The sequence below is a fragment of the Trichoplax adhaerens genome, genomic scaffold, assembly GCF_000150275.1.
Source record: "Trichoplax adhaerens TRIADscaffold_4 genomic scaffold, whole genome shotgun sequence".
Taxonomy (NCBI): Eukaryota; Metazoa; Placozoa; class Uniplacotomia; order Trichoplacea; family Trichoplacidae; genus Trichoplax; species Trichoplax adhaerens.
The window spans coordinates 5,037,329-5,109,417 of NW_002060946.1; the positions used below are offsets into that span (position 1 = coordinate 5,037,329).

The 72,089-nt window shown below is 32.3% G+C and overlaps 5 protein-coding genes across 5 annotated transcripts; 3 read left to right on the forward strand and 2 right to left on the reverse strand.

The window, feature by feature from the left end:
- Nucleotides 1–4,623: 4,623 nt before the first annotated feature.
- On the forward strand, nucleotides 4,624–13,126 carry TRIADDRAFT_63880 (uncharacterized protein; the record flags this gene model as incomplete). The annotated part of the gene is made up of 34 exons (XM_002111553.1): nucleotides 4,624–4,694; nucleotides 4,832–5,040; nucleotides 5,161–5,186; nucleotides 5,293–5,458; nucleotides 5,919–5,992; nucleotides 6,098–6,140; nucleotides 6,225–6,309; nucleotides 6,446–6,584; nucleotides 6,701–6,934; nucleotides 7,035–7,205; nucleotides 7,323–7,508; nucleotides 7,609–7,797; nucleotides 7,903–8,052; nucleotides 8,148–8,267; nucleotides 8,367–8,463; nucleotides 8,621–8,729; nucleotides 8,841–8,958; nucleotides 9,077–9,190; nucleotides 9,280–9,492; nucleotides 9,616–9,670; nucleotides 9,746–9,820; nucleotides 9,909–10,085; nucleotides 10,189–10,270; nucleotides 10,393–10,555; nucleotides 10,675–10,752; nucleotides 10,841–11,006; nucleotides 11,106–11,317; nucleotides 11,427–11,585; nucleotides 11,680–11,742; nucleotides 11,873–11,994; nucleotides 12,088–12,175; nucleotides 12,347–12,418; nucleotides 12,537–12,639; nucleotides 12,758–13,126. 34 exons carry the CDS (start codon nucleotides 4,624–4,626, stop codon nucleotides 12,808–12,810), a joined length of 4,182 nt encoding a protein of 1,393 aa, XP_002111589.1. The 3' UTR covers nucleotides 12,811–13,126.
- Nucleotides 13,127–15,264: 2,138 nt separating this feature from the next.
- TRIADDRAFT_55770 (uncharacterized protein) lies at nucleotides 15,265–19,700 on the reverse strand (the record flags this gene model as incomplete). Its single annotated transcript, XM_002112050.1, has 14 exons — nucleotides 15,265–15,334; nucleotides 15,387–15,571; nucleotides 15,643–15,874; nucleotides 15,978–16,029; nucleotides 16,119–16,218; nucleotides 16,304–16,402; nucleotides 16,484–16,555; nucleotides 16,655–16,700; nucleotides 16,787–16,924; nucleotides 17,015–17,115; nucleotides 17,322–17,422; nucleotides 17,930–18,032; nucleotides 18,426–18,488; nucleotides 19,692–19,700. 14 exons carry the CDS (start codon nucleotides 19,698–19,700, stop codon nucleotides 15,265–15,267), a joined length of 1,371 nt encoding a protein of 456 aa, XP_002112086.1.
- A 1,398-nt stretch (nucleotides 19,701–21,098) lies between these two features.
- Nucleotides 21,099–22,254, forward strand: TRIADDRAFT_55771 (uncharacterized protein; the record flags this gene model as incomplete). Its single annotated transcript, XM_002111554.1, has 4 exons — nucleotides 21,099–21,188; nucleotides 21,541–21,655; nucleotides 21,756–21,855; nucleotides 22,005–22,254. 4 exons carry the CDS (start codon nucleotides 21,099–21,101, stop codon nucleotides 22,252–22,254), a joined length of 555 nt encoding a protein of 184 aa, XP_002111590.1.
- A 1,421-nt stretch (nucleotides 22,255–23,675) lies between these two features.
- On the reverse strand, nucleotides 23,676–28,929 carry TRIADDRAFT_55772 (uncharacterized protein; the record flags this gene model as incomplete). Its single annotated transcript, XM_002112051.1, has 12 exons — nucleotides 23,676–23,722; nucleotides 24,162–24,363; nucleotides 24,472–24,590; nucleotides 24,866–24,976; nucleotides 25,113–25,155; nucleotides 25,246–25,500; nucleotides 25,651–25,943; nucleotides 26,039–26,170; nucleotides 26,375–27,293; nucleotides 27,696–27,851; nucleotides 28,300–28,450; nucleotides 28,676–28,929. 12 exons carry the CDS (start codon nucleotides 28,927–28,929, stop codon nucleotides 23,676–23,678), a joined length of 2,682 nt encoding a protein of 893 aa, XP_002112087.1.
- A 25,804-nt stretch (nucleotides 28,930–54,733) lies between these two features.
- Nucleotides 54,734–56,730, forward strand: TRIADDRAFT_55773 (uncharacterized protein; the record flags this gene model as incomplete). The annotated part of the gene is made up of 5 exons (XM_002111555.1): nucleotides 54,734–54,761; nucleotides 55,617–55,660; nucleotides 55,746–55,778; nucleotides 55,909–56,001; nucleotides 56,614–56,730. 5 exons carry the CDS (start codon nucleotides 54,734–54,736, stop codon nucleotides 56,728–56,730), a joined length of 315 nt encoding a protein of 104 aa, XP_002111591.1.
- Between the last annotated feature and the right edge of the window lie 15,359 nt (nucleotides 56,731–72,089).

The following is a 72,089-nucleotide window of genomic DNA, read 5'->3' on the forward strand; positions in this document are numbered from 1 at the left end:
ATACGATAGCGAATAAAAAACCCGATATTTCTTAGCGCCATGGGGAAATCGTCACTACGCTTCTCATGTTTCTACATGATCTATTTATAGGAGTTAAAATAAATAATTTTATAATCAGTATGATTAGAACACTTCGTGGGGATGTTTATAATGTGTATTATACTCGTATAAAAATCTGCATATCAATATTTTCCCATCCGTTGATATTAATGATATCAACATGTCTGTTTATATTGATAGATTACTTACGCCTCTGGCAAAGTCCTTCTCTTTTTTAAATATTTATATTCTGAGAGTTCACTTTAGAAAAATCAGATTGATGAAGCTATTCTACATAGTTCAGTAGATTATCAGCAATCGCTGCTCATTACAATTCATATTAGTATAATATAACAAAGTATGTGCTGCTTTGGTTTCCTCTATAACATCATAAATGCCAGCAAATTTTCAGCCCCGTCATTAATGATGATATGCATAAGCATTGCAGACTTCGATTAGTTGAATATGAATGAAAATGCAAAATTTTAAAACAACGCTTTTGTAGATCATTAATTCTATCGATAAATTAAAGATTAATTTACCAAAAAAGTTGCTTTTCAGTGTAGATAGATTAAGCATTAGTAATTGACGAAATGAGTGGATCTGGAAACATCTTTTGATTTTAAACAAATAAATAATCTTGAAATTCTTTAGAACAAAGGGGTCGCATATTAAAATCGCATTACTTTCTATGCATTTCTGTGTAATGTGAATTTTACGATGAACACTGAAATTGAGCTACTTTACCGGTTTAGCATAGAGGGGATAGAATAGATGAGTGAAAACTTAGAGATATTAGCATTGATCCTCTGCGAATACGTAGAAAACTTTCATATATATACATTATTATAATTATTTAATGATAAAGATATATCTCGATATATATACATTACATGCCGGAAATTTAGCTACAGTAGTACAAATGGCATGGGTACCGTATTTAATTAATATCTATCGTATCCTACTATCCACTTTGGATACGGATAAAAAACCTACTCTACAAGATCTTAATGGTTGGTTTTAACTATAGTCATTTTTTGTTTAATTAATTATTCGTTACGCACTAGTTTGTGATAACAAATAGAGTGAATAGATCTTACATAACTTTGAACTGGCTACCCGTTGCAAACTTTCAATTTTTTATTTAAAGTAAGATTAAATCAAGCAAGATTTATGATGATTCTCTAAAACACTTAAACTTGCCAGAAGTTCAAGATACATTTACAAAACGTAAAAGATGTTCGAAATATTTAAGACAATATCAGTCTCCGCAGTAAATTATTTTATCATTTAAATAAATTCTTTCTTACTGTTTTTCCTCATAATAACAATAATAATAATAATAATATAATTCTTTTACGAAGTATATCGACACATTCAAATCCTAAAATGTCAATAAAAAAATTTTTTCACAATATGAAATAAGCTGATATAAAATTGTTGATATATGTAATAGCCAGAGATTGAGTCCATATATTTGTACACATTTGCTATTGTATACTTGCAAAAACTGGAAAGAGGTAAACAAATCATTTTATAATGTCACGTCCTAATAAAAACTTTTTCTTATCCAATTTTATCAAAATAGGGATTATGCTGTATGATTAAGTATCTTGATAGGTCATCTGTAATAATTTTGCAGTAAAGGGTTGTAGATCTAAGAAATCAGACCAGGTTCGAGGCGGATTGATTTGTCTGATTTCCTTAACCATCCTTAGTATTCTTCTGTATTCCTTAAATGATACGTAGAAGGGTAAATCCACTTTAAACTTCCCCTATACAGGTTTACCGCAGCATTTAATTCAATGGGGAATAGGGATGATATTAAAAAATCGGCTTACGGCAGCCGTAAGTTGGAAAACAAACTTCCAGCCCCTTAAAATTTGCTAATATCATTATGGAAGGTTTTAATAAGTTTTATGAGCTAGCTACGATCTTAATGAGCATGGTAGATAATTTGCCTTAAGGTTTATTAGTCTACAATAATGATTTATCGAATATTGGTTTACCTATAACAGTGCTGGAAAATGATATTTTAAATTTGGTTAAAAGTTAGTGATGTAAAATCCTAGAATATCATTATTTTATTGGTTGCTGTTCTGTCTCTAAATTAGTTTAAATTTATCCATGATCTCGCTATTAGAATTAAATTATAATACAGTTCCGTACAGTAAATTATCTCAATAAATTCATGATGCAATAGTTGATCCTTTCTAGGTATAATTATGTATTGGATGGGAATTGAAAGGGTATAAAATTTAATTTTAATAGATAGTAGGCCAGATTTATTTATACTTTCATATACTAAAACTATTAGGTAATTATATTAAAAGTGTTACTATTAGCAAAATAACACCATGAAATGATGATAATGTATTAGGAACACATTTCTCATCATAATATCGTACTTAATCTGTTTAAGCCTTATAAACATGCATCAGCGATTAACTGTATTCAGCACATCCGTGTGTCTTTTTAATAGTTTTTATATAGAAATACTGGTAATCTTTGTTTGGAGGTTTACTATTAATGGTCCATTAAAGGTGATGAACGAATGAATTAAAACAATACTGTAAAATAAGTACTGGCCTACGCTGTTTTACGAAAATTTTTCGAATTCTCTAATTATTTGAAAATGATACTTTCCGTTTTTGTGCATAGAAGAATATCGATAATAGATAACTTTATATATTTTTAATCTATTAATCCCCTTATAATATCTTAGTAATCCATATTAGGCTCACGTTTTTCTGGAGACTGTCAATAAACCAGGTTCGCATAGTTTTCAGTTTATAAAATACAACTGCTATATCTTTAATGGGCCATTATCATATCACCGTCATGTAGTTAGAATTTGAATTAATTTAACAACGTAGAACAGAAGGAAAACTTTGTACTCCGATCACCAGGCTGTCCAACTCGACGGGTGATTGTTAAATAAAATAAGCCAGTTATGTAAGATGAACGATACATGATATCTTTCTGAACGGAAATTCAGATAAAATCAATGCTGCATATATGGCTTAGACCTGGATAAAATAAAATATTGATTTCAATACAATGGTTTTAAACACTTAGGGGGTCATTTTTGACAATAGTGCCTTATTGCCTATTATGATAAGCGAAAATAAATAATAAATTGAAGAAAAATGGATTGTATCTCGTGAAAGATACAGTAATAGGATAAATTTTGGGCATTGATCTGAATCACAGGATAATTATAGCGCTACAAGAATATTCAGAAAATCAATTAGTCCCTGATCAATAAAAAATTCTGTACGAGATCTCCGTAAGGTAATCAGACGCTTGTAACCGCTGTTTAAATTGAAGAAAATTAGTTTACTGTAAACAATTCATGAATGTGTTTTGCTGTAACGTCATGATGTTGTAGACATTATTACGAGGTAAATACATAAATGGAATTCATAGCGAGAAAATAGAACTGATAAAGGCAGCTAAAACATCATATGATCAAGAGATAGTCCAAAAACATACTTATAGACTACTTTTATGTCATGTTCGTTGGATTTTCGACTAGCATAGATGATGTGATAAAATAAATTGAGTTATATTGAGAATTTTAAATTGAACTGGGGTCATAGATTGATTTAAAGTGGCTTTATAATTCTGCGTATCCTAGACGATTTGTAATACTCGATGCTTCTATGCGACAATAAAGAGTAAATACCATACTTTAATTTTGTTTTTCAATGATTTTGATATGTTATTGAAGATAGTAAATGGAATGATATACGTACAAGGATTAATTACGTCAAGAACTAATCATGTAAAACTTTAAATAACTAAATTATTCAATTTTTTCCCGACTTTTATGCCGCATTATTTGGCGACTACAAAATTTTGAATAATACTCGATGGCATGATGACTTCCTGCCGATAGATATAATAAATAGTGCTCAGTAAGCAAGCTTCTTGAATAACGGCTACATAGATAATGGTGCTGTTGATATTTTCAGTTTTATTCCTCGTCTTTTACTCTATCCTTAAGGCCTTGAAGTGCAACCATCTTTATGTTTAACACACTACCCAATCTCATCTGATTGCTTACATTTACTACCTTGAACGATAATGTTTACACATACATTTTCGTCATAAATTGAAGAAAAAATATACCACTTGATCATAACAAGCAGACTAATAACAAACACAAACAGCTGGTGATCTGAGTTAGGCAAACTATATAATGTGGACGGTGAAGCAAGACCATTTTAGAGTTGTCTTTATTCCAGTAAACTATTTTATATCTTCCTCCTTCCATTTTATTGACTGTTATATCTTTTAGTTTTTAAAAATTCTTTACTATATCAAGTTAGTATTACTCAAAAGTGTATTGATAAAGCATTTAGTATATAAAACTAACGCTGAAGAATTCTCCCACAACGAGTAAGTTTTATCCAATACTAAAAAATTTTTCAATTTGTACCGGTATCTGTTAGCAATAGCTGAATTATACTATAGCCGTAATAATGCATTAAATTATTATTAAACTGTAAATATTTACTAAATATCAAATTATTGCTTTGCTAGAATTTATTCCATCGCGCAATACGTCGTAAAGCAACGATGCATCGTGGCACTCTCATCCTATGCTTAGCCTTTTTAATAGGGGCGGAATCTTTCTTTATTCCACCAAGGTAAGCTTGGATACTATCTGAAGCAAATCGCTATTAAATGTAGAAATGTTTGTAATTGTTTTCTATATAAGCATTTTATATAGAGTCTTGGAGTCATACAAATCTCTAAATTATTTTGTACGATATTTTATATTTAGAACCCAGGGTGTTCCAGTTAATAATCCTTTAGCGCAGATTCAACGCCCTGAAATCCCGTCCCGGTTTGACTTGGGCAGTTATTTCATCGCTGCTCCCAAGACTTTCCGTTTCGGCAGCAATTTAACCATCTCGGTTAACATCTATCGTGCACAATCTCCAGTGACTGTTGGTTTGACATTATTCAGTAATCGTCGTCCCAATATCGCAAGTGAGCTGCAAGACTTTCCTTCCTGGTAAGAGAAATGTTATTGGCACTCTACTTTACAAAATATTTTGAATTATTACTTACTCAAGTATTTTAATCAATTTCCTTTCAAATAAATAACAGGAAATCCTGGCAATGTCACTCTTGAGGTAAATTAGATCCGTTTTCTACTTTTTAATTCAGATTTAATGAATTTACCAATTTTTATGTTCAACTATTAAAATTAAAATTTACGCAATTTAATTGGTATTATAGATCCCAGTACTCAATAATACTGATACTACTCCTGATGACTATTACTTGCAAGCTTTTGGATTTGGAGGAGTTCTTTTCAATACCACCAAATCTATTTTTGCTACTCAAAATAAGACCTTTGTCTTTTTGCAAACTGACAAGAAATTGTATCAGCCAGGCCAAACTGGTAAGAAATGACTAATGTAATATAGCGCTATCATATTTCAATAGTAAGTAGAATTACCTAAGTTGGAAATGGGAAAAATAATTATTTCGCCTTTTATGTTTAAAGTTCGCTACAGGGTTGTTTGTATCGATGATGAATTTATGCCGACTCCAACTCAGAAAATCCAAACTACCATCAAGGTATTTTCAGACTATTCTAAAACTCAATAGATAGACTATACAGTAATTTAATTTGAAGTGTCTGCTAATATCTAAGATACAATATTATAAGAACGAGCTCTTTGAGTCTATTACATTTCTAATGGTAATTCATTTTGGGGGGGGGACTAGGATCCACAAAATAACAACATCTTCAGCACCAGAACACGAAACTGCACCAATGGTAAGGAAAAATAGAGATTGATTAATGATGTCGCGGCGATAATATACTAATACCGGGTTCCATCAATTCTCATAATTAGGTTTTATCTCTGAGGAATTCCCTCTTACTGAACGATCAAGCAATGGAACTTACAGAATTGAAGTTCGAAATGAAGTGAGTAGAAATGATTAACAGATTTATAATCGCCGTTGTGATAGAATTGCCATTTTAGGCTAAATTAACTTTCAACTGAAATATTGACCATTCATTCAATTTTAGACTGACCTTGTAACCGTCAAATTTTTCCAAATCAACACCGAAGGTAATTTCCAATCTATAGAGAGTTTTTGTTACGCTCTGTAGAATTAAATGCAGATCATTAATATTCTACTATTTGAAATTATAGTTTTACCTGAATTTGATGTTAATGTCCACACACCCGATTTCATCTTCAATGACACTACCGAAGTTCCAGTTACAATTTTTGCCAGGTAAATTAAATTGCATGGGTATATTATCAACTGACTCATGCAATCTATGCGTTGTTATTCAATTATAATTATGAAGCACTAAAATATTTTTTGCATCATCATTTATATACGCTGTATATCTTGATTTTTATATTAGATATCCTTTGAATCAAGCTGTCGATGGAGAATATACCGTTGTCTGCTATCTTGCTCCAAAACGCAGCAACACGTTCAATAGACAGTCTCCCATGCACACTTACATCTCCAAGCAGACTAACATCACATTAACTGGCAGAGTAAGGGGAATCTTTTCTCATCTACTAATGCTATCCAAACCTTGATGACTTTAATTTGAAATATTGAAATCTTTATATGATCTAATCTAATTATTAATTTCTTGTTTCCTATCTAGTTGAACAGTAACACTACCTTGAAAATCAACACTGCTCAACTTTCTCTACTCAAGACTTTACCCAGTTACTTTTTGCCAAGTTTGGTTTTATATATAAACGTTACTGTCACTGAAAGTGAAACTGGTTTAGTCTATAATGTCACCAAGAGAATTCCTCTTCATACCCAAAAGATTCAAGCTACTGTCGTTAGCGAACCAGAATCGTACAAACCAGGAATGAACTATCAAATCAAGGTACTAGAATTGCATTGATATTTAAAATCAATCTAGGTTGATATCGGTATACTATCAACGGTGGCAGACATCAAGAACTCATATGAATTATATCTGCTAGGTTTTGTTAACTACTCCAGATGGCAAACCAATCCCTAATACGCAAACGATCCGATTAAACGCTATCGGTGTCTTTAGTTTCAAGAGAACACGCACTGAATATATTTCAGAAAATAGCCTTTACACCGTTACCTTTACGGTGCCAAAATACAGCAAATTCTTCAGCTATGAAGTAAGCTTTGTCGATAAACTTATTCTGGCTTTCTAGAACAATCTTTCGAGAAGTCTTGCGCTAATCTATTTTATTTTTCGTTTCCTCCTCGCAATGATTTTCCTATTGGAAATTTAGATCACCACTACTTACAATAATGAAACTATCTTGCTTGCTGCAAAGACACCTATGAAATTCGTCAGTCCAAGCAATAACTATTTGCAATTGAGCATCTTAAACCCTGTCCCTGTCCCCTGCAATAACCAGACTTTGATCAGAGTTGATACTACTCAATATTTATTTAAGAAACAAGTCACCTTGTTGGTAAGGAAAATATTATGTATAATTGTAGTTCTTGGAAAAGAAAACCATCTCCACTCATCCAAAGTAATAACTCATATCCATCTTTTTCCCAATTTTGTAGCTCTTCTCTCGTGGCCAATTAATCCACACTAATAACACCAATATTACTGGTTTTAGTACTTTGTTTTTCATTAATATTACCCCAGAAATGAGCCCCATCACCACTGCTGTTGCTTTCTACGTCCGTACTAATGGTGAAGTTGTTAATGACATCTTGACCTTTAATGTCCAGCCAACATTCAAGAACAACGTAAGATATTTTACATTTTAATCGACGGGAATGCCTTCAATTCGTAAATTAGTAAACTCTAGTCATTAGAATGCTTCTATTAACTCTGTACTTCACTTATTTTAGGTTACAACTACTCTTAACAGCAATATCACCACACCAGGCAGCACCATCGAAGTTAGAGTCAAGACCACTCCAAATGCTAAAGTTGGCATTTTGGGAATTGATATCAGAGCTCTCCGTGCTACTGCTACAAACGATATTACTCCAGAAAATGTAAGTCGTATCATCGTTTGCCTTCCTTATTTGTTGTGTAGGTTTATAGTATACATTTGATTAGCTTAGACAGAGTTTTGGATTATTCTTAATAGGTCTTTGATAGAGTACGACCAGAATTACCAACCCACTACAACTTGAATGCTGAAACTGAACAAATGCTCACTCAGCCATTGCCACTTTATCGCAATTTTGACGCCAATGCTGTCTTTGATGTTAGTCCTACTTGCAGACCATATTTAACAAAATATTTCTTGATATCTACATTGATTTGTGTAGCCAAGGCTAAATATTTCTTAATTTTGAATTAACAGAAAGCTCAAACTTTAGTCTTTACCGATGGAAAACTTTTCAGAAGCAAGAGCAGTTTAATGACTACTCAACCCTTGTTTACCACCCAAACTGAAAACAGTGAGTGCAATATTTAGTAGATATATTTAGTATGTGTAGTAGATTCGATGTTTAACAACTTTAGGATTATTATAAGATGGCTATAGCAGCGAATAAGAATCTGAATGAATTTAAACCAAGGCAATTGAATAATGTATACCCTACAATACTGTTATAGCAAATGAAATCAATGAAGAACAGAGACAACTTGAATTACAAGAAGACGAACAAGATGCGATCAAGAAGGTCCTTCCAGAAACTTGGTTGTGGACAGATACTACTGCCGAGTAAGTTTATCGCCATTCTCAAGCTTTTTAAGACATTCTGTGCTACTTCAGCTTGCAAAAGATTGCATGGAAAAATTACTTTAACCAGATTCATTGATGTACATAAAACAGCTCCAACGGAGAAGCCGTTCTCTTCCCTGAAGTTCCCAACACCGTCAACGAATGGGCTATAACTACCATGTCCATGTCTAACACTACTGGATTTGGAATCGCTCCCAGACCAGCTGAAGTTAGTCTTAGACTACAAATCTTTTTGCATCCTTGGTCTAAATTACTCCGTCAACTTTTCCTAATTCCATTACTAACCTACTAATCGATACCTTGATCTTTCTCTCTATTTTGTATAGTTGCTTGCTTTCAAGCATTTCTTTATCACCACTGAATTGCCAGCATCCATTATTCGCGGTGAGAAATTGACCATCAGAGCTACCCTCTTCAACTTCTTCCCTAACGATATCACAGTAAGAGGCCATTAGAAAAGACACCTTAACTAATCAACCATTCATCTTTATTTGGTTGTAATTTTACTTCCATTTCCAACTTACCACAGGTTACCACCACTATCCATACTTCTCAACACTATACTTTAGCCGAAGAGACATTCTTGAAGCAAAGAGTCCAAGTAACTGTCCCAGCTGAACAACATATTGAAGTAGAATATCAAATTATTCCAACCACGACCGGTTACATCCCCATCACTTTGAGCGCAACATCCAACGATAGATACATCGCTGATACTGTTGAGAAGCATCTTTTGGTTAAGGTAAATTATACAGTATATGCTAACGGTTAGAATAAGATATATGTTACCGTTGTAGCTTAAGAATTATAGTAACTTTAACCGATTTACCAATCTATAATAATTTTGCTATTCCTGACTATTTAGCCCCAAGGAAAAGAACGACGTCAAGTTCAAAATTTGGTTGTCGATCTTGCTAAAGGTAACAGGAATCGAATGAAACCGAATAAAGACGAATCGATAATTTCTAATAATTTATCGATTATTTCCATTACAGGATCTTTCGAAAAGACTCTTAACATCCAAACACCACCTAATGATGAACCTACACAGACCACCATTACCTTCACTGGTTCGCCAAATTTGACTTATTTTTATACTATATCCATTTTTAGCCATCACTTTTACTTAATAGGAACATTAAATGAATGTTATTTTAGGTGATATGATGCGCTTAAGCGTTGAGAATATGGACAACTTACTCGAAACACCTGGACGTTGCGCTGAACAAAACTTAATCCACATGAATGCTCCAGTCCAACTTACCCATTACCTTAGAGTTACTCGCCAATCCAACCCTGAAACTGAAACGAAGGCTAGGCGCCTCTTCTTATTGGGTAAGAGCGATTAATCCTAAATCTATCAATAAGTCAGGGACTTTTAGAACAAGGATCGATTTTATTATGAATTATAATTCTAACGCTATAAATTAATTTATAGCATACCAACATCAAATGAAATTCCTTCGTCCTGATGGTTCATTCAGTCCTTATGGCATGAAAGATAAATCTGGATGCTTATGGTAAATTGTCTTGATTTGCTATCATACTAATCCTAACATCTATCATCCTATTGGCTGCAAGTTGCTCATCTAAGCCATTATAATATCACTAATTATAAACTATATTTGCCTTGATTTTCTAGGCTAACTGCAGTGACAAGCCAGATCTTTGCTGAAGCCTATCGTACCCGATTATTCCCCATCGATACTAGTGTTGTTGTCCGCAATACATTCTGGTTAGTCAAGCAACAACAACCAAATGGAGCTTTTGAAGAAAGCATATTTACTCCATCATTGCCAATCAAGGTATAGATTATAGGATACTTGCTAATATTACAATTATTATCCTAGATCTTGATTATTTCGCGTTCTTAATCATGGAAATACTGATTGAATCTATTTGAAAATGTCTTTCATAACTCTAGAACTTCACACAAAATCATAATATCACCTTGACGGCTTTAGTTACTATTTCATTGGTCCACAACTTACATTATGCACCTGTAAGTTGAGTAAATTATCGCTCAAGATATTTTTTATTTGCCCAATTACTATTTTAATAATAAGCCCTATCATTTATTTCTGTATTAGTTTGCCTATCTTCCATTGGTTAAAGCCCGTACCTACTTGGAAGCTCATTTGAAGGAAATCAGTGATCCATACACTGCTTCTATCGTCAGCTATGCTCTTACCATATCCAACAGCCATCTTTCTTCGGAAGCATCTAGGAATTTGAATAAATTTGCTACCACTGAAAGTAAGTATCCTTTTGGACCAGTTTTATTCTTCATTTCTCGAATTCAAGCCATGTAAATAAATACGCATATTTATAAATCATTTTAAATTTTATAAATAGATAACACTCCTATCTGGAAGATCCAACTTACTAATAATACCAATAGACTCTTTACCGAATTGGATTCCATTGAGAAATCGTTAACCATCCAAGCTACATCTTATGCATTGTTGACCAAGATGTTGATCACTCGTCGTACACAAGAATTCATCCCAACTGCTTCGTGGTTGATCTCGCAGAGAAATCGCTTGGGTGGATTTGTCGCTGCTCATGTAAGGAAATAGATCATGACTTTAGATGATTTTAGTTAACGTATTAACATTTAGAAAACATGGATATTAGCTAATTGAATAATAACATTTTAATCACTTTTTATTATAGGATACTTGCCTTGCTCTTAAAGCTTTATCCAAATATGCTATGCAAACCTACAGATTATCACTTGATGCTCACATTATCGTCTTTGATAATACCAATTACAAAGCTCATCAATCATTCAGTATCAATAAATACAACAGGAACCAGACATTTAGCATTACGGTAAGGAATGGATTAGACTATGCTTACTTTGTTTAAGTAGCTATAGATATTTAAATTTAAATTTTATTAATATGCCAATCTATTCATTCTATAGCTACCTCCTCGTACCAAATCAGTTACTCTTTCTTGCTTCGGAGCTGGCTTTGTTTATACTCAGGTAAGAAAGATATTTTAAGTTAGAAAAATTTATATCTTAGCTTTCTTGATGATAAATCGATATACAAATTTCGTTTTGAGAAAGGCTTGAAAATTAATAGCTAAATGAATTAACGCTATTTCAATTATAGATGTTAACAACTAATAATGTAACCAACAACACTACTCCTGAACCAACACCTAACGAACCTTTCGCTATTGAAGTTAAACATCAACGAGCTAGAAGGACTTTAAATACTCGAGTTTGCGTCAGGTACGATAGACTAATTGAACAGGCTTAAGGCATATCCTATAATGAAAGAAATTCCTGTAGGATTAATTAACTAAATTGTATTTCAAAATTTAGGTTACAGAATGTACAAAAACCTAACCCTACCGTTATGGAATTGGATATGCCATCCGGCTTAGAACTGAACCGCACCGCTCTTGCACAGGTAGCCATTTCATCTAACGATTAGATTACTGTAGAAGTAACTGCGAATAACTATAACGTTATCCAACTACACGGGTGCAGTTTCCCCATTTTAACCATCGATTTTATGATATTTTTTCTGGTTTACCAGAACTTGTCATTAATAACTTCTAATCATATTACTTCCATATAGATGGTCAGTAAGCTTGAACAATTGCAATTTTTCGAAGTAGAAAGGAAGACATTGCATTTGTACTTTGATAAGGTCAGTCTAGTGCTCATAATAAAACCCATAATAGAAATAAAATTATGCCAAGAAAATAACTTATTAATATTGAAATTGATAATGCTAAACATTGCACTATTTCTACCATACTAAACAGCTCACAACCCAGCCTACTTGCGTCGATTTGTCCTTCTTGCCTCATTTCGAAATTACAAACCGTCAACCATCCCATATCAAATTATATGAATTTTCTCGCCCAGGTACTAAAGCTATACCGTATCACTTAGTTAAAATACTGCAATGGATATAAGAATGAAGTACTAGACACGATTATAGTCACATACGGTCCTAATATGAATAAATATTTATATTATTTAGAAATCCAGACGACAACATTTTATGTTAACCCGAGCTTGACAACAGCCCTGTAAAATATCTCGGTCAAACTGACTACCTCCCAATATCGCTATCTCGGAAATTTTTATACCGCTAAAAATATTTTGGATGCTTATATTTGTTAGGCATTAGAATAAAATGTTGCTTTTGGTATATAATTGTAAGTTAATATTGTTAACGATTTAGAAAAACATTGAAGCAAATATGCTATCAGGCTTTTTATTATCCTAGGTAGCATATTGCTTTAACAATCTTGCAACCATCGTTTGCTAATATGCTATATATTCCTAATTTCAAGTCTTCTGTTTGTCTATGTTTTTACTAAATATGTCGATTTGTGCTATCAGATCGATGTATGTACTGTACTAGCTCATGCTTTTAAATGGAATATCCAAGTGTTATAGTCACCTCTATATAAATTGTTAACTTTGCTATAAGATCATCAATCAATAAAATAAAATTTGAAGCATTTTTGTTGTTACATGAAATTTTGTAATATTCATGCTTGTGATAATGAACCGATAATGCAGCAAGGTACATCGAAAAATAAATGTATTCAAGTCGCAATTAAGCAAGTTAATAGTGCAGTACTGGAAGTTGACTTTGCTGCAGTAGTTATTGTCAACTGAGTTGGATAATTTTAGTTCCTTTCAAAAGACTAGCTATCGGTCTTGCTGGCTAAGACGATACTTAGATAATAAATGAGAATATTTTGGTTCATTTTTAAGTTAATGTTTTTGTAATTATTTTGATAGCTACTCTTTAATACGTGAAATGTTGCCACAAATGCTAGATTAGGAACATTTAATCATGATTGCGTAATAAAATAGCTCTTATAGTCATAATAGAATAGTTTAAATGGGATTCTACTTGACTGTAGCCCATTCTTATACTTGCTCTATATCTTTGGAAAGATAGATACTGGAAAGCATAAATTCAAGATAGATTTTGTTTTTAATTATCACCGGTTGATCAATTGGATAATTATGCAAGTTAAGTGACTCTAGAGCTCGACTGGTATTTTAATTGACAAAGCATTTAGTTCCAATATCCTTAAAAAATCAACTCTATTTTTTTGTAGTGGATATACGTACATTAAATTAATCATGAATTATATCAAACAGTATAATATCGAGTCATTACGTGCGCATTGTCATTAACAAGTAAAATCATTGAAGAATCTAATAAGCTAATCAGCAAGTTTTTAGCAATCACTGGAGATTTGTCTGATTAACAATTTGAATATGTCTAAAAGGCTTAACAAACGAATAAGTTAAATCCTTGATCAGTTGACTATATATCTATTTAAAATTAATCGATACTCATACTGCCAATAGCAGGTCGGTGCTCTAGAGGCACAATGAAAGTAAACATCACATATACAATTACAACTGTTACATCAAATCAAGTGTCGAGTTGTGACTCAGATTAAAATATTATTAACTAAAACGCCCAAATAAACCATCCGTGGCTAAGATTCATTCGTACTGGTTGTAATGTTAATTACAATCGGTGATATTTTTTATCCTGGCGTCAAAATGTCCACGAAAGTGATTTGTACAGTGTGAAAACTGCTGGCAACTACGAAGAAATATCAACTTCATTCGATACGGTTCTTTCATTACTGTGAATGAAATATAATATTACTTAAGTCATATCCAGTATAAATACACTTCACACAGGGTAAGCATTTCTATTTCATCATCATTTTTTCAACAACTCAAAAAATTAGTCCTGCAACAAGATAAACTAAGTATTAATTCGTTGTAAATTGTCAAGTCAGTCGTTCAGTTTGTCTAGTTACGCTATATCCAATTCCTGTAAAAGTTCTCGTACTTTCGAAAAATATCGAGTCTTAATATATTCGTGAGAGCTATTGCACAAAACGAATCTTAATGCTAATTCCAGTGGTGTGCATTGCGTCGTTCGGGTAAATAGTGTCTCGTATGTAAGTCAAGGACGGTTTACATATAAATTGCTTCAATTCGTTTTATTTGAATATTGTACTACAAGAGGCGCCTTATTAACACTTACCAAATATATTTCCGACGACTCAAACTTTGGCATAATTTTAATCATGCTTAAAAGCAACTAGGTATACCATTAATTGCAAAGTGGATATAGTATCAATAATTAGTGATAGTAACATAGAATAGATCTTTACAAATATATCAAAATACAAACATAGTTCCGATAAAATCTATGGCTTGTTATCAAATTATAGTCTATTGAGATACAAGTGATAAATGAAATAGCCAAAGCAAACAAATACTACAGTATAACAAATTGTATTTCAAAATAACTTCTACCGTCTTAATCCGTGATAATATCCTGTAATTGCGTTATATAATTATCAATGCTGGACTACGATTTCGCTAAGCGCAAATTTTAGCACCAACGCCAATCGTCACACATGAGTTATTTATATTTTAATATTCTACCATCGTAGCATCATTTACGAAACAAGAAATTCAACCGTAGTGCATATTTTACCATAATTTCTTCTTTTTCTTTTCTTTCCCGTCGGTTTTATCGTTTTTATGACTACAAGAGCGAAATCTTTTTAGTTCAATTCGGTACCGTCAATAATTGAAAAATGAATGTTACTTACCCTGGCTTTGGAGACCTTGGTAGTGATGACGTCGAATGTCCTTTTGCGCTCAGTTGAGCTTCCTCTATCTTTTTAGAAACGTGAATAAAATCACTCTTTTCCTTCTCGAATTTCTTTTTCTTTTCCTCATATTCGCGTCTCAGCTGATCATTTGATTTAGCTAAGTGTTCATGGCGACGCTTGATCTGTCAATCCATTTTAAGATATTCAATATAATTTAACGTTTAATACAATAGCCAAGTCAAATATGACTTACATCCATTTCGCTATCTTTATATTTTTTAATTTTCTCTTTAATTTGTGTATCATAAACTTCTGACATTCTAGCCTCCATTGTATCTAATCTGTGTTTTACTTCCTCTTCTTCCTTGGCCAAACGCATTTTATAATTTGTACCTTCTTGGCTTACACTACTACCTCCTTTTCTGTATCGATAATTCTCGTAATGTAAGATATTGGTGTTATATATTAAATCAAACATGTGGGTCCTGGCAAAATAAATTGTTTCCATCCGTTAAAACATAAACAATTTTTTATGCAAATAATTGCATTAAAATGGCCGATATAAAATTGTAAATAATCATGACAAACCTGATGAGAACATTTCGTAGATGGATGAAATCGGAATGATCATTGTTCTCGACTATATGAGCAGATTTTGTTTGATCGCAGCTAGGTCAGTAATTCAATTGGAGAATTTTTTTTAAAGGTATCACAAATTTGTAATATTACCTTCTACCATACCCCATGGATATTTTCGGACTCTAACTTCTTTACCACCGTTAAGTTGAATTTTAGTGTTGCTGCCAACAACGGCGAAAGGAATGCTTTCCTAAAAGAGTAAAGATTAATTGGTAAATAATCAAGAAGATCGAATTATTAAAGCGATAAACCATTTACTAGTAGTTTTATCTTACTTTGCTTGATTTATGCTGTGCAGCATAATCTTCATCTTCTCCGGCAACTTCTTGAAATTCGAAAATTCTAATTTTATTATCCCGCAGGTCTTTCAAAATCTGGAAAGATCGTACAAGATAAGAAATTGGCTAACCTAAATAATATTATTACATGTCATTCGAAAGTATTGAATGCCTTACCCTTCTCTTGAATCCTTTACATTCATCTTCAGTCATGGTATCAGCTTTAGCAATAATAGGAACAATGTTCACCTATCGGATAATAAAGACTGTAAATTAATATCGATACAGTACATTAAGCGTTAGGATTGCAATTTCAAATCTTACAATTATTATTATCATTTAATTTACCTTATCGTACAATTGTTTCATATATTCTATATCAATAGGCCTCAAGCTAGAATCGAAATAGTTCATATTGAAGAGTGTAAGCACATCATTTTGGCTACAATTTCATATGTTTACCGCTATGATATAGCATACCTATGCCCAGTTGGAGGGATGAAATAAAGGCAACAGTGTACTCGAGTATCTACAATGTGGTATTCTCGATCGATGCGAGATTCCTGTTGAATGTATTCGTCAAATCTTTTTTGAATAAAATCAATAATTGGTTGCCAACTGTAAACGAAAATGAGGAAATAAGAAATTCAACCTCGCCGTCCTTCAATTAGGTGAGCGTCTATGTAAATTATAGAATATTTAATATACCAGTTTGTGTTGTCAATAGCATCTCCAAAACCTGGCGTGTCTATTAATGTCAATTTAAGGCGAACTCCATTTTCCTCAAGATCCATGGTAGAGGCTTCGATCTTCAAATTGAAAGTAGAGAGTTACATAGCAGAAACGTATCCGTAATGCTATTTTATTAGTAAAGTTGACAGATAAAGAGTGATACTTTTTATACTTTACATTTTTTGATAAATTAATTGCAAAGTTTTAAATCATCACCTTTACGAGAAAATCTAATTGCAATAAAAATATTATTTACATTAGATCCATTGATATTACAAGCTACCTGTAAAGTCTGTTTGATTCTGTCATCATAATTTGCAGTAGTATATACATCCGATAGGAAAAGAGAGTTGATCAACGTAGATTTTCCAAGTCCAGATTCACCTGTAATGGATTGAACGAAAGTCTTGGATGTTATACTCGTAATTTAATTTATTGCAGTTTTATCATCATAAATTTATGGTCAGCTAGGAAAATTAAAATAAAACTGTATTTTTTAAGACGATGCTATATGATCGTATAAATTAGAGAATTTCGTAGTCTCTGTGTATACAACACCTATCCATAACTACCTTCTACTATTATAGAGCTGTTATCCTATACTCTCTATAGCTATATATACTTCTACTACACAACGGTAATGGATTACTGAAAAATGACTACCCTTCCATTGTCTACGATTAAAAAAAAATAAATTTTCCAATACGGCTAATAGCGCTTTTGCTGTACAAAATGATGTGAAAATAGTGCATCTGTTCTATCCATTTGTCGAACTAGCACTATACTGTATTACCCAAGATTAAGAGAATCATTGTCTCTTGCATATTAACATGAACGGCAGTTGCTTGTAACTGGTAGAAATATTAATGATAGTGCTTGCGGGACACTCACCTACTACCATTAACGTAAATTCAAAACCATTACGAACCGATCTTCTATACAGCTGATTAGGTAAATCTGCAAAACCAACATGACCATCGGATTTTTTGGGAATCTGTTGGATAGAAAATTGATCACAATCATCGTAGAATGGGGTTGTACAACTTGATAAGGTTAATCAATCACTTGTTTCCTTTCAATCATAAAGTAGGATATTAAGCCCAAGAGGATATTTTATTTTTAATTGCACTAGCTAACTACAGTTTGATATTGTTCTATTCAACTTGAAGATTGTTATAGTACTGTATGTGTCAGTTGAATACACTGTGGAAATTTCATTGATTCTGTTGTATCTCACATGCAGTAACAAGTTAAGTTAGAAACGATAGTAATTATCATAATATAAGAATAACTATAAGGTGAAAATAGTGATCATCGACGGAAATACGTATAGTGCTGAAGCAGCGATTACGTAAGCGAAAACAATGACATGAACACGGTGGCTTACCATGGCATCCCCCTTGGCGGCTTTAGGTTTAGCTGTGACAGAAAGAGAATTTAAAGTTAGTTTCTAGAATTGGGAGCAGAAACATTAGTTTATCTTTGTTAAGTTGATAACAATAACAGTATCCATCCTCTAAAATCGTTATCCTTCTCCACTGTGATAGGGGTAACTTGGCGAACAAAAGAGTATTTTTAAGCAAGTGTCATGAGTCGTTGACATTTTGTACCAGCAAAGAGCTCATTTTGATTGTATTCAGCTGAGAACAACATTGCCTACGACAGAATTACTTGGTCTACAATCGATTCACTACAGTGTCAAGGGTGGCAAATTGTGCAGAATTTAGAGATGCATCCCATGCCGATCCTAGACTACCACCAATGCAAAATCCTGTCGAACTTGACTGAGTCCATCAACAGTTCAATTAGAAGAGAGTGAAAATAAAAAGTAGCCTAATAATGAAGCCATGCAGGATATCGAATCTATTGTATTGGCTGTGCTATCAAGCTAGTCCTAGTCAAGAAATACTGTAGTTGCATGGAAGTGGAATGTCATGATCTTCCTTTTGAGGATGTCAAACTGAGTGCAACCCATCTGTAAATAGGCCAACATTGTACTGCTGTGCGGTAGAACTGATAAAAATGCTGTCGATCTATATCACTGTAAAGACCAATTCTACACACACACTGTACGTCTGAAAGAGAGGATAGGACAACAACAACAACTACTACTGTACAGTATGCAGTCCATGTCAAAAGTTTTCAACGAGATCGACTAAAATGATGAAGGGAAATGACGTTCAAGACGGAGCTTGGTGTAAATTGATTGTCATGGCGATGACATTCCAATCTGGCTTGAAATACTGCATTGACATTCAAAATGTCGTATCAATCCTATTGTAATGGAAATCGATCTTGGTTTGTAGCTCATTTACCCATGGCTATCTTGATGACTTGATCGCAGTTAGACTTGTTGAAGTAGTTGAAAAGTAAAAGAGAATTATGGCCAAGTTAGCAGTTGGAATGAGCAAGGCGGCTGCATCTGTCGAATGGCGTTGTAGCAGTGGACTGCAGTGGCGATCACCGTTTAATACAGTACAGGATAGGGGTAGTGAAACGTGCAAGGCCATCACAGGGACCGTTACGGTCCTAGTTGAGTCCAGTACGTCATACAGTACCCTGACAGGGAGTAGGGTACTGGTACCCTAATGGTACTCTACTTGCTGCCTTGAGTTGTCAGCACTGAGCATGTCCAGAGTACAGTATCACCTACCGAAGCCATGACGGGAGTCCGGATCAATTGATGTACACTCATTGTACAGTACAGTAGGTGTCGATACAGTAGAGGATGACCTGTATCTTACACTATCCAGTATGCTACAAATGGTCCAGTACTGGAAAATTGAAATCGCCGTCACGGTTGGGATCGAGCCGGATCGGATTCCACTCTACTTTACCGTACCGTACTGTATCCAAAGTTTGTGGTGTTATTGCGTCGTACTGACAGGCCACAACGGCATGGAAGGAAGGACAGGAGGACTCAACTTGGTGACAGTAGTTTGTGACGGTAGTCCGCTTTGAGGACATTTTCCAATCTGCCAAATTTGAATTTCTTTTTTATTTGAACCCGCCCAACCCTAACAGAGTGCTCTATTCGGATCAACTTGTATTCAGTGTACTGTCTATTTGTACAAGTTCTTGCATTGCAAGACAGTAATGCTTACTATTACGCTATTTTCCATTGTTGGTGCAAGAAAATCACGGACTAATCGTTTTCTTCTGGTATAACCCGTCAAGAAAATCCATGCTATGCTAAGCCTTTCAAAACAGTACTGTACAGTACACTGCAGTGTATTGGTCTGTACTGTCTCTACTCTACTCTGGTGAAAGATTTCCCGCGCTAGTTACTGGTACTGGACGGAAATGATGTTGTCGATGGTGATTGAGTTGAAACAGTACGTCAGAATATGTTGTACTGACATCATTTCTGCTTGTAATACACAGTAGACATGATGGATTCACCGCTTGCGAGCGAAACGAATGTCACCATCTAGGTATCACTACGGCGGATCAAGTACTAGACAACGATATCGATGACTTGATAAGTACTGTTATGGACTAGTAGAAGAAGCCGATTTTCTTCTTGATGTCATCATGGATGGATCACTACGGCTGATCAAGTACTACACTATGATATCCATGACTTGATAAGTACTGTCATGGACTAGTAGAAGAAGCCGATTTTCTTCTTGATGTCATCATGGATCACTACGGCTGATCAAGTTCTACACTATGATATCCATGACTGGATAAGTACTGTCATAGACTAGTAGAAGAAGCCGATTTTCTTCTTGATGTCATCATGGATGGATCACTACGGCTGATTAAGTTCTACACTATGATATCCATGACTTGATAAGTACTGTCATGGACTAGTAGAAGAAGCCGATTTCCTTCTTGATGTCATCATGGATGGATCACTACGGCTGATCAAGCACTAGACTATGATATCGATGACTTCTTGCAGTCTACAGTACAGTAGACAGTATACAGTACTGTTGCGTCCAGGAATACAGTATACTGTACTGTACTGTACAGTACAGTGTACAGTAGGCTACAATGTACAGCTAGGGTACAATCTACAACATTCGATCACTTTCCAGCTCATCGATGCGAGGCGATGGAGGCCTGCGAGATTGAATTTCTTGCTGAAGATAGCATCGTGACGGTCCTACCCAATTTCTCAGAAAACAAGATTTATTTAATCAGTGTAAGCTATTGCCAACAGCCAGATTAGCTTCCTTAGCTAGGCTTGCACAAATTCAATTCATAGACGTGTACACTGTACAAATCAATTTTAGGTATCAATCCAATCAGTTCATGTTATCAATTCATGACAGAGTTCATGAAAGCGGATGCGAGCCACATCACTTTGCCATTTCCTAATAGTGTATCAAAGTTAGCCATTGCAGTAATGGCCATACGATTTTAATGGATAAATTACAGCTCAAATCCAGCCATTCAATGGCAATACTACTGTAATTTACTAGTACAGAGTATCATAATGAGCTTGACTTGCAGTGATTATTTGGTGTTGAATTAAAATTCTTCCTTTCATGTAGGGTGATGTTGGTCCCTTTAATCCTTCCATGCCAACGGATCTGCCTTTATGGCTAGCCATCGATCTGAAGCAACGCCAAAAATGTCGAATTCAACCTCCAAAATGGATGAATGTCGGTAAGTTCTATGCCAATGTTGCTGCTATAGATGATGTAAATGTTGAAATGGCATACAAAATAATGGATTGGCTCTCTTTCTTATTCTTCATGGATACCAGAAACTCTTCAAGAGTTGAAACAAGCGGAAAATGATTCTGCACTTTTCTGTCCTATGCCTGATCCACATTATATTGAGATAACCCAGCTGTTGATGAACTGGTTAGTCTTATCTTACTACAGTATAGGTAGAGTTACTTAACTATAATAATCTTCCTCACTACTATGCTTGCAATAACCATACATATGATGCAATAGATGAAGTTATGATCGAGCCTATTCTATTAAATATTTTGCCTATTTCATTTCAGTGCTGCAGAGGATATACCCCATGCCGATGAGATTAAAACATTAATAAAAGATATAGCTGATTTACGCATGGCGAAATTAAAGAAGAGTATGGACGGAATGATTAAAGAAAAAGCAACCAATGCTAGGTTAGATAATTTATCCATGATGGAGATTAACCTCATAAGACCTTTATTGACGCAAGCACTTGACCAGTCGTATCGTCTCCAATGCTTGCAAGATGAACAACTTCAACTGGCTGGTACTGAATAGAATTACAACCTACAATACTGTAGGTATCCAGCACATTACACTCTTTCATACAGGTTACCAATGTACATACACGAGCGTGTCTTGAATATTGTGCATTTCAATGGCAGAAGATAGACTCGTACATATCCATTTAATGATCCTATAAATTGCACTACTGAGATCATATAAAGCCACTGTAATCCAAGAGGAATGATACGAAACACCATCAAGTATCTTTATCTATTCTGTTAATGACACAGTATCAAGAATGCCACTTTGTACTAAATTCTATTAAACTACAGTATATATGTTATAAATATGTCTACGTAATTGGATAACAATCTTATTTTTACTGTATAGTATTTACATGTTGATGCGTTGCTTTACTTACTTACATACGTAACGGCGTCTACTAAATGCTCATAGCATACTGTAAAATAGGAATTGAATAATATTTATAAATCTGCTGTATCCACATTGTACACTAATTACGAGAGATGCCAGTGATAATTTTGATAGGGTCATTACAAACCAATCACTGCATTATCTATCGAAATTTTACAATTTGTAGATGCTGGATGAACGTAATGTGACGAATACCTGTACAACATCGAACAGGCATTTGTTGGCAACCGATAATTGCCTTGATCTTTAATGATGGATGTTCATATCTGTCGTAGTTTCTTTTCCAAATTAGATGTAATGAAAATAATTGCGATCATACTTATTGTATGAGTTGACACTTTTTGATGGAGGTGAAAATAATATTACCTCAGTAGGCTAAATTGATGTTTGCGCATTTTCAGCGTTTTTGAATTTCTTATCATTAGGAGAAATATGGATAGGTTACCGTGACAATCTATACTTTAATTGTATTTCTTATATTTATGCCAATTACTGGTACTATTAAAAGTAGCGATATTATCATTACACCGTAATATCGAAGAGCTATTTAGAATTGGTATAAATGAATGAATCAATAAAGAAAACAAACCATTATTGATTTTGATTTTATTATTCGCCAATTACGTCGGTATATTCTTCACAAACGAAATTACATTATTCAAGTATAAAGCATTATTACTGTAATTTTAGATTTGTATCTTATTAAAAATGATTATAACGATCTTAGACTGGGAAGGTACATCAGCATTATTTTCATCATACATGTTCTATACATAGATCAATCAGGATTAACTAGTTAACGAAAATTCGTATGTCGTCTATACCTATTAGAAGCAAGTCATTATCTAGAGGTAATATAGGAAACCAGAAACTGATCTATATTACTAATATTTGTACGTTATCGAATTATTAAAACATTATTAACGATTGTTTTATTCAACATAAATAATGGCTACTTTTAAGCCAAGTATAGTACTATAAATCACTCCATAGAATATTTATTGATTTTCCTATAAATTAATATCTTGAATGAAAATTTATGACCGTAAATAAAATGGTTGAAAGCGGGAAGGTAAATTTGATCCTAAATAAAAAATTCATGAAAATACGTACTAACTCCTGATCCATGTATCTACGACAATCTTATAACGTCGTTTCGCTACTCAACAAAAGTGTTGATAAAATAGGAACTTATATCAAAGATCAATATACAATATAGCAAGAGTAAGATGCAAGCAGTATTTGAAATTTTCTTTGTATCCATCTGAATATTGTTGGCTTCCTTCAGTAATTTTACTCAACGAAATCCTAGTTTATAGATCTAGTTTTCTTCACACACATCTGTTGTTTCATGCTTTCCTAATATTTTCCATTATTACGATTGTTCATCATTGCCTATCATACACAATTATCACCAATGAAAATGCGGATAGAAGTGAATTATTATTCTATTGCAAAATCTCAGTAGATATTCAATTCCAACGACAACCGTTCTATTAAGGTCAATATTATATTATTCTTACTTAAAGAAGCATCTGGTGGTGTGATCGGTTCAGTTATAGGCATATATGGCGATCTCGAAGTTGGTTGATCACTATCGGAAGACGATGACGACTTGGGAAAAATTGTCATGTCAGGTGAAGAACGACGAGCAAAATCTACTTTAACAATCAGTTTACGATGATTTGAAGCTGATTTGGACTTGTTCGTAGATAGTTTCTGTTTCTGATAAAGTATAAAATAGACTTTAGATATTTTGATACATAAGCGACAGTAGAATACCATCGTTATATACGAGTGTGAGGTGACAGACATGAATACACATTACATTACCTGATTGTGATTGCTACGTTTTCTCAATTTGCGATTTCGTATTCTACCACTAGCGAGAGAAGCTTCCATTGCCTTTAGTCGTCTTTTATTTCGTTTGACCTCAAACTCTTCTCGAATGACTAGTTATCAATATGCATCGACAACAATAGCAAATTTTGTCAAGATTACATCATCACTTATTAAAGTTGCTAACAACTATCACTTTGAATTTTAATGCTGTAGCTATGTATGCCGTATGGATTCATTATTATCCTTAATAAACCATAAAAAATAATTATCCTCTCCCAAAATTTTTTCTATGAAACACTTATTTAAAAGAATTGACGCATTGTACTTATCACCTATGCACTGGACTGATCATGATTTTGATGTTACAATGCAATTGCCTACTAACCTTTTTCATCACCGCATGGCACTAGACCTAATTTGGCCATATAAAATATTTTCTTGTTTGCACCATCTTTACTTTGTGGATGATGCGCTGCTTTCCTTTTCCTAGTCGATCCTACAATTTTTACCGCGTGGCAAATATTCAGTTTTAGCTTACTACATTTTACGTAATTCAATCTGAACATCGTTCAGATACTATTCCTGGGCTTGGTAGTCAATTTTATATACTGCTGTTACAGCAATAACCATACCTTTATGTTCAGACGTAGAGTTGATGTATTGCAGCAATAAGCACTAATCAAAGAGTAAAATGATCCATTAATGTAGGACTATAAAAAGCTAGAATTTTTAGCATATGAAAAAATTCTTGACTGAATGGTATACCTTGCTATCCTTCATGGTAGGCTTGTCCTCTTCCGAGAATTGAGTCGATCTATTATTGACTTTGCTTTCGGTATCAGCATTCTTTATGTTTTTTGTAGATTCTTTAAATCCCATAATTTCTCCTACGGTAAATGTGCTGCCTTTAACGTCGGGAGTCACAAGTTTAACGGGCTTACTGCTTGTATTAGTCCAATTACTATCAGCATTTTCTTTAATATTATTATTAACTTGGTTAACTTGGTCAGCAACTTCAATCTATCAAAAATTGATGTAATCATTCATTAATTAGATCATTTCAATCAATCTAGCACAATATACTCCAAGTTAATATTAATATCCTTATGTGTCTATAACTAAAGGCATTTATATAAAAAGTAGAAAAATAATCCTGATTTATCGTCGAACCTTTACTCTCTGTACAGGTGATGATGCATTACTAGCGGCAGAATTCTTTTCTTTCTTTTCTTTATTCACTTGCTTATAATTTGAATTAATTAACTGCTGACGTTGCTGTTGTTTTCTAATTTTTTCTTCCTTAATTTGTTGTTGCTTCTTCATCCACAACATTTCTTCACGTTGCAACCGACTGAGCTGTTCATCTATTTTAGATGCTTTACTATTGCTGTTATCATTAGCAGTATCAGCGTATTCGTTTCTCATGCTAAATTGTCGTTGCCTTTCCAATTCTAGTAATAATTCTGGTAATTTTTAGAGTAATTACAATTATTTATGTTAACGTCATCATTTCATACTTTAATATTGTTTGAAAAAGTACTTCGATTACGACTCTTACCTGATTCCATATTACTTTGTACATAAGGATGCAAAGCAGAATTTCGCTGACCATTCAAAGCTGCTTGCTGCATCATGTAGGAATATTGCAATTGTGCAGCTACATCAGGAGGTAATCCATTAGGTATTGCACCTATTTCAAGTCAGATTATTTTAGTCATAATAATATGAAAAAAATGTTATGACATAATAATAAATCGTGACATTAACACTTTCTAGTACTACGTTGATAAAATACGGTAGTCAGATGATTGGATATGATAAAAAGTAAATAAATCAGCAGGAAATTATGCAATGAATACTGTTGCGCCCAATTTTTATATCTATTTATTTCTACCTGAACTAGCACCATTGACAGCAGCTAAAGGATATTGTTGCATACCCGGAAGAAGTTCACCGTGAGCTGATGGGAACTGAGCTAAATCGGGACTCATTAAAGGATGATTGATAGGTAGATTTTCACCTTCACGTCGATGAAGTAAAGATGGATACATCATAGCAAGATAGCGCTGATATTCTAATTCTTGCAAGGCATTGGCCTCAGTAATACCATTGATTTGATGAGCTTTTAAATAAGGATTGGTTTGTAGAAGATTAGGATGACCAGCAAGTCCTGGATATAAAGCAAGTCCTTGTTGCGATGCTAGCTCTAGTTGTGATAAATAGCTCGGATGTAATTGTTGTCCGATTGCATTGATTACTGCAGTATTGGCTTGATTATTATTATTAGCTATTTGTGATTGATAATTGGCGTAGAATTGTTGTAATATGGCAGGATCGATATTTTTAACTGAATTATTAGCTGCTAATTGAGAATGAAGAAGGTTTCTAGCTAACATTTCTTGCTCAAATCTAGGATCAATAAGATCAGGACGATTTTGCTGCAGTATCATCTTATTTTGCCAGTATTGTTGGATATCTGTCATAGGAGCGGGAGTATCTTGATTGATGGCATTTAGTAACCTCTTGTTATTCGCTGCATGATGAAGGTGCATATCTTTTAATTGAGGAGTTTTATTCGATTGTTGAGACTGTTCATTGACTTTATTTTTCTGCCTTACAAATGGTACAAATGATTTCTCGACAGAGTCATCTTTATGATTTTGTTGATGGCGAAGTAGTAATTGATCTTGTTGTGAATTTTCATGAGTATCATTCTTGTCTTGATCGGATGGACGCTTATTGTTGATTCCTTCGTTATCATGCGTAGCCTTTTTCCCCTGACGGTCCTTATTGCTGTCGTCAGAAGTTTCCTCCTAGGGTATTCATGATAAATGATTAATAACATTGATCTTTTCATGTCCATATCAAGCGACATTAAAATTGTTGTATCAGATCAAGAATACATTTTTACTGCTGAAATAAGATGAAAATTATTAACAGCTAAATTAAGCTTTCAGTTTGATAAATTCTCCATACATTGGATATGAATAAGTGTACGAACTCTGTACACTGTACAAGTAAATAGGTGTTACTAATAGGAGAGAAAAAATATATTTCTACTGGTATAGCATAATCATAGAAAGATCTTGGCTGATTTTGCGTATTTTAAAGTTTGATATACTGTGATGTAGTATTAGAAACTGTTTTAAACCTTTTGACTACATCGACTGAAGAATGATTAACAGTACGTTCTAAGTTAAAATATTTGCTAGTACCTTATCTTCTGTTTGCTGCCGTTTTAATTTATCATTCTCTGGCGATTGATCATTAACGAAAAGGCTGCATTGATTGGTAGTGCTATCGTTACCATTGGATTGTGGACTTTCGTCTTGGTGATTATTGCCGTTTAAATTAGAAGGGTCGATCAATTGCTATAGTGATACAAGATTGTAATGAAAAAAGCTTTAGAAATTTTCCAGTACAAGATATAGTCGGGACAGTAATCTATCTTAAAATAAAGTCTCAAAATTCTCTACAAAAATTGATATTATAACATATATTATGGCAAATTTTTTAATGTATAATAGTATCAAAACAGGTATCGAACTTCAATCCAACCTAATCAAACTCTATCAAAATAGACATTTTCATCTATGTTAGTCGGAAATAGGACTGCTTATTAAAAACCGTTTTACCCTGAAAATTTACACCTTAGGCAAGGCTACGCTATTTAATCTCTCGAATCATTCTATTTCAGTCATAAGTAAAATCTTTATATCCTCAAATAGCGTGTTGGTAGTTTTTTTTATCTTTGAAATAGGTCGGCCTACAGCAATTACTGATATTCAAAGTCATTCAAAATATTTTTATTATTATTACCTTGGCAGATTTGTTTTCCTTTGATTGATTCACTCTATTCCTTAACTCAGAGAGCTTTTCATTTGCTTCTATGTCCTCTTTTGCCATCTGTAATTCTTTCTGATGGTTTGCAGTGTGCTGCGATTTTGATTTCTTTTCGTGGTAGTTATTACTGTAAGATAAATTCAAATTACCCAGATAGCCGGTTAATTCAGAAACATCAATTTACGTTTTCATGAATAATTTTGACAAATATGGTAGAAATTTTATATGATGTAATTGGATCATCAAATCTACAGTATAAGCAATATTGTAAACACACTACTAAACGTTTATGTGAGATAAAATTCGAGAACATGATTGAATATTCCGTTATGAAATAGATTACTCGACTTACCTTATCGAGTTAGCGATAGTTTGTTTTTGCTGATGATTAGCATATGAACGAAGAAGCATAGATGGATGAGCTTTTCTCTCTTGATCAATATGCTTAGTTGAATGATGATTATTTAAAGAGAAATGATGGTGATCTAATTTTAACTTTCTTTGTACTGCTTCTACTGGATCGAGCTGATAGCGATCATTATGATTGGATTTAGTTTGCATAGTCCACTTGTAAGATTGAGGATGGTGTGACATTTGTGATTCCATAGCTACCGACAGAGATACGTTAAGCTTGAATACTATCTAATTTCTTGCAATAGGATTCTTTTAAGAAAGTTTTTTCCGGGTAAAAATGGATCTAAGTTGACCAAAACAAGTCGTAACCTTTTTATACGATGATCTAATCCACGTTAATGGCCTGAATAACTTACTTTTGGTCAGTATGGATAGGAAACTAAAACAAATTGAGAGAGGAATAAAATATTAAATCATGATTAAAAAGCATCATTTTATAATCAACTTTTTCAGCAGTGAAACACTTGCATGAACGATGTCTATAGAAGCCAACCTATGATGGCAACTAAGATAGTGTACAAATGCAGTCAAATTAAGGTTATCTGCACCGCGGGTATTGGATAGAATTGTTAATATGCTGACGTAAATATTAATTAAGTTAAGCATGGAATAAATTAAAAAGTGATTATTAAATGATTACATGAGCAACTTTGTAAAATAACGATATTATGTGATTATCGTTTTCGTTAATATCCGATTCCCTGCTGATCTATCACACGGTGTATCAATGATACTTGTATGCTTTTTCCCGTAAAGAATAATTCTCTGATTGAATTACTTTACCGATTTAAATACTAGACGTGATATTAAGCTACATAATCAGAGATGTTGGCACTTTGATTAAATAATTTAAAATCGAAGCTGTTTGACAAGCAATCCTTTATCCTTATTTTTATTCTGAGGCCTTCAAAATAAAATGGTACCAACGTAGTGTACTTACAATTCCATCGATTAGCACCTATGGCTAACTACTGCTGCAGCGAATCATAATTTTTACTTCCAAATGTTGATTTTTAAACGTATTCGTAAACTTAGAGTAGATAGCAACCCAAGAGGAATACAGCTTATAGGAGAAAATAAGTAAAGCCTATGCTACGCTTAATTATCACTTTTGCTTGCGCCATTCCTTCGTGGCGATTTCTATCTAGATTTCACAGAGTTACATTCCTATACGGTATATTCCAGAAAGATTCGATGAATGGTTATAGAAAGCAATCTGTGGATTTTTATGCATTCTATGCGAGTTTTAAATACTTGCATAGGAAACATGAGTCAATAAGTTATTTTCTATATTTATAGTTTCTTGATGGAATCCTGCATTTCTGGGCATAGTTTCGATAATAATCTTTCAAACATTTTTTGCTATATAAAGTTAGCTTTACGTTGAATTTTACCCATCCAAATAGTAGGTAATGCTACTTTAACATATTGTTATTGCGAAATATATTGTGAAACTAAATTTAAACATTAAAACTTTGGCACACTTCATCAACTTACTCACAGAAATCAGTAGACTACACGAGGCATAACTCGCTCTTTCTTCGCTATATTTTAACCATGGAAGTTAGCAAATTACAGACATTAAAAAGCTGAATATGTCAAGAAACTAATTGAGAAAGTCAGTTATGTAGAGAATGCTAAAATAACCGCTTCTATTTTGAATTAAATTGAGCAATAACTTCTGAGAATATTCACAATAGTACCCATATATGATGTGAGAGTAATAAGAGAATCGTTAAGTACGATATATTGTGCTGACAGAGTGAAAAATTAAATAAAAATGCTTTAATTAGCAAATGTGTGGTATAATCAAGCGTGGTACTCATTTTTTGTCATCAAGAAACTCATACTGCCATAGCAAGATATCGTGTTCTATACCGAATAAGCGATAACTCTTCAGTTTAAAAGTGTCCATGTGTCTGTGAAATCTACGACCTAGAGGAGTACTAACCCTGTCTGAAACCATGATGTAGGATAGACATTGAGTATTCGTATAAGCTGTATTAACGTTAGAATAAGCGAGCATACAGTAAATTGAGTATCTCGGCTCAACATACTTTATGTGGTAAAGCATATCCAAAGCACGGTAATGTTGGCAGACTTGTGCAATGCTATGGTGTAATAATATGAATTCATTGGGTAGAACAGAAGAATGGGATAGATTAATGGCTTAAACGTTAACATTTCTCATGCAATTCTTGAATCCAGAAAGACTGTCTAGGCATTTCTACTTGTTATAACGATAGTGATAGAATGAATTGCATCCCTCTTTCAAGGTAATTGCCATATGGATCATGGTGAAAGATTTACACTTCACTGCTAGGATTGCTTGCAAAGGAATTCAAAGTTCAAGAACTTCAATGCCGAGCTGCCTTTGCGTAAATTGATTCTTTTCAATTATAAAAGCAATCCTAACTTCTCTATTTCATCGTACGCATAAGTTCTTTCTGCTATAAAATATACAGTAGAATGGGATGGCTACTACATTTAATACTAATGTAATCCAAACAACGAGAAATAGCTTGTCAAGAATATTCAAATTACCAGCATATTTCAATATTGACGATAAGACTGATGCTTAAATAGGTTATTATTCTAGCTGGTAGATGGACCTTAGATAGTAGCTAAGTATAGACTAGATCCAAATTAGCTTGAAATTAAGGTTATAAGATTGCACGGAAATAGTTCAAGCTGTGCGTTTGATTAGATTGTGAGATCGTGCATGTTTGTATTTTTTGACGATATTCACTCTTGGTATTGTGGCCTTTTTATACTGATATGAAAACATTTTTGATACTGCAAATTGAAATATCATTAGTCTGCTATCCATTTTGGCCATAACTAGTAAGCCTAGGCTGAAATTAGGTTTTAATGAAGAAAACAGAACTGTTTAGAACCGAACCGCTGACACCCTAAGGGCTGTTACTAAATGCATGGAGTCCTTTTATAGGGTAAAACTACAAGTTTAATAAAGCTTCAATAGTGTAAACTACATTGCTATCCCATATCTATAAGCAATGCAGGCAACGAAATGCCAGCAGTAAGAAAATAGGTTATGCTATGGAGATCAAGGCCGACCTAGTATAAATTTCCCTATATTTAGTGATTTAAAATCATGGAAATTTACAAAATATATACAGCGAGAGTCTGATGTGGGAAATTAAACTATTATCCCTCCATCGTCTAAGGAGCAAGATATTAAGAAAGTAGACTATAGTATTAGGAGTTGAACTACTACCGATATCCAATATCTTTAGACCTTCTAAGTAGTGCAGCAGAAAATCAAGAAATGAACGTACTTTTCGCTATTCAAACGAGAGGAACATCAAGATAGAACACTCTCACACTACTATAAGAATGAATACCCAATATCTTAGGTCTTCAAATAAAATATCAAGAAAATACGATAGACTATACATAAAACATAAAACCTAAGATTAACCTGTCAATGAAATGCCGTAACTACAAGAATACGAATATAGAATCCTCCGGTAGGAAACAATCAAGTAAGTTATATCTAAAGAGTAAATATGAAAGGAAAAAAATGCCTGTAACAGGTTATGTAATCAACCGTGCAAAAGGTGTAATTAAAGAAAATGAAACTTTAAGATGTTTAAAATTTAATAAAAATCGAAATAGGTAACAAACTCATCCAGATTAAACTGTGATTAGCCAATTTAAAAATGCATTACAACCCAAATTTTGACGATAGAGTAAAGAATGAAAAGGAATCTACGTACGGTTACCTAAGTTAGAAGTTACGATTAGTTAAAAGCTTTCTTCAAGATGTTGATTGATAGATAATTTATCCGTTAGAACAGTAGGAGATAGAACTAGATTAACGCATCCACGACTTCTTTGTACTTAGATCGGCAATCAATGTCAGTATTAGGTTAAGGTTAAGCAGGAAAACTATTAATGCGTTATATTTAGTTCGTTGATGAAAGCTTTGCCATTAATAGTCTGTAGATAAAATTTCATCAAAATAGAAAATCTTAACGGATGCTCGTAGTATTAATTAAGCTATTGGCAATTTTTCAAAATCATTTAACCACTACTACTTAGTATTGGCCGATCAGATTTGTCTTCTAAGATATATAGAGTAAAATGACTTGATGACAAAACTACTGTTGATTTATAAAACAACCATGGCGACTAAACAAAAGAAAACAAATATGGTATCATGACCGGATGATTGATTAATTCAGCATTTAAGGAAAGGATACGTTGCAAAAAAACACGTTGAATCAATAGCTTCAATGAATATTTTATGTTCTTATGACTCATGATTCCGTTTATCGAATTGGAGTTGATTAATTAGAAAGACAATATTGTTAACAAGTCTATTTCTCTATTTTAGGCCTAAATATCCACGCAATAAATCATGATAGCCAATAGAATAGATTAAAGCTAATAGTTTGAATAAGGATGTTGATGTCTTTAAATCATTGATGAAACCGAAGAGGCATGGGCTGAAAATGAAGGTAATAATGGGGAAATGGTACCGCTAATTTCCTGCAAGGCGAAATCTAGTACTTTAGAGATCATATCCACATGACTAGGAAAGGAAGCACGCAACAACAGTTATGAAATTTAAAGATTGAAGAGAAAATGGATCGAAAATAGTCATGTTGCCAAAAAACTGAAATTATTACTTTTCGCAGATAAAATCAAGTGCTCAGTAATTCATATGTTATTAGCAGGAAAGGCAGTATCCAGTAAGTGAAAGTGAAGAGCGTAGAAAATAGTGTAAAGCATCTAATCGTGAGCACATTCTACCGCGAAATTAAGCGTTTTATAGTAGTGGACCCGTTAGTTTCAATGGTAGGATATCAACAATCATTCATAGTAGCGTAAAATTAAATAAAATTTTCGTAGGTGATTACGCAAATACTCATTCTTAAACATCCAATCTAGTATTCCATAGATGATATGCCAATCAATATATTAAAGCGAGCGTATAAGACAAATAATACACTAGCCCATGCAATTAGATGTGGGAATTAATTTGAATACAATCGAATATCGGTGCAAGAAATAATTAGTATTGATTGAATAATTAGATGTCCTTTCTAATGATAAATCATTTCTATCCTGGTCTTATTACTGTCTAAATATGTTTTTCAATGTCATGAATGATCCAATATCAACTCTATCAGGATATAAGGATATCTGAAAGACTCAAGTACGACGAAGTCAAGTTGGATATTATATAAAAATGAGTCCTTGATAGATAAATAATTTAAGAATTAATCGATTTTTCGATTATTGACTTCATCAAACTGACATGAAATAAAAATTACTTTATTGGTACTGTTGAGAAAAGATAGAATATAAAATTGAAAACATTAAAACATATAGCTAGCAAATCAAGTTAACAATACTGAAAAATCAAAGAAAAAAAGCGGTCACTTATTCGAGGATTAAGAAATGTCGACATCTCTTGCCGTAAAAATGAGAGTAAAATGCGCGTAAATTAAAATAAAAGTGAAATATCAACACATTACACAGTAGGTATACTTATGAATTAAGTAAATAATAACTTGAAAGCGAGTGGAAAGATAATATGATATATATTAATTCTCTGCTGAAGAAAAAGAGACAATTCTTACTATAAAAAATGGGTGAATAAAAATAAAAGTGAAATATCAACACATTACTTCTAAATTAAGTAAATAATAACTTGAAAACGAGTGAGAAAATAATAATAACTAATCTTTGGATAAGAAAGTTGATATTCTCTATCTTGAAAATGAAGTTGGAATGGTTAAAATAAAGAATAAAACTGTATATCGATTATGTATATATAACCATTCCAATGCTTATCTTGAATGCGATATAGCAATGGAAGTATATCGATAGACAATTACAGACTCAATTCTTTCTTTTCGTCACTATAAACGGAGACTCTTTCAAGTCAAAGTAAAGGAAAAAGATAATGCTAAATCAAGATAGGGCTGGAAGAAAATTGAAAAATTTTTTGTTATCCTTTCCGACTATGGATTAACTACCGGTTTATCCTGGAATGTCAATAGCATATTATCTACGAAATTTAAAGCGTAAAGCCCGTCATGGAAGGATTGTTCAATTTTTAACATATTAATATCTAGGAAGTAAAATGATCAAATTTGATGACTGTGTAACTAATTTATCAATAGGTAATTATTAAAAATTGTCAAATCAGAGAATCGTGTCAGCGAAGCTAAAAAGTTTAAATGAGACTACATAGGGAACTGTTTATTGTACGAAAATTGAAAGTTTTCTTGCAATATATCTAATTAGCAATTGGATAACTATATTGAATTTCCACAGTATTCAAGGTTATTCTCTCTAGTCTTATTTCACCCACAAATGTGGACAAGTATGACCAATTTAATCAATCGATTGTATCTAATGAATCATACCATGAAATAATCATGGCCTTTAAACTTTCTATTTGTTCAATAAATGAATTCCCAAGTAATATTCAACTATTTCTTTCCCTTGATGACTAGTCCCCTTATATTATCGTTGTCAAATCGTTTACTGTACAACAGAAACACAACATTTTAGCTAATGCACAAAGGAAGAAAAATTATTATAACTGATTTGAATGCTGTTGGTGATGATTTTGGATATGATGACAATGTCTTAAGAACTTTTCATATTGTGTGTAAACCGATTGCTAGGCTAGAAATTTTTATCGAAGGGATGACATTATACGATTCGTTTTCCGTAAAACGGAAGGCAGGAGCGGGCAATTTTACAGATTATACAAGAAGAAATTATGCTTGACTATAGAGTAAAATAAATTTGATTTGTTATGACGATTTTATAGGCTTTTAAGCCTAAGAAACGAGAAGCTTTAGTGGTTTAACATAAATGAAAAGAAATAATCAAGCATGCCGGGACAAGCCAATTTTAACAACTAGCATTTGATACGCCATCTTATTTGATTTAGTTAAAAGTTCGCTGATTTCTAGTATTCGTTCCAGACTCATTTTGCTATCAACTTGACCCGATAGTTATCTAAAATCAATTTAAGATACATATATGATCGATGAACAAGATCCGTTCGATATCCAATTTTTTTCCTGTTCAAATATCAATCTTGCTGCCATTAATTTAATCATTTGTGTATTATCACTGTAGTATTGATCACTGCAGTAATGACGATACAATTTGAATTTATATCGGGAAAAATAATTTAATTAGAATGGTCATGGGTGGTGAATAAATAAGCAGCATGGAAGAAATGATTCAGAAGGTCGAGAATAAAAAAAAAGGGAGAAAAAGGTAGAAAAATCAACATGTACAAGTGGATGGGACAATACCGATTTTCCACTTCTCGATGGAAATAAGAACGTGGCAAGCAGATTATAAATGGATTTTATCCTCTGAATATTTGATTCTATTTAGGGCAACAGTATTAATGCACCAAATTGTCATAGACTTACGTAATTCTCTTCTTTTTTTCCGTATTCTTTCTTTTTCTTCGCCGCTATTAATGTTCAATTTTTTCCCTGAATAAAATGGATGGATTGAAGCCTAAAGCAAGAGCAAATACGCTGATCAATAAGGGTACAGTGTATTGACACATTCAACCTATTTTCTGGAAAACTCAACAGACTGTAGTTACATGTGATTAGAACTTCGATGGAGGTAAAAATCTTTGTTTCAATTATTTAACATCAGATAATTTATTCTCGGTTTGATGAGATAATACAACTGTTAGCGGTTGGTTTACTCAATGTCTTGTCAATCAACTTTTGTCATTTCATTATAATTATATTATTCTATTTGAGCATTTTTGATGACGCCTGTCTTTCCTTTTTTTAAACTGCCTACAACTGGATGATTCAATTTAATTCTATTTCTATTGATGGCGGGATAGTTTTGACTGGGATTGTTTTTTAACAGATGATGATTGAGCTCATTAGATGAGGTATGATGAAGAATAATGATGTTAGCGTTTGTATTATGTCCTAAGCATAATGGCTATGGCTTTAAAATACGATCACTTTATGACTATTTTATTCAATGAATACGATAATAAATATTCAGATTTTTAAAAGAGTTACAGTAGCTGACGGTCTTATATTCTTCTTGGAAGTCAATAGACGATCGCTATCAAGATGATTGGGATGAATAAGATTAGCAAGGTAAGGACTGTGTAAATTCAATAGATCATAGAAATCTCTTTTAAAAATGAAATATCAGGGCCGTTCTAAGAAATTGTAGCCCTCATGATTCGCTGAGTGTAAGATTATACTTTACAAGCTATGATTATCGTTCATCAATACCTTGTTTATAAAGTTAAGTACGAAAGTATTTGAAAGATATGTTGATTGGTATTTAATGTTAAATATATGCATTACTTCTTACCTAAGAAAGGATTGAGTAGGGTCTAAACATAGCTAAAATTAATCCGTATGTTGTAACCGCTATCGTCATAGAAAGAATAGAGCCTAATTATGACTACCCTATTCCATATATTACGATATACCGTAAGATACTGATATTATATAGGATAGGACTTGTATCATCTCAGATGGATTAGTCTTGTTGAAGCAAAGTTCATAAACATTTTGGATATAAACTTTAGGATTGTAGGAATTAATCATATACTTAGATAGGGGAACAGTATTGAAGTGAGCGTTAACTTTTTTCAAGGGTGAATAAGGTATAAGATATGTTTGAAAATATGGAAAAAAGATAATAGAATAGTTCATAAACACATATAGGATTCCTCAAAAACTTGTTTTTAAAGTGGAATAGTATTTTGGACGTGAGTCATTCGGATCGTAAATAAGAGAATAAAAAAATACTGAAACCTGATTATCGTTCATCAATATCTCATAATAGCAAAGAATAGTGCCAATTACTCAAGATTATAAGCACAAAAATTATCATTTTAGATAGAATATTATCTAAGCATTTCTATAACTCATTAATATCTTGTATTTAGATCATATAATGCACATAATTAATAAACAGTGTGACTGCACGAGCGCCGATTAGAATTTAAAAAGTTTTTGGTATTGGCATTATACGTATTAGATTACTTTCGATTGGATGTAGCTTAGAATCAACGATAATTCAAAAAGATTCCCTTCTTAAATTGAAATAGCAAGCGGAGCTGCTGCAAATTTAAATTATCATCTTAGACATGACTAAGTATAGTTTTAGAGTCTAATATTATGGTCTAGCTTCGAATAGATGATAGTCATATCTGGATTAAAATAGCAAATGCGACTGTTTTCAAGATAAATTATTATCTTATATACGATTAGGCATGGTCTAGACGCGGTTTTCATTCAGACATATCTCTTAACTACAGCGGAAATGCATTTAAGAACGAGTCGTAAAAGATTATAGATCTAATATTCCGCTAATTTTGAATATAATTTAATCATAGGGGTAATTTATGAATACTTCATTGTTAAAATAACAGGTTGAGATAGGTAAAAATATATACGCGTAAATCTTATCGTGAGTTAATATTGCTATTTTTGGATAGCCAAATTTAAAGTATTATGGAGTGAATAAAGTGTAATTTATTGTTTGTTAGATAGTATAGCATCGTATACATACATACCCTTTCACTGTGTTTGTTTGGATTATATCAAGAAATATCTTCTGTACATCAAGTTATCAATTTAGCTTAAAAAAGATCGCACCCAGTTGATCGCTTTACTAGTAACTGCCAAACCTTCTCTTCAAAATTGATCATGATTACGTGAAATCTGTGATCACTTAACCAATACTAAAGTTATTTCAAAATAGGTTGATCCCTTATATCGTTTTCAAAACTGAATTTCTTCAATCATCTTAACTGATTTATAGGTTAAAGAAAACATGTTCACGTTGATATAAAGTGATGACCAAGCTTACACGCAATAATAGCTACTGATATTCACTTAATTTCCTATAACAGTTATTTCCGATAAGAGACCCCCTTTTTAGAATGCAAATTAATACCATTTTTTTCTTCCTAATACGTTCATTAAAAAATAACACTCCATCATCATAGACTACCCTAGTACGATTATCATTCTATTTATGAATAGTTTGCATCGAGAGCTAATTTTCAACCCTTTTCTTAATCAATAATTATATAATAGTAGACTAAAATAATACATCTGATTCTATGCAACCTTTATCCAAAAATAGTTGCTGGTTATTTTCAAAATCAAGTAGCACTATATTGTCTTGGCTTACTTTATTCTTAAAACAATTGTAAGCCTGGCGGAAAATGGTATATAAAGAAAATATCTTATTGAATTCTGGTATTAATTGTCATTTTCATTTTAAATATTCTATTAATATTAAGATTCGGTGACATTTTAGACTATTGTAGCCATTCCTATAAGCTAATAAATATATTATTACGTAGAGTATTAACTATGACTATATTAAATGCCAAGATATCTCGCGAAGAAGGGCACATTCCAAGTTAATAACTATCATACTATAGATGAGAATGTTGAAAAATGAAATGATTGTTCGCTGACTACATCACTTGCGATAGCGTAGACGTAAAATTTGAGAATGAAGACATTTTAATTTTCGTTTCCATCATCATTAAAATCAAAATTTTCGCTTATAACCTGGTTAATTGCTTCATATCGAATATTATTATTATCATTATTATTTAATATTGCAAGGGTAGATTCAGCATTGCAATGGCATGTATTAATGGGTATATACTGTAAAAAATAACTTAAACCTTAAGTACGGCATAAAAATATTTAGACTATGCTTAAAATTGACCGCCGCCAAAAAGAAAGGTTGTAATAGTCATCATAGCTCAAGACTACCCCTAATTACCGATAATTTTTTATTATTAGCTTGCAGTAGACATGGGTAATAATAATTAAAGGATGTCCTAATTTTATTATCATGTACAATAGCGATAGCATACTATTACGCTTGGATGTGACAGGATTGCATTTGAAATGAAAAATATCAAGGACACTATTATTTTAAAAAATGTAGAATCTATAATTGAGAGGAGGTTGAAAATTTTTAACTCTAAACATTTAACATCATAAGAAATATAAGCTAGTATAACTATTACAAATCTTTGATGTATATCATGTTATCGTGTAAATGGGATATTTTCCGTAAATATTTTTTTATCCGATTTCTAGAAAACTGGTGTAATCAAGATATTACAGTTATAAACTAGAATTTCTATTTTAATTAAAACGACACACGTAGAAATAAAAGCTACTGTATATAGTGATAATTATGTGATGAGAATACATTATTATAAATTTATTTATGGAATAATGGATTTAGACATAGAAACGACCATGTTAAAATTATCTAAAGCCTATAGTCGAGAACTGTATGTGCAATGGAATTGTATTAGATGTCAATTTGTTACTTTGCATTAATTTTGATACCATGGCTTATGAATAAAATGCTTGTCAGATAAATCGAGAAAATGTCCGTTCGATTTTGAAAATTATTAATAGGTTACATTGAAAAGATTTTATTCTCCTCGCCTGATATCGTTATGCGTTATATATATATAAAATATGGTTACCCTATTGTATTTCAATGTATAGATGAAATAGCAAGAACGTGATTATCATATTATGCTGTTAACACTTTCGATTTAGATTTAGCTCAAATGGCTAGAGATTCTTATTATGGGCATTGGATTACTTATTACTATTTAGTAACTGCATTATCAACTAGTTGGGAAAAGAATAATTGAAGGAGTTGAATCTGGTCATTCTTAATCTAATTCATGTGGTATATTGTAATTCAAAATTATTTTGAATATGAATCATTATTGTCCTTATATTCGCACAAAGAATCTCATGTGAAAATTATTTTTACCGTTATGAATATCATTGCCATAAATAGAATGGACTTTTTCTTTAGTACAAGTACATTGTGTTCTAATTTGTTTGTATCCACCAAGTAGAATAATTATCTTCAGACTAGATAGTTGTTTAGTGTCATAAATTAGGCTGCTTTACTCCAGTCAGCCCAATAGAATGAAATAGATTAATATTCTCTTTTTACTGCATGTAATCAATTTCTTGTTACAGCCCCATAGAAGTAGTAGTCTTGTAATCTAAGAGTTATATTATGGTCTAGACTAGCCGTTTCGATCGTGGGTAATTAAGAGTAAATAGTATGAAATAAATTGTCGAAGGATCAGTTATTACCCACTCTATATTCCGTTTGCTATAGCATATTCAACTGCGATATTACACTACGGGTAAGAGCTTACGGAAAAATAGTCGCTACCAATTAGATACAAGTCTAATTTCAAGTTCAGCTTTTCAAAAGGAAACAATCTTTTCAGCCTCGATAGAAAAAAATAAATTAATTCTGTCCTGCCATGACTTGGCCATAACAAAGAAATTATCAAAGACTATCTACTACAGACGATTAATAAAATACTTTCTATTGGATAAATTACAACAAAATAAAGTCAAATAGCTAAAATCATTTAGCTCTTGCTAGTTTGTAAAGTTTGAAATAGGTCTTGCCGCATCTCGATAGAGTTAAAATCGCTGCCATTAACACATATCTTAAGGATAAATAATCATAATCCTAAACGGTAATTGGATTTTGGTTTTAGTTCTAAATTAATGGAATATTATTTTGCTTAAACAAACTGTAAGTATCATTTGTTAATTAATACTGTATAAGAGATATCCTAGTCGCATCTATTAGAATAATGTTGTCATTTCCTGTATCTTTGCGGCTTTTGCATTAATTTTTTTCTACTAATTGATTGAAATGACATAAGAGGCTACCGACTGATTCAATAGCTAGAATAAAGGCTCGATATCACCTTTGTTGACTATTTCAATAAAGCGAAGGTAATTCTAATAGTAGAATAATATTGGTCAAAGCTTTTACTTTACTACTATGGTGATGGAGTCAACAAGAGGAAATAAGAATCATCGCCAATGACAGCTATTTTTCAAGTCTTGTTGACTGAGTTTATAAATAGAATCTAACCAAAATGACGAGCTATGATTTTCAAAAGATATTAGCGTGAATGAAGATAGGCACAAGTTGATCAATTACTCAGGGTTCTTATTTTCTGTTTTTTCTAACATAGACTATATATAGTCTATTGCATAAATTATATAGTAAGCTATAGCCGGGGTCTTGAGGATATAAAAGATTAATTGTGCTTTCTTTGGAAATTAAAATTGTAATACTACAGTGGCAGTAAAGACATAATTACAAAGCGTGTATTTAAATTTAAGAAGTTTTCTGTTTCATTTTTTACATCCAATTTTAGGTAAAGTTGATACGGTGAGCAAATTATTTGAGCAGATTTGTAATCGATTGTAAGGCATTTGTTTTCACTCATTGAAAAAGATGAAATAATTAAGAACATGTTGGATGTCAGCAATTAATTCATTCTAGGTTCATCTACCTTGCAGAGTTTCATTGCTGCCAGATGTAAAATTTTTCGATATGTTAGGAATAAGTACGAATGAGCATAGGCGGCAATAAAACCAAATCTAGTCTTTTTAGGATATAAAAATGCAATCTATACTTCAGATACCCGTATTAAATTCCTCAGTATTTCACGAATATGTATGGAAAGCTGCCCATATAGCGGGCATTAGAATTTGTAAAACTATCTGAGTTCGAGAATGCAGATATGTATATCAAGTATCTCAATTTATTTATAAAATAGAAAATTACTTTATTATGTTAGGAATGAGTAGATATAGCTGCCAGTATAGGGCAATCATTTAGTTTTTAAAACCATTTGAGTTCAGGAATCCAGGCTCGTGTATCAACTATCTCAATTTTTTGTAAGATAAAAGATTGCATTAGTATGTTAGGAGTCAGTATAGATGACTGAGAATAAATGCCGGCAGGGTAGTAATTTGAAATGTCAAACCGTCTGAGTTGGAGAATACGATCTGGATACGTAAATCAGTTATTCAATTTAGGTATAAAACATGAAATCTCTTCGTAATTTAAAGAAATAAGCTCAGATAACTGAAAATAATGGGCTGTCATTTGATTTATAAAACTATCTGAGTTGAAGGATTCAATGTAGATACGAATAGTAATTTCCTCAGTTGATTTCTAAAATAAATAGTTAAATTTCATTGTGTGTTAGGTATGGACAATCAAGAATATAGTACAGACATTGGATTAGTAAACCCATCTGGGTTAAAGAACAGAATCCATTGCTAGATTGTCTATCTATTTCTCAGCGAAATTAAATTAATAAAATGTCCGAAATATGGAGTAGCTATTTGATTTAAGGAACCTACTCATTGGATTTGTAAACCCATGTGAGTTGGAGAATGGAATCCATTACTAGATACAGTGTCTATCCATTTTTTCCTTCGTCATCAAATAAATAAATTGTCAGAATATGGCGTAGCTATTTAATTCTAAGAATCTACGAATGGGAAAATTTGAATCAGTGTTAAGGTTACAAAATTTTAGCGACTGCCAAGAATTTTCTTAGCACAGTCTATATTCAAAATATTTAATCGGTAATATTGACTTGTTCAATGAGAATACAAAATTGGCAAAACTGTGAGTGAAAGAGATAAGCATAAAATTTACACCTGCAGTTTAATTTTATTACAGACTTGTAAAATTTACCTTGATTTTTTATTTTGCCTGTATGGCTAAACAGATTATGAATAAGACTTACTTTTGTCACTTCTAGAAAGTATTAACAATTATGAGAAATTTTAATCGCCAGTATATATACCTTGACTAAACGCCAAAGAAAAGCAATAATGGTTGAAGTAGTATAACCCAGTGAAATGACTGTTAAATAAATCTTGGTTTTAGCTATTAAAACAAACAACGAAGATGGTTGAAAAATGCAGACAGTTCGAGTTCCAGGTATGGAAAAAATAAAGATTCGTTATTAATATTTCAATAAAATGTATTTGTTACATAAGTTGGAGGGCGATTAGGAATAGTTAACGATGGTAAGATTTAGTAAAGGTAACAAAAATAAAGCCATCATTCAGAGTCTTTTTATTTCAGAAATTGCTTTTAGTAGCAAGAAAAACAAACTCAATAGGATGAATGGTCAGACAAAAATGGGAGTCCATTCAATAACGCCATGAATTTGGCTTACTTTTAGAGATTTTAGTCCGTTAAGCTTTAGCTGCAAGAAAAACAAACTTAAGACGATGAATAATGGTAAAAATGGAAGCCCATTCAATAACGCCATGAGCTTGTTTTATTTTTCAAAGATTTTGAACTATTACAGCTTTCTAGGTAGAAAAAAACTCATGACGACGAGTGGTTGGACCAAATTGGAAGCCTTTCCAACAATATCATGAACTTGACTTACTTTTCAGAGATTTTAGACTGTCTAATGTCCATGAATCCTGCTTATAGCGAATGCAATTCTAACTTTCACCCGTAAAAATAGACATTGAAGGTTGTATGGGGTATATAAAAAAATTTTTGCCGTGAACATAGGGTAATTAAGAACACTCGTTGCCATCAAGGAAGAGTAAGAATAATTCTTTCTTCACAGTACATTGATTCAATGAAACAACTTCTACTCAATTCTTTAGGTTGGCCTTTCTTTCAAAATAACGAACATCAACTTTGACCTCCATCTTAATAAACTATTACCCAAGAATGACCGGAAATACAAAATCTACTTCAGATAATATCCATCTGTACTTAATAGCCATTCATCTTTTATCAATAAAGCCCCGTTTTAATTACATTTTACTCTTGTCCATGGATAGCTTGTGACTTGAATTGGTTATTACTGCTTTATGCTAATCTATACTATAGCAGTTTATATTTTAGCCCATGCCCGTCTTGAACGAATCTTTGTCTTGATTTGGAAGAAATGGAGTAGAAATGATATTAAATCAAAACGCGTTAAATGTTGATACTTTCTAGCAGTTATAACGCGTTGTCAAAGAATTTAGGGCAAGAGTATTTGAGGACAGTAGTAAATTGAATCCTTATTGAAAGATTTTAACTATAAAACTAAGGAAGAAAGAAAGTTTGATGGTTCAATTGATGGTTTTTCTTCTCGTACTGTCTAAAAATTGAAGTTTCTATTCGCTTTGATATACAAGATTACTTCAGATTTTCGTGTTTTCCAGTGTCTCATTTTGGACAGTTACTTTTCCTTAGACAATACGTACATTTTCGCGTTATAGATCATCATATCTGAAGTATTAGTACCTGTATAGAATCCTTCAAATCAATGTCTAGGTGCTTTATTGCTATTAATTGATGATAGTTTAAAATTGACAACAATCAATATACTAGCCTTGCAAGCAATCTTCTATTCCTATCAACGACAATACTCAATATGACAATAACACTTAGAGCTTGTGATCTCTCCCTTTCTACTAAAGCTTTGCTTAAACTGGAGGTTTAGAATCCATTTATTCTTTCGTCTAGATTATCAACAATAATTTATGCCCTCATGGTTAAACTATCACTACACTACACTTTCTAGTAAAAGTGATAGTTTACTCAACTATGCCGGCTAAAAGATAAAAAAAGTGTTCTTAATATAGCAAGCTTCAAAGGAATTGAATAACACCTTTGAAGAGCAAGAATGGGCTATAAATGGGTACAAAATGGACTATCAAGAATCTCTCTTGATAGGCTACGATTCTTTGCATAGTATTATTAGTTCTACTCTATTGCCATTATTGGGGGGGGGGCGGTAAAAATAGAATAAATAAGCGTAAAGCCGTTTCGATAACTTCTAGAATTAGTATTTTGCGTAAAGTATTTATGTCTAAGTATAGCGTAAAAGTTCAATTAGTGTGGAATTGTTACGTGGAAAGTGTTTCAGAATTAGACTAGAAGGTTTAAGAGATAATTAATAAGGAAGTAAAGGTATTTAGGAGGACTCAAACATTATAAATTATCCATTAGTTTCGCAGGATCAAGCACGATAGAGAAACGACTATTCGCTGGCAATAAAAAAAAAATTTATCCTTCTGGCCTATAAACAGTATTTAGAAATACTCGAACAGTATAAATCGTTCCTAATCTCTGTAAGATAAAAGCACGATAAAGTGTGTAGAATATCAACTGGACACAAAAGCAATAAAGTATCCAGACTAAAGAATATCCGCTAGAAATAGGAAAAGTATTTACCCTTCTAGCGTATAGACAGTCTATTTTATCCAAAGTGAACAAAAGTATTGAGGATGGCTTTAATGCTATAAGTTATCCATAATCTCTAAACGATAAAAGGATATCCGCTAGAAATGGAAGAGTACTTCTCCTACTGGCGTAGAAATAGTCTATTCTATCCCAAGTGGACAGTAGATGAGAAATGGGATGAGCTGAATTTTTTTCCAAATCTATGATCATTTCCTTTCAAGAAGGAATCAAGTATACGGAAATTATTTTCTAGATTGATTTTATTCTTGCAATGGAATAATTAGATATATGATAGGTGATTCTAAACTATAGTACTGTAGTCACTTAATTGCTGCTATTATTATAATAGGCTAGCAAATTCATATGGAAATTCTCTATTTCTCAATTTTAACTTCATTATTCCAAAAGTGAAATCCATTCTTTCTTTGGATGTTTATTCTTACTTTTTACGTAGTTATATCATTGTAAGTAATGATATTCCACTATAACTACTGTAATTAAATAATATGGCAGATATAAAAACTAGTAGAGGCTCTTATCCAATTTTAAGGGCTGATTTATACGTGCGTATGCTATATCAAATCGCGGTCAAAATTTAGATTTCTTCCCTATTCATGCTGTATCAACAGAGGCGCAAAGATGGTTAGCTACTTTACCCCCATTACTGTAAGCAAATACCGTTGATCTTTTTTTCCTTTTGCATCGATTTAGTTTAGTCATTATTCTAGTTGGCTGAATTACCTTTGGTATCGAAGGAATCGATCGCTCTCATCGACGGGTAAGAATCCGTTTTGAACGCTATTAGTATACTATATCTTTGAATATCGGCTGGATTATGGTAATTAATCTATATTCCTCATTGTTGAAAGGATATTGACATCTTGTTGACTATTATCCATATTTGAAGTAATTAATTTATATCATCGATAGTCTTAATGACAACGGATATTGTCTTGGATATCAATACCACAGTGATGACAAGGATAGAAATGAATTTGTTTATTTCTACCCCGTCTATCGAAAGGCTCTATAAAAGGATTGCAATCCATCTATGGGCAAATCACTAAAATGAACTAGGCTAGGGCTCATTTATGATTTTAATATCGATTGGTTTGGCGAACAGGAACCAGCCGTTTACTTTAATGATTATAAGCCGATATGAGTCAAAGTGATCGCAGCTTTATATTAATAGGATAATCAACAAGAGAAAAGAACTATGGATAGACATTAACAAAATAAGGTCAAGATTTTTTCTATTTTTAATTAGAGCATTCATTGAATATAAAATTCAAATTAAAAAAGAATAATGAGATGATATCATGATAGCTGTGGCTGTTTTTTATTCTGATAAAACATCACGTTGTCAACGGTTTATTCCATGTTCATTAATAGAATATGGGCACACAAATAATTGGACTATGTTTCCTTCGTTCATAATGAAATTTACTCTTCTAGGGTTATGATCGATTTCATAAACTATATGATTTGTGGAGACAATGATTGATGTAAAATTATTGTAGTGGTCTTGACGGCTGTTGGCTCTTTCAATGCCGTTCTAAACTACTAAAAATGTCCTAGCACATAATGTTACTAATGAGGTGAAAACAAGTATTGATCCAAAGACTCCGTTTGAATAGATGGTTTGATGAGAATTACAAGTTTGGAATGATCAATCCAATTAAAGAATAGTCGATTACACATCGACCGATTTACTCATTATCAAATGCCTTCTTTTCCAATGAATATACTGTATAATGTATACTGTATATTATTCTACATCGATACTCAAGCGTATCCTCAAATCTTTTCGTCTACAAAAGGAGAAAAATAGACTCCTTTAATATAGTAAGAATAATTCATAGACTATAGAGTAGAATAGGATACCAAGAGAATCAAGTCAGAAAATGGAGCTGTACCCTAGGATAAGGAAAGACAAGAAGAACGAGACGACTTGTAAACTTGCTCTAGCGTGCCAGAAGAGGGTGATAAGTTAAACAAGGATTTTATTCATGCTTTATGAATAGTGTTGATCATTTTAAGAACATTTATAAATACAACATGAAAAGAAATTGGAGGATATTCTATCACTTGTTCTACTTGGGAATGATGGAAGCCCGTCATATTTTATACAGTCACGACCTGAACTCGATTTCAGTAAAGTTTTGGCAACATTGTCAGCTCAAGGAGACCTTGGGAACTGTTCTAGTTTTAAAATGGCTGAAATTCGGTTCTAATTCATCCTGTTTGATATCATGGCAATCTTGACTCTATCAGACTAAAATTTCAGCAACATTGTCTATTGATGGTAGGGATTCGTAACCTTTATTCAAGTCCAAAAATGATTGAATATTGGTTTCGATTCGCCCTGTTGGCTATTATGATAGTTTTGACTTAATTAGAGTAGAGTTATAGCAGTAATGTGTGTTAGTGGGGACTCTGCGAAATTTTGTTCTAGTTTAAAGCTGATTGAAAATGGGTTCTGATTCGTCCTGTTGGATATCATGATGAGATATCTCAACGCTATTACAAGTAGGATTTTAGCAATATTGTATGATAATGAGGACCTTGTGAACTTTTATTCTATTTTAAAAGTCCTTCAAATTGGTTTTAATTCGTCTAACTGGATAACATGACTATCTTAACTCTAGCAGAGCAAAATTTGGCAACATTGTATGTTAGTAGGGGACCTTACAAACTTTTATTCTAGTTTAAAAGTCATTTAAAATTGATTCTAATTTGTCTATTTTTGACATCATGCCCAAATCAACTCTAATAGAGTAAAATTTCAGTAAGATTGCGTGCTGATCGAGTAGAAATGGAAGCAACATGGTGAGTTAGTGGAGACCGCTAGAAGTCATTAAAAATTGGCTCTGATTCGTTGCATTAAACATAATAACAATCTTAACCCTATTACGGTAAATTGGAAGCAACATTGTGAGTTCTTGCTAACTCTATAATCTTTATTTCTCACTCAAATAAATCAATATTCCAGATTTTGTAGCTCTATCCTTCTATAGTATGTAGTTCTACCTCGTAGGATTACATCACAAATGCAGTAAAATTCGATGCAATACTACTGGGTTAAAAATTGAAATGGATTACAAAATAACATGAAACTGATCTCTCCTTCTCGATCGTTATACCTTATCCTTTTTCATTTCAAATCCTGTAGAATTCGATACAGTATGATTAGGTTAAGAATTTAAATGGATTATGAAATAAACATGAAACTGATCTATCCTTCTTGATCGTTCTACCCCAGTATTTTTTATGATAAATCCTATGGAATTTGATACAGCACTATGTGAATCCAGGTGGATTATACAGTGGAAATAACATGAAAGTGATCTTTACTTCTTGATGTTACACCTTGTCATTTTATATCGTATACCCGGTAGAATTCGATGCAGAGCTATTGGGTAGGAATTTTGATTGATCAATGTCTACAGATATCAAAAAGAATCTTTTAAAGTGGAAATCTGTTGTCTTGATTTCCGTTAAAGTAATCCATTCTATATTCTATCTCTGTGTAGAGAGGATATAATATCATGTGATTGTGGCAGATTCATTGGGATAAATTGCGACTGAAATAGAGAAGCTCCACTAGGAATCAATAGCTATAAAGCGAAAGCTACAAACTGAATTGTTATTTAAACAGAATTCGAACAAACTACTTTCGAAATGAAAGGAAGGCTTCATGATGAAAAATCATTTGTGCATTTAGTCATGATTTAGTTTCTCTTCCGTCTAAGGATATCGATGATATGAAAATAGTCAATTGATCTGATGCCATAAAGCTATTAAGTTATTCAGGGCTTAAGAAGAAGATGGAAGGCAGCAAAATCAAGAAATATCTAGCAATGGATAGGATACTGAAAAGAAAGGAAATAGATCCTATTGCCGGCGAAGAAAGGATACAAGGCTTTTGGGAGTTAGGACTGAAATGAGGTGAGATTCTGTCGCAAGAAGAAGAAGAGGATGGCCCTCTATTTTTATTTTATACCATAAACGGATTCATCCCAACTATACCAAAGAGATTATACGAGAGATATGATGGAGTCAAAACTGATGGGATAGACAGAAATCAAGATCCTCAAGCAGTCAAGGAGCGAATTGGCTTATAAAATAGTATAAGTTTGCATTTTATACTTTTAAAATGAGGCATTCTATTCCCTGTAAAGCGATGGAGGGGATCGTTCAATAAAGGACCAATCGAATCAATCCCCAAGGGAATATTAAGCCGGTAAGAAGGTTCAAGATATAATCTTATTCCATTACCGATGTTTGAGTTATTTTCCTATTTTGATCTTGAACTCGATCATATCTTGCTTTAATAGATCGATTCGATAGAAATAAATGACTGCCAAGAGTTGATCCCATCGGCAAGATAATAAAATAGCTCAATTTTGACCTCTTTGATTATCATATTATTTGATATTGATAGTAGTGAAAAAGAATTCTAACAACATTCAGAAATGAACTGAATAACTAGACAAAATAAGGGAATTTAAAGGCAAAATTCTATCCAGGGGAGGATAAAAGAAAGAATGGAATCGTTACGATAACATGATATTCCATCAATAATAGGATAAAAATGTTAATTGACATGGGTAGTAGAAACAAATAACGGAAAAAGAGTTAAATTATCAAGTTAATTATCGTTGCTTCCACCGGGTAGATTGCATTGACTATGGAGGATAAAAGGGAGAGAGAAAGAGAAAATGATAGATTTAGTAAGTGTATTGGAGAAATGATGCATGGATCATGATTAAAGTAAAACTGGAAATGGAATTAGAGTAATCATCGTTATTGTTTCATTTCCGAATAGAAATCGTATAGGCTCTAATTGGGTTATTGGTCCATTTCTACTTGTTGAGAAAGAGTTCAGCTTCATCGAAACCGCCATCAACAGCTGATGAGAGAAAAATAAAGTAAACGACTTCTAGTTCTAGGATGTAGATGATGTCAAAATTACAAATAAAGTGATTTCAGTCATTGTTGCCGACCATTTGCCAAATTAATTGGTGTAAGACTTTATTGAGTTGTTGATCGATTACTACTGTAATTGTTGAGAAAGGATTAAACTCCATCTAGAACGCCATCAACAGCTCATGAGTCAAAATAAAGTAGCGGACTCGATTGGAGAAAGCATCAATAGGGTGATGATATTCAATTAGAAATGGAGCGATTTTAGCGATCGTTATCGATTATTTTCTCCATTAAAATCATATAAGAGTCAATAATTGATTTCTACTTGTTGAGAAAGAAACAAATTCTATCTATGGCCGCTATAAGAACTTACTAAGAGAAAATTAAGTATCGAAATTTTCTAGAAGAAATTAAGTCAAGTTAGACATGGAGCGATCGTTATCGATCATTTTCTATACTCCAATCCCAGAGAGCTTTAACAAGTCAATTTCTACTTGTTAAGAAGGTGTTTATCTCTACCGCCATAAACAGCTTCGTTAGGGAAATGAGAACTCATCATGGCTTATTAGAAATAAGAAATAAGACTGCTTCTAGAATGAACATTTATCTAAGCCGCTACCAATAGCTTAATAAGAGAAAATAGAACTAGTCGTTAGTAACGAGCAATAAGACTACTGGAGGAAACATCGATTTATATTGTCATCAGCAGCTTAATGAATTATAAACGAAAATAGAATCGGTCATGGTTCATTCGAAACAAGGCATTCAATTACTGGAAGAAATATCGATTTATACCGCCATCAACAACTTAGGAAGGGAAAATAGAATCAATCATGCTTCCTTAGAAACAGGAAACAAAACTACTGGAGGAATCATCGATCTATACCGCCATCAACAGCTTAGCAAGTGAAAAGAACGTACGACAGTCATAATAAAGTAAAAGATTTACTCTGGGGCTTGCTGATGATGGAAAAGATATTGGCCATCATGGATCAAAATAAAGTGGTTGGAAGAGACAAAAAGGGATGAAGAAATAGTTTACAAACTGCTGTAGAGTTTCAATCGGAGTGACAAGTGTAGGATAGATTGTCGATAATCCAAGAATGAAAAACGATAGAATAGAGTGTAAACAGATCAAGTGGGGCCTTATTGAACATGATGGGTCATGAAGTGAAAGATGGACGGAGACGAGAATAAAATGATACTTGCTTTTGAATGTTCATTTTTAATGACAATATATTGAAAAGGCGATGATGAAAATTCAATTGCGGACAAATAAAAACTAGATGATGGCTTTAAACTTATTGATCTTGATTTGATTGTGACGACAGTAAATGAAGATGTAAAATGGAAATTTATAACTCATTTATAATATTCTTTTAAACCATCATAATATAATATTACAAAGCTAGAGTGAGATGATAGTCAATAATGAAATGCTCGACAAATATGAAGTTACAATATAGGACAACTCATATTATCCATGAAAAATAAATAAAACTACTCCGTAACAACTTATTAACCGCTAACTGTTGAAAAGGCGATGAGAGAAGAAATGAAAGTGTTTGTTAAAACGCTATTGGATCAAGTTGATTTGTATCACTATCCTTCATATCCCTTTATCCATATGACAGCGTCATGAGCATATCTCAAGAAGAAGAAGATAATCATGTCGAATAAAGTGCTCGTTAGAAATAAAAATCAAACGTAAAACTATCTTCTCGTCAGAACGAGCGAGCAGTAGGGGGAAAAATGGCATAAGCAATGGATTGGAAAATAACTCCAGTCAAAGTAGAAAGAGAAAGCAATACAAAGACAAATTGTTGATTAACGATGATTTTCATTTTTAGTTTAGTATCTTAATTAATTAGATCATGGCGACAAGGGCTTTTCACCTTGAATCATGGCTTACTTAGATGGATAGAGCTGAATGAAATTGATCTTATACCCTTAATTAGAAATCGATTGAACAACATACCTGATGGAGAGGATAGCCTATTCAACGGAGAGTATGGCGGAAAGAAGAGGGGGCAAAAAAATATGGCCTAAAGTAGTCGAATTGATGAATCCAATCCAATACAGCAAAAGACAAGCCAAGAAAGAATAAGGAGAATAGTTGAAAAAGTTGAAATCCAAAATGGACTTTTGGCTTTAATAAGGGTCAACGAATTTCAATCGGCTAACTCGATTGAATTGGTCCTTAATCCACGATTTTAATGGACTAATTTAGAAAGCGAGTAGAAGCCAAGTTGGTCAATCAGGAAGAGAAATGGGGGGGAAAAAAAACTATTTTACGAACTGGCAATCAACTAAAGGGAAAGCCAATCCAAAAAGGAAATGGAAAAGACAAAATCAACGAGTGCAAAAAAACAGGCTGAATGTGTCAAGAGTGAAAGAGGAAATCAAATTGAATTGATGAGCGATGAAACAGTAGTCTATGGGCTCCCCAAAATGGCAGGTGCAAGCATAGAAATTGATTGAAGTCTAAATTAGACAATATTACAGGTGGCATCTGTTGCTATTGATAACAAAAAGAAAAGTTCAATAAAAAAGAATAATATTTCATCAATAGCTATTTTAAGTTAGTGGGATTAAAACAATACTAAATATTTGATTATTGTTAGAGGATGACTAAGTGGAGAAAAAATAAGGTTACACACAAAACAGAAAGACATCAATGGCTTTGATCAGCATAATTATGATTAACACATAGTCTAATAGACAAATGGCTATCGTTGAAATGATAGTTATTGACCATGGCTATCATTCAGTCACAATATCAAAATAAACACCAGTAGATCCATCATCGTTGATAATTCAATGGTAGCAAGATGAAAGTGGAGAGAAACGCTATCCTTGCCACTTGCATCGATAGATCACCTTCGTGCTTTTTCTACTTTAGATCGATCCATGGTTATCGTTGAAATCATGGCTATTGACTAGGTCGATCGTCCAGTTACAATATCAACACAAACATCATTAGATCCATCGTCGTTGATCATGACAGTAAGATGAGAGAAATACTTACCTCTTGAGTCTATCAATCATCATTGGCTTTCTCCTTTTGGCCTGGTGGATAGCCATGTTTTCCAATTTCGTTTATCGTCTTTTTATCCGCTTGTTGTAACCATGGTTATTGACTAGATCGATTATCCAGTCATCAAATCAAAAGAAATGCCTTTAAATCCGTCGTCGTTGATCATGACAGTAAGATGAGAGAAATACTTACTTCTTGAGTCTATCAATCATCATTGGCTTTCTCCTTTTGGCCTGGTGGATAGCCATGCTTTCCAATTTCGTTCATCGTCCTTTTATCCACTTGTTGTAATCATGGTTATTGACTAGGTCGATTATCTAGTCACCAAATCAAAATAAGCACCAGCGGATCCATCGTCCTTGATCATGCTAGCTAGGTGAGAGAAATGCTATTCTTACACACTCGGGTTCATCAATCGCCTTTGGCTATCTAGTTTTGGCCTGCTTAGATAGTCATACTTTTCAATCTCGTTTATCGCCTTTTTACCCCCTTGAAGAGGGCTAACGCATGGTAACATGAAGAAGGTAGGAAAAAGGTAATCACCGGAAGAGAATTGGGGTAGATCGGATTTGTAACCACATCTTTGCTCAACTTTCTTTATTCTAAATGGATATGAACTGCATGATTTCGTTAGCCAAGTCAATGAATGGAATATTAAGTGAACAAGGCGGCAAAGCATGACAAAATACTTCGACCCATATTATCTTGCTTCTTTTTTTCTACTTTCTAAATTATAGCCGTCTATATTGGCTACAATAGTGTTCAGTAAAGAAAGCAACAGCTATGAAAATAACGCGGATAGGCATGATCTTCATACTTATGTTCTCGTAGATGAAAAAAGCCGATTGCCATAGCACATTTACCTCTTTCTTTTTATCTTGCTCTATTCTAACTTGGACTTACTACGATAGCCCTTGCATCATGATCGGTTGCGAAGATGAATGGCAAAGTTAAGAAAGTGATAACTAGGAAATCGATTTCTCTCCTTTGGCTTTCCATCGTTTAACTTTGGCGTACTACGACAGTCTATGGATCATGATCGATTACCCGTATCAACTGTTTTAGTTAAGGGAGCAAAGATGACGATATCGATTTCTCTCCTTTAGCTTTCTATATTCGAATGAAGATGGACTACGGTAGTAAATCGATCACTTTTGATTGGAACGATCAACTGTTTCAGTTAAGAAAGCGACAACAACGGCGTTTATAGTCTAGTTTAGATATCGATTACGGTAGTATATCGATCATAATCGATTGCGAATAGCAACTGTTTTAGTTGAGAAAGCAATGACAAGGATGTCTATATTCTAGTTTAGATGTGGACTATGGTAGTATATTAATCAATGCTGATTGCGATTAGGAACTATTTCAGTCACGACAACGACGACAAATACGTCTATATTCTTATTTGGATGTTGACTACGGTAGTATATTGATCATGATCGATTGGGAATAGGAACTATTTCATTTAAGAAACTATTTCAGCCACGACAACGACGACAAATACGTCTATATTCTTGTTTGGATGTTAACTACGGTAGTATATTGATCATGATCGATTGGAATAAAAACTATTTCATTTAAAAGGAAGCGACCACTAAGGCATCTATTTCTCTCCGCTAGCTTTCTACAGTATATTCTACTTCCGGCAGATTACGTGCATAGACATTTTAATCTAGATGGGCTAAGGCAATCAATCGATCCATTGCGATTATAAACTAATTCAGTCACGAAAACAACGACGATTTAGCTTTCTATATTCTAGTTTTGTTTGTTTTAACTGTCTACATTCTTTTCTAATTAGTGGTAGGCAGTGAAATCGGCCATTGTTGCTTGGTAGCGCTACCGGTAAGTAGTTAAAAAGTGGCTAATCGGAAAGAAAGCGATCACTCTGTCCTGCTTAGCTAACTACCCTCTATTTTTTAACTTACAGGTAGGTAGTAGTGAAATGGGTCATGGTTATCTGGTACTATTGTAAATCTACAATTTGGTGAAGTAATTGGAAATGAAATTTCCAATATGAGATTAAAATCGATCTGATGAGAATAATGGCATGATAAATACCATGAAATGGATCAATTTCATTCTCTTTGCAGCCTGTGTGGCAAAGAAATGGTGGCGAAGGAACAATTCAATTGGGTAAAGCAATTGGAGATGAAATTTCCCTGATGAAATCAAAAATGGATCGGGTGAGAAGAGTTATACGTTAAATACGAGGGAATAGATCGATTTCATACTCATGGCCAAAATGGTTGTTATAAGATATCAACCAGTCATAGAACGATTAAAATGGATGAAGCAATTAGAGATGATATTTCCTTAGTGAGACTAAAGCCTAACAGGCTAGAAAAATGATACCGTCAATATGAGGAAATGGATCGATTTTATACTCTCCGTGGTCAAGAATAGTCGTCGTAGAACGATTAAATTGGGCAAAGTAAATAGAAACGCTAGTTTTCATGACGAGATCAAAGTCTACACTATCGTCACTGCGTTGATTTACTTTTTTTTATTCAAGATTTAAGTAAGACAATCCACAAAGTAAACAAATAGAATTGTTTTAAAATGTTCGTTGCAGGCTCGATATGAGCAATGATCATTATTTCAAGTTGTTTTACTCCAGCTGTCGGGCTATAAAGTGTTGAGAAAGAGATTGGATTGAGGGGATGGACAAGTTAGACATAGACTGTAGTTTTATTCAGGCGGAAGATAGATTCATATGATCGATTTTGCTACCGGCATATTGCTAGCCATTCGAGTAGATGATAGATTGTAGCTTTCATCCGGACAACGATATATAGGATTATTACGTCAAGTTTGCGGTCTTCTTGTTGAAGATTGAACTTAGAGAAAAGGGAGAATCCACAGAGATTCTAGATTTCATTTTAAAAGCGGAATACATCAGATTCATGTATTAAGTTATCCTAATCGCTCTAGCAGTTGATGGAAATAGTAGAATAAATAGAATCAATACTAGCTGCCGTTTTCATTCAAGTAAGGGGAAAATAGACCTTAGTATAGTAAATCCACTTGCTAACTGCATGCTGTTGGCAACTATAGTTATAAGGTAATTGAGAGAAAAGCACATCAATGAAAATACCCTTCGACTGAGATATTACTACGTTAAGCTATCTTTCTTGATCAAGAATCGAATGAGGAAAGGATGAAATCGAATCGTAGAGTCCGCCCGGATCAATGCTGACCATTTTCATAGTCTTAACGGATTACTTCTCATGATGGCTTTAAAAATGATATCAAATTTCCCTTACTAGTGAACATAGAAATAGGAGGCAAATAGTAGAAACGAATATTTCTCTTCCACGAATACGTTAAAAAGTTGATTTCTTCATTGAAATGTCCAATAGTTGATTGGTCCATGGATATCACTACATACATAATCAATCTTTTTAGCTTGACCTCAGAGGGAAAAGAGGGCTATAACTATAATATTTATTCAATTCATTTTTTCCTTTGCATGACTTAAATGAAGTAGTTTACATAACTTTAATCAATCATGGATTTTCTTAATAGAATTTGAGTCGATTTTTGTTATTATGCGATTGGTATAATCTCCATCACGGCCTAGATAGAGAAATCTGCCAGTTAAAATTATTTCCACCCTTGCATGAGAACATTTGTATGATTGATATAACCTCCATCATGGTTTAGAGTGAGAAATGTACCAGTTCATAATTATTTCTATCCTAGCATAAGAAATTCGATGCAATTGATATAATCTCTATCACAATTTAGATAGAGAAATCTGCAAAGTCAAAAATCGTTTTCCGTATAAGAAATCTTCACAAAGAAATCAACATGACTTGGATCAAAAGTGTTGGTTCACTTTTCATAACATCCTCTTCTATTAAGCAATTCTGTAACCCTTGATCATCATCGTTCTAAAGGGATGAGTAAGCGTTAGAGAAATAAAACTAGATGGAAAAGTTAATCATGCCTTAGACAGACTGATCATTATCCTATATAGGAAATAGAAAAATGTTCAGACTCAATGGCAGAGTAAAAAAATGGAAAAACGTTCCACTGTTGATTATGGCAACTATTGATACTAGTCTAATTAAGATTGCTGCAAGACAGTAAACGATTCGATAGTAGAGGTTGTAAGTAACCATTTACTAATTTTAAAATCTGCTATCTTACAAGTTTCCTTTTTTTTTGAGTCAATTAGTCATTGTTGATCATAACAGCAGTGGCAACTACAGCAATGACAAATAACTAAAGTATTCCAATATTACAATCAGCATCAGCATTCAAAAGAAACGTAGGCTAAAGCTTACTCGTCTAATCCAACCGTGGAGAGTTGGGAATTTATTTAGAGTTAGGAAGAAAATGCCTATCAAGAGGTGTATTCCCCTTATTTTAACTACCGTAGCTAGCTTGGAAAATATACAGCATAATCCAATTGCCGCAAGTTTACAACTGGATGTTTGGTAAGGGAAAAAAGAAATCATGACTCTATTTTTTAGCTGTCTTAGCGACGGTAACTAGGCTAGATCAAGCAATCTCCTATTTGGCATAAGTAAAATTAAATTGACTGTAGTTGGAATAGGTATAAATTTTCACACCGGAATGGTAATAAGTTCAGATTCCATGAAATAAGCGATCCAACAGCACTATAAGTAGACCTAGACTTTAATAAACTTGATGATATAATTTGTATCTTTTTTCAATAATATGGAATAAATAATGAGATCTAACTTAATCATGCAATAACAATTAATCAATCAATCAATCAATCAATCTATTCATCGTATCCATCATGTTATATCCTGCCCAATGCCAAATGGACAAAAATTAGTAAAGAAAATATTTCTAGCCAAATCAATTCTTAATTTTAAACAACTCATCAGTAAAAATCGACATGGACAAAAACTATTTCTGACTAAAAATAGTTATTGAACCTGGACTACTGACTGTCCTATATTGAATGGATGTAGTTACTTTTCAATTTTTCAAGTAGGAGGGATATCGGATACAATTAGTATTACTATAACCCTAGTTTTATCCAAGCTGATTGTTAAGCGTAACTGAAAATAAATTCGATTATTACTATACCCCAGTTGGTATCAGGGAGGAAATTAAATTATTAATGATACCATGATCATGATTTGAAATACATCAAATGAAATGATCTGGTTATAAAAATTTTATCCCTAAGCACAAGTTAAGACAATCTCTTAGAACGGCTAGTTTTCAATCCAAGCTGATCGCTCATCGTTACTTAAAATCAATCCCGATCATGGCTATCCCCTGAGATAGTATCAGGAGAAAAATAATTTATTGATGGAAACATAATCATGATTTGAAACAGATCAAATAGAATGATCTGGCTATGAAAAATTTATTCCTAAGCACAATTAAAACCAAGTTAGAATAGCTGGTTAGCAATTCGAGCTGATTGCTCATCGTTACTCAAAATCAGCTTCGATCATGGCTACCCCTTAATAAGATAGCATCAGGAGAAAATTAAATAATTATTGATGACATCATGGTCATGATTTGAAAAGATCAAATGAACTGACATGAAAGCTTTATCTCCTATGCAATGATAGATCAAATTGCCATTTAACGATATAACAGAATTTGCCTTAATAAAGTAATCATCGGCTCATTCCGTCTTTTAACAGTCTATATACAAGTCAAAAATGTTCAATTTTTATTTTGTTCTTTTACCGCAACGCGACTGTCGAAGATCAAATGAAATTACTAAATATCAACAAAAAGCCGACATATGGTATTGATTTTTAATCTTATGCATTCATAAATGAGTAATTATTATTCACTTTCATCAACGATGTAAGCACGCAATTATATCAACAGAATTATTCACACCGACAATGATTAATTATTGATTTTTACATTCAGTATTTTCCAGAAGATCATCATAAACTAAAAGACAGAATGTTTATCATGGTAATATTAACACCAAAGTAGAGAATAATTTATTTATTATTGCGTTACATTTCTATTTAATGGTTTACATCACCATATTTATTTCATTTTACCTTCTATCTTGAAAGATATAAAAGGAAAATGGTTACCGAAATAGAGAACACAATGCCGAATTTATTCATGATCATTTTTATTACTGCACTCCCGATGCACATAATTAATCGTTTCCATCGCCAACTATATATCTTTTCTCATTGCTAGGTAGATGATACCGATATAGTAATCATTATCGAAATATAGATAATACTATTCAACCCTATAAGTTTAGAAACTCCTTTTGCTAGAAATAATCACCGGTTTGATAAGAACCGGAAATAAACACGGGATAGTTATCGAAATGTAGAAAGCGATACCGAATTTATCAGAGATTATTTTCGTTATCGCTTTTCAGATGTACATAATATATTTCTATCGCTATTCGTAGATCTTTTCTCATAGCAAGGTACGTGATACTGTTTTGGCAATCATTTTTGAGATACAGAAAATACTATTCAATCATACAAATTCTAAAACTTCTTTTAATAGAAATAAATAATGGCCGGATTATTAAATAACGGAAATAAATAGAGGAATAGTTACCGAGATAGAGAATACGACACCGAGTTTATGAAGGATTATTTTCTTTATTATGTTCCGGATGCACATAATAAATTGTTCCCACCACTATGTATATATGTTTCTCATAGTTAGGTTGATGATATGGATATAGTAATCGTTATCGAAATATAAAAAATATAATCCAACCCAGCAAATTTAAAACTTTGCTAAAGCGAGAAATAATCGCCGGCTCGATAAATAACGGAAACAATATTAATAGGAATCAGGTTAATTCCTATTAATATTATTAACAGAATTTATTCGACATCAGAATAGAAATAAAAGATCGAATCAAATCATCAACAAATGTTTCATGTAGCTTTATAGCCATATTGGATAGTCTAGGGAAAAGAAATAATCGGCAACTATAGTCTATATTAACCTCTCTATTCTATCATAACAAGATCAATAACAGTGTTGAAAAAGGATCTATCGTTAATTAATTTATTATTTTACACAAAGTTATGATGCTAATGATTAGTGGCTATTGATGAATTATAAATTACCATGTGAAAGGTAGTCTTTTAATAGAAATCGATATCTAGATAGATCAAATTTCTTCTTAAATTAGACTAACCAGTGAAAATTTGTCTAAATTATTTTATGCATACTAATACCAAACTAACACGATGCCAGTTAGTTCAATTAGATTCTGTTAACATACAGCAGTTTCATTGCAGCTAAGTTATAGTTGGTTACTGGTAGCATAGTAAAAGTAACCGATGACTATCAATTTTAATAAAATAGCACTTTAAAAGATGCTAAATAGAATATAATACCTAGTCCATTTTATTTGTTATGGTGTTGTGAATAAATTAGATAGAAGATAGAAAATACTTGAGTGCTACAGTAATGAATCATAGCTAAAACTTTTCGAACAAAGAATTGAAAAGAAAGATGGCTAATAGATGACAACGAACCAAGGATTCTGGACACAGATCCAATTTTGGTATAATTTTATAAATAGTTATCCTTATACCATTTTTCTAGTGGATACTTGCTCTATACAGCAAGATAAGTTTAATAATAACAATCATGCAATAGTTAGGAGACTAATACAAACATTCATTAAAACAATTGAATTCATTTTTATTTTCTACAAAATTTCCAACACATGGTTAATTTACCTTCAGTTTTACCTTTCTTGCCAAGCTGGTCAAGCCAATCCTCTATCGAAGGTTAATTTGAGTTTCTAAAAAGTTACGAATAGAGATTGATCTACATTGACTAATCTATCGTACCTTATGATTTATTATTCCAGCTTTGTGCTATATATGTCTCTTACACCATACCAATACTGTCTAACACATGCATGAAACAATACCGAATTTATTTAAAATAGCAACATCAATGATATGTTGTAGATGGTGAATCAAGATCAGCTTGTTCCAATCTTAATGTAATGTTGACCATATTGTAAACATTCAATCACATGAATATCAAGTTCTTATTTTCCTCCTGTAAATTGAAATAATAGTGAGCAGCAAGAAATTTTAAGACACACTCATAAATCTAGTCTGTGCTTGACTGCAGACATTGTTTAACCCTTAATTATAATTAGTAAATAAGAGAGATTGATGGGATGAATTTGAGATTGGCATGGATAGCTATTGTCAATGTTTTTAGTCTATTGATCCATCAATAGTTTTTGATAACATTATTAGAAATGAAATTAAACAGTTACGGAATTGGATCCTCATCAATTGCAGTAATAGTGTTATAGTAAATCAAAAGATTAATATTACTTCTTACTTAGCATCTAATAAACTACTTTTCAAAGAGAAAAGTTCATAACAGGTTCTTTCAACTTGTCATTTATAGGTTAAATGCGCGTTTAGCAATGTTCAGTATCGTAACATATATAAATCAATGGAATGCTCTATTTCTGAGCTTCAGCTATTAATTCATGAACTTGTCCATAAATTTAATCTGGCCATATAAGACAGGTTTAATTACTGTCCATTGGATATGTTAAACCCAATGCAAAATTAGAACATTAATATCATCAATTTTAAGATACCACGACTGATGCTACAATCAAAAAATTATCAGGAAGACTGATTCAAACTGATAACCTAAATCCATGATAAAAATTTATAATTCAAAAAAGACTAAAAAAGCCTGCGTAAGCATCAAATTTATTACAATATTAAAGATTTGCAAAGTTATCGAATAAATTAGAGGGGAAAAACACACCTAACAAGAATGATTGAGCTTGATTAAAAGACTATTTAGATGTCTATTAGCTGAAGGTAAATAAGTTGATTAACTCCTGATTTCAAAGTATTTCGATTTACAGTTAGTTAATGATACTAATAATCAAGTTAAATTATTTATTTCAATCAATCTCTTCCGTCTGCATCATTAATATCTAATTAATGAAATGTCCAAAATTAAATGATTGGTTGAAAATTGTATCATGTGATATTTATAACCGATTGCTTTCATCTCATTTCTTTTCTTTATCTAAAACAATTTTAATTTCAATTGTTTCCATTCTAGGCAAAACAATTTTATTTATGATACAGATTGATAGCACCTATATTGGTTACTCTCTTCATAGTGTCACAAGGAATATTTAAAATGGATCGTTGGATTCTATCCAGTCCTAAGCAATCATCATTTCTGGTATCTTAGGATGATAGTTTAGGATCGGATAACTAAAAAGCTGCTTTTTCGTCATAAGCTGTTATAGTGTAATTATATTGAGCTTGAATTTAGGAAATTTGGCCCTACGTAAATATAGCATAGTATAGTATCTTTAGAATACTAGTATACAATTGAAATACTTACAAGCCGCTTTTTTGTCATAAGTAGTTATACTGTAATAAATCGAATTGAATTTATGAAATCCCGCAATAGATATAGGGTATATACTACTAGTAATACTTTCATATCTGATAACTGATTCTAAAAATTCTACGCATAATACTGAAACGTAATATGTAGTAAATGCCAATTGCTGAAGTTTGATCATAAATATAAAATAATAGAAAGTATAATCGGTATGATAGAATGGCGTTGGATATTCTGCTGCTTGATTTTTATCTTGCCATTGGCGATGTTGCTAATTAGTAGGTAGTGAATTCAACTAACAAGTTTTGGCCATAAATATAATACAATAGAAATTACATCACTAACGAGTAATAGAATAGCACTGGATATTTATATCCCGTAGCTTGATCTTTATTTCGCTATTGAGGATGTTAATTATTAGTACCAATGAATATCAATTAACGGAATTTGGATCATGAATATGAAATAATGGAAAGCATATCACTAACTTGTGTCACAATAGAGCCAGATATTCTACAAGCTGATATTTGTTCATCCATGGTAATACTAAATATTAGTTCTAACTGTTAACGAAATTTTAGCAGCGAATAAAACATTGATCGTATAGCACGCTTATGGAATAAATCTTGATTATAGTGATAGTAAATTACGTGGGGTGGAAATGAAGAGGCCTGTAATAGAAATGAATATTTGCAGCTTGCTACTTATATCATTGTCATTAATATTTAAATTTAGCATTGAATATTAATAAGGCAATCCTGACATCGACGTAAAATAGAAAGTAGATCAGTTATAGGGCTTCATATCATAAAATTTGTTTCATACGTGTCTCCATTTTCTGTTTATGTAAAATACTGAAATATATTAACATGCAATACGGACATGGAGGATAAAGTAATCGACTGATTTAATATATTTTACGCCAAACTAGATAATACATGAGAGTAAAATAGCGCACAGAGGAAACAAAATCTTAAGCGATTAGTAAAAAAATTAGCTAGTATTGCTTTTAGACATTAAAAGTAATTACTATTGATATCTCAGTAACACTAGAAATATATAAAAGTAATACAAGGATTATTGCGTATTTTTGTCACATCATGAGACTTGCTTCCATAGTAACATTAGACTGGAGGATATTTATTATTAATAACAGCTACCCCAAGCAGAAAAAAAGTCAATATGGATAATGTACGAAATAGAACACAAATGAAAATAGAAATTAACGCGAGGAACATGAATACATTCATGATCTCATTAAATATTGAACACTAGAAATAATATAGCTATCAGCCGCAGTAAAGTAACATTCGTGTAAAAGTAAAGGATTACAACCAACATTGGCCGTAACCCATCATATAATTTCGATTTCTTAATGAAGGGCTGTGATAACAATTATAATATAAAAATTAGACTAGGTTACCCAACATACAATTGCGAAATAGAACGTAGATGAAGATAGAAATCAACTAGAGGAAAATTAAGTCACTGTTTTAATGGTCTTCTTGTACATTCGAAGTAAGGAACAACTGCGGACTTGTATAGTATCATGTGACTTGGATCAAAGGCAATATTGTAAATAGCAATATATATTATTAATAACAGTTTCTGTTCAGGAAAATGGTTAAATCAATAATTATAAATATCCTTAAAATGCAATTTCAATTTAATACCATTTTTATTATTCCTCTTCTTTATTGAATGTTATGTACAGCTTGAAGAAAGAAAAATCAAACAGTTTAGGCTAATATTCAACTTTTTAATTTATCATCATTCATATTTCATATAAGCTATTTCTTTAATTCTGTTTACGGTATGAAGAATTTGAGAAATGAAAGCTAATACTTATAGCACAGTTTATCCACTGTTTAATATTTAGCCTAGTTATTCTCAATCTGTACCGCATATTTAATAGAAATTAATATCTTCACAAAAATGACGTGTGTGCCAGTATTTTGTCCAATTTTTACAAACTATAGATTAGCAAGTATAATAAGTTCTATTATTCCATACCTATATACTGCGAATAGAAAGCATAAACTACCGTACGTTACTCAATCACAAATAGGACAAAATCTAGATGATAAGTAATGATAGAATGGCTTGCATTCAGCTTCTTGACGATGTATTATTTCACGACTCGATTTCAGAAAGTGCTGCAGTTGAAATTCAAATTATTTTCATCGCTATTCTACCGTTCGAACATTTTTACGTGGAAGTTTATTGTCTGCTTTTTGACATAATTTGGCTTGGTATTGACTTGAAAAGTATTAACTTTTTATATTGCAATATTGTAGTTCTTTCAAATAAAGTAATATTCAATACTTGAAACCTTGCTAAATAATCGATTTATGCTAGTAAATAGTATTGTATTGGTAATTATTTTACGGCATAGTATGGATTCATTGTCTAGAAAAAGTTTGTTTTGTTTGTTTAGTCTATTGCCAGATGGACTATTTTTAAACTATGACAATATCTCAATCCAAAGACTGCTTTTTATTCCAATTTAATCGAAGACTTCCTCTTTATCACCATAACTATTGAAATAGGCCGCATAAATTTACATAAATCTACATGATCAATAGAACAAATAGGAGCAATAGCATTTTTGTCGAGGAGCAAAGACAAAAAGAAAAAATATCAGAAATTTTTAAACACCAGACGTACTAATGACATCAGAGTTATGATAAAACAATTGAAAAATAACTGGTCTAATAGATTTTTCCAACCTATTGTTGATAAAGGAATGAATTTGCATAAACAGTATCATATACCATAAAGAGGAAATATTGTAATCGATTTTGACATGGATTTTAGTCTGTCCATGATGCGAACGATGCATTGTTAAAAATTTAAGGTTCTTTTAGTAATTCTCGGAATGATCCATTATTGAATAGAAATTATAATTACTTGTTTACTAATAATATTAAAGAAATGGTGCAAACTTTATGGCTCGAAAAAAACAGAAATTAGTTCTTGACATTATTAGCTCTTGACTGATCTTGAATCATCTCACGAAGAAATATTAAAAACTATTGTTATGAATCTAGATAATATATGATGATACCCTTAATACTGACTAGATAGAGAAGAAGTCTACTAAAAAATCTACTTTCGTGTAAATATAACATTCTTCAGCTACTGCTAATAAAAGCAAGAAATCAGATGTTGAGATCATCTGTATTTGATCAATTATCATGTGCTCAACCGCCCAAAAATGTTTTCTTCCTACCATGATTAACATTATTAATCCTGTAGCTGCCTTGTGATTGATTGGGCTGGTTATAAAATTTTTAATATTTACTTTGAGGTGCATAATTTGCGCCCAAAAAATGAAACCATGGATAAAGTAAAAACTAAAATATACGACAAGTTCATGATAATTGTAAATGGTAGTAATTATTAACAGCCGATTCACTATAAAATGGGATAGCTTATATTTTATGCCAGCTAGAAGATTCAGCAGATATGGATAGTGAACTAAGGTTATCCTTACTATGTTCTTTATTCTTTGATTAGTTTACGCTAAATAGAGTTATAATAGTAACAGAACATTGAGCGCTAATTTAAAATTATCAGTTTCTTTTTGTCAATTACGGATGGATCATTTTTAATCACTTTAATTAATATTAGATACCAAGAGTAACATAATGTTTATGTGAGATGTTAACTTAGAAGAAGATTATAAAGCTGGTGTCTGAAGTATTTCGCTTAAGTTACTCCAATAAATTAACCGAGTGGCAAAGCTCTATAGTTACTACTAAGAGGAGATGATATCCAATTGAAATCATCGAGAATTGTTTTTAATCAAAATAATTACAATAGTAGAGGCAAAGCCTACCAGTATCAATTGAGAATAAAGTAAAGTTCTTAACTAAATAGATAATTTTAGACTATCTCTTCCTGCAATAACTTATTAGTCAACATAAAATAAAATAAATCATTAATGGTAACAAAAAATTGTTCATCTATACACTAAAGTATATAGTATATGAAGATAAATCTATCATACTCTATCGCTTTTATCTTCGTCATTAAATGAAGACTCTAATGTAAGACTCTTAACTAAATTGATAATTTTAGACTATTTCTTCCTTTTATAGTCTATTAAACTATCAGCAACTGCTTATTAGCCAGTGTAAAGTATTCATTTATAGCAACAAAAAATTGTTTACTTTTTTGCTAAGATATAGAATATATGGAAATAAATGTATCAAATTCTATCTTTATTTATCTACATTATTAAACAGAGCCTTGAAATTAAGGCTCTTAACCACATAGGTAATTTTGGACCATTTCTTCCTATAATAGCCTATTAAACTATCAGCAACTGGCTATTAGTCAGAATAAAATAAATCATTTATGGCTTTAAAATATTGCTCACTTATACAATAAAGTATAGAATATGTAAAGATAAATCTATCTGACTTTGTCGTTTTTATCTATGTCAATAAGTAGATTCAAATATGACATCCTTGCACAAGTAGCCCAATATTGATTCTCATTCGAAGTATAAATATGGTATCTATATGACTTAGCCGCTAGTATATTCCATAACAGAGGTAAAATGGAACGGTTTTGGATATCATCAAGTTAATCTAATGCGCTTTTCATAACGGATTCGACAATTTTAAATTTTATTAGTTACATTTACATCTGCTTTCGCTTTAACACAGTATAATGTACTCAACTATGTGAACTAGGATGTACCCTAACTACTTTTTAAATTCCTTTTATCCAACATTAATATGAAATATACTGAAGCTTCCTCTAATTCATATGACACTAGTATCCATCACTTTTGAACCTTATTGATTTAAGTTTTATATGGTAAACACTTAGTATCGGCACTAAAATGGCAGTATCTCAAGTTGTAGAGACGGCATGAAAGGACTACGACAATAATCCAATCGATCTTCGATTTCGGTTACGTGAGTCTGTATTGAATTTTACTACAGTTTGCTTTGAAAAGCAGGGTATACTAGCTCTGCTGCTAGGATAAGAGTTGTTAATTAAATAAGAGAGAGATATTGTAAGTCTTTTTGATTTTAAGTTTTATATAGCAAACTCTTAGCATTGGCACTAAACAGCAGTTTCTTAAATTACAGAGACAACATGAAAGGACTACGATAATCCACTCAATCTTTTAATTTCGATTATATGAGCCCATATTGGATCTTACTCTATTTCACTTAACCAAAGTAGAGAATATCTTAAATCTGACGCTAGAAATAAATTAGTTAATTTAATAATAGAGATGGCATGGAGGGACTTTTAAGATCATCTAACTGATCTTTTGGCGCTTAACATAGGCCCAACAATTTTATTCTATTTAAACTGATTGTGCTTGCGCTTTACTCAAGGACTGGGATGCTATAACACACTATAATGTGTACATTGTGAAATAACTACATAGGTCTTTCAAGTGGATCTGCAGATTCATTTACTTCTCCATAATCTAAAAACTTATTTTATTTTCAGTTATCTTTTAGCCATCGCTGGCAATAGATAACTAGATAGATATGAGCCTTATCTACATATAGGATTACTTTTCGTATGATAACGAACGACAAGATTCCCTTCAATAGAGTGCTGTAATTGAATTAAAAAATTCATTCTGAGCCAGCATGGTCGGCTTGTAAATCCATTTGTTGTTATCATCATCAATTTGATATCAATTTTTAATTGGATTTTATAATTTGTATTAAACCTTGAAGATATTGACCAGGATGTAAATTGCTATAAAACAAAATTATAACTCTTGCCCTTTGTTACCATGACATTGATAAGTAAGCTAAACAATAGCATCATTATATTACTATTTAAAATGAGAAAGATTTCTTTTAATCTTAAAATCCATCTGATGGCTTGGATAGCCACGATGAAAATACATTGAACTTCTATCATAAACTGAAATAAAAAAAGGACGAGAGAAGGAGAGTTTGCTTGATTTCAATTCTTCTCAATTTTTGTTAAGCATTCTGTATGATCTGATTAGCATACAACTGAATAGGAAAGATCCAATTTTAACACTAGATGTAATTAGTAACGCGCTATACCATCTGTTTATCGTATTAAAATATTTATTAGACAACAAAAATAATTTTAAATTATCTTTTGAATTATAACGAGTATCAACATTGCTAAGGAAAATAGAGAAGTATCAAGCTGTGAATCAAGATCCTTATTCAGAAACTGTAAAATTCATTAATGCTTTATAAAATATTAAAATCTTTAAACTTTCAACTCCTTGAAACTTGATAATCGGGTTAATAAAGTAATTAATTATGTCAGTGATGTAAAATTTTAGAACCGTCTTACATTAAAATAAAATTAAAATAGAGTTCGATTTGATGGAATTTAGGAAATAAGCTTTTAGCTTAATGATTTACAGTTCCATAATGGCTAGTCAAATCGAAGTAGAAAATCAATACTGTAAACTTATAACCAACGTTGATCGGTATCTCTATCATGTTAAAGACTTGAAATAACGGAAACTTTTCGAATTAAAATAAGGTTAGACTCAATACGGATAGTGATAGAGATTATAAAATACGTTCATAAAATAATCATTTACAATCGGTAATGCTCGCATCTCGGCCAGCTATCATCATCGTTTGTTTCTTTTCAATTGTAAGACGATTATTATTGAAATTGGATGTATGCGTAGATCGGTAATAAATATTATCCATCCTAATAGATCTATTATTAAAAGGAATTTTTCTACTCACTTCTTCCTTATATAATCTCTATACCTATTTATACTTTATTATTGAATGCTTATAAATTGATTAAACTATGATCGGATGGTTAAATCTTTCTATTTGTCATCACCTTAGCAAGTTATGGAATCATCCAAAAGTGGCGAATATTATTATGTTTACGCCAGATGTTTGTAATCACAACGCTTTACACAAGCCGGTAGGAGCAATAGGATCTATTCTTTCCGAAATTAATTGTCTTATTATTCTCAATTTATTCATGAAAATAATTTCTTTATTTTTTCATCCACATGATTGTATTGTTTCATTGCCTGCTGTAAGAATTTTACTTGAGAAATATTTATAATATATAACTGTAGAACATAACATGGTGATCATTATTACCACTTTTTCTATGCAATAATCAAGAATGGAAAGTAATTTTACCTATAATCTTTTCTTTTACCTCTATAGTTTCGTTTTAAGCGATTAGTATAATTGGAAATGATATTATGATGGATATTATGATAAGAGAAAGTAAGCTGATGGTGCACTATTAACCTTAACTAAAATGATAAATACTTCTATTTTCTTCCTCCCTAATCTAGTGCATGGTTGGACGTCGTCAATAATTGATTTTACAATTTAACAAGTTAAATAAGTTACTGGAATCGAAAGGCAAACATAATTTAGAAAGGCTTTGTTGACTGTAACCCATATTACATAATCATTAGTTTAGTCTTCCATTTATTAATATTATCAAACATTAATATCATATAGGAAATATTCATTAAATTGATCGAGGCGATTCCTAAAGCAACTCTTTGACTATATCAATTCCAGTAGAAGGAATAAAATGATAACTTTCAAATGTACCTGATGTCGTAGACTAGCGCCAAGGTAGCTAAAATAGTATATCCGTATACCGTGGAAAAGGATCATCATATCGATATAACCGATACGAATTCGCCAATACCAAGAAAATATAAGCATAGCTTTAAACCAGATTAAATCATGCAGTTTTTTCATCAACGAAACAACTGAAAAGTGATAAGCATTAGTTATTTATAATACCAGCTGCAGAATGTAAATTACTTGACAATATTTTTTATAATCCAACGATTTAATTACCAGTTAAATCATTCGTCTATGACGAGCAAAATTGTGGGTACAATAATAATAATTTATTGATGCTGGTTATTAAATTCATCCTTTTAATTTGTCTATTAATTTCAGCGATCTTTTCGTTTGCTCATTTATATCTTGTAAGCTATTACGATTGATAGAAACATATCTTATCTCCATCCAATTACCACGTGATATCCTCATCAGAACAAGGAGAAACAAATTGAAAATAACAAATTCGTGGAGTAGCATACACACATCAACATTCTAGTAGAAATAATTAAAAACCATGTTAACACAGTCTATACTCTGTATCTATATGGAAAAGAATTGCAATTAATATTTAACAGACTATCAGTTATATCGATGATTCAATAATATCGTCGGTATAAATATCCTCGATCAATTTCCTGACTTAATCTATAAATAATAATCAAAAAGTAAATGGTATATAATACCACAATAAAACTCTTTGACAAAATCGAGTATTTGATTAATAAAATTTTGTAGATAATGAATATTTTGGATGTTAATTGATAAGTCTTATTGAAGTGGGGAATAAATTCCATGTTATTTTATTTCCAAACTCAAGAGTTAGGGCTGAAAATAGATACAGGTTCTAGTCCTACTGAGATTATTTTCTAATGAAGAATTATTAGTTCGTCTCTTTATCTTAAATGTTTACCGATGAAGAATTTCAATTAATATCACAGAAAAAAAAGTGGTTAAAGTATGCTGCGGTTTGCATCGCCATAGAATGAATTAATTCTTATATAGATTATTTTTTACTTCATTTATTCTTGCTTAGGTCATCTTGATTATTTGCTAGTTCATTACTACCCCGTGCATAACGTGAAATATGTTTTCAGAGCACGATATTGACTATCCGGTTAGAAATTAGATCACGCTTAGGTTTTTAATATTCTCTTTAATCATCGCAATTCAGGCCGCTTTCGACTGTATATGTAGAACTATATAATCTGTACTACTAAGATCCTGATGTCGTTTGCACTAATAAGAATTAAATTTTCCATGAATTTAATATTCTTTTCTAATAGTCATGCTTGTTTACATCATTAATCGCCTTG